General features: G+C 42.1%; 4 protein-coding genes across 9 annotated transcripts; 3 read left to right on the forward strand and 1 right to left on the reverse strand.

Annotated features, from left to right (window-relative positions):
- The first annotated feature begins 7343 nt into the window (after nucleotides 1-7343).
- slc25a3b (solute carrier family 25 member 3b) lies at nucleotides 7344-30919 on the forward strand. Of its 4 annotated transcripts, XM_024424174.2 has the most exons (9): nucleotides 7344-7362; nucleotides 7726-7819; nucleotides 8081-8244; nucleotides 14849-14976; nucleotides 15322-15501; nucleotides 19030-19211; nucleotides 22167-22339; nucleotides 29186-29296; nucleotides 30245-30919. In XM_024424174.2, exons 3-9 carry the CDS (start codon nucleotides 8097-8099, stop codon nucleotides 30403-30405), a joined length of 1083 nt encoding a protein of 360 aa, XP_024279942.1. In that variant the 5' UTR covers nucleotides 7344-7362; nucleotides 7726-7819; nucleotides 8081-8096; the 3' UTR covers nucleotides 30406-30919. The 4 variants fall into 4 exon arrangements, with proteins under 4 accessions (XP_024279942.1, XP_024279943.1, XP_024279944.1 ...); XM_024424175.2 differs by lacking the exons at nucleotides 7344-7362; nucleotides 14849-14976 and adding an exon at nucleotides 11464-11588 and having other exon boundaries at nucleotides 7525-7819; XM_024424176.2 differs by lacking the exons at nucleotides 7344-7362; nucleotides 7726-7819 and having other exon boundaries at nucleotides 8147-8284.
- A 149-nt stretch (nucleotides 30920-31068) lies between these two features.
- Nucleotides 31069-42435, forward strand: ldhbb (lactate dehydrogenase Bb). Of its 2 annotated transcripts, none has more exons than XM_024424179.2 (8): nucleotides 31069-31541; nucleotides 34580-34716; nucleotides 35342-35459; nucleotides 35710-35883; nucleotides 36356-36529; nucleotides 39131-39248; nucleotides 40485-40608; nucleotides 40826-42435. In XM_024424179.2, exons 2-8 carry the CDS (start codon nucleotides 34588-34590, stop codon nucleotides 40991-40993), a joined length of 1005 nt encoding a protein of 334 aa, XP_024279947.1. In that variant the 5' UTR covers nucleotides 31069-31541; nucleotides 34580-34587; the 3' UTR covers nucleotides 40994-42435. The 2 variants fall into 2 exon arrangements, with proteins under 2 accessions (XP_024279947.1, XP_024279946.1); XM_024424178.2 differs by lacking the exon at nucleotides 31069-31541 and adding an exon at nucleotides 32900-34024.
- A 5991-nt stretch (nucleotides 42436-48426) lies between these two features.
- On the reverse strand, nucleotides 48427-60346 carry LOC112252704 (vesicle transport protein GOT1B). The gene is made up of 5 exons (XM_024424183.2): nucleotides 60130-60346; nucleotides 56608-56699; nucleotides 49782-49960; nucleotides 49424-49505; nucleotides 48427-49142 (listed from the first exon to the last, which is right to left on the reverse strand). The coding sequence occupies exons 1-5, from the start codon at nucleotides 60152-60154 to the stop codon at nucleotides 49104-49106; spliced, it is 417 nt and encodes a 138-aa protein (XP_024279951.1). The 5' UTR covers nucleotides 60155-60346; the 3' UTR covers nucleotides 48427-49103.
- Nucleotides 60347-60439: 93 nt separating this feature from the next.
- Nucleotides 60440-70741, forward strand: LOC112252703 (UDP-xylose and UDP-N-acetylglucosamine transporter). Of its 2 annotated transcripts, none has more exons than XM_024424180.2 (10): nucleotides 60440-60954; nucleotides 61189-61302; nucleotides 62772-62874; nucleotides 63009-63058; nucleotides 63335-63416; nucleotides 63645-63705; nucleotides 64281-64390; nucleotides 64687-64762; nucleotides 67139-67214; nucleotides 69513-70741. In XM_024424180.2, the coding sequence occupies exons 1-10, from the start codon at nucleotides 60827-60829 to the stop codon at nucleotides 69760-69762; spliced, it is 1050 nt and encodes a 349-aa protein (XP_024279948.1). In that variant the 5' UTR covers nucleotides 60440-60826; the 3' UTR covers nucleotides 69763-70741. The 2 variants fall into 2 exon arrangements, with proteins under 2 accessions (XP_024279948.1, XP_024279949.1); XM_024424181.2 differs by having other exon boundaries at nucleotides 60880-61020.
- The last annotated feature ends 342 nt before the right edge of the window (nucleotides 70742-71083 follow it).

Here is a 71083-nt window from a genome sequence, read left to right on the forward strand (position 1 = left end):
CGATATAGGCCGATAGTTTTTTAATATTTTCTGGGTCAAGGTTTGGCTTTTTCAAGAGAGGCTTTATTACTGCCACTTTTAGTGAGTTTGGTACACATCCGGTGGATAGAGAGCCGTTTATTATGTTCAACATAGGAGGGCCAAGCACAGGAAGCAGCTAGGGTTTAGATCACAGTTTGTGAGTGGCCATTTGAGAGTTCTCAGATATCTTTAGATATCTCTGAAAACAAGTAACTTCATTTTTAGAGCTTGGACCCATAGGGATCTCCTAAGATCACCAAGTTCAAAGAATACTTGTTGGACCACCTCAAAAGGTATACTTCAGTTCTTTGGGGTACCTTATCTATGGCTTAAATTTGAGGCCCATAAGCAAGTTACATGACTGTGTAAGACTGGGAATACCAGCCAGGACCTCTGCTCCTTCGATGCAGATCCTTCACAGTGCTCCTTGATCACATGACACCATCACATCACTGAACGAGGTCCTCTCAGAACATGGTGTTGTCAGCATCCTGAGTGAAAAAAATAAGAAATAACAGACTAGGCTACTAGATTAACTGTGCAACTTGAGAGGAGAGAGAGGGAAAGAAAGGAAGACATCTAATTTAGAGATAAATAAGGATACAAAAATAAAACCTTTACCTTGTATTCTGTGATAAGGTCTTCAACTCTCTCACCGGGGGATATGATCAGGCCACAGATCACTCTTATTTCCTAGATGGTGTTGCACTGTAATATGATGTTATACAAATAATTGCATTTAATACCGGCATTAAATACATACAGTATAACCTATATACTATTGTGAAGGTGTTACTGTGCATACCCCGTACAGGACTTCAAGGATTTCAGAATGCTATTGGGAACCCTCTCCCAAAGCATGTGCAAAGTGAGAATGTTCAGACTAATCTATAATGCATGTTTAATTGTAGATTAGAATATTAGGTTAAGACAACACAAAATACTTAAATCAATATACTTTTTTTTAACCTACATTGACTATTTTCATTCAGCTGTATTTTGTACCTGAGTGTGCTCAAGATCCTTTCAGACAGATTTTCCAGGATGTCTGATTTCAACAGATTGTTGAGTAGTGTTCCATCCTTCATGTGTGCTTCATTAGCTGCCTCGAGAATGAGCTCTGTATCAGTACTCAGGAACGTCTGAATACTTGAATACCTATTCCTAAAGAAGAGGAGTTCTATTAAAATCTATGACAATGTCAGGAAAATAAAACTAATGGCTTAAGCTTTAAATAGCTAGCTAGCTAAAAAAAAATGGAAACATCGCAATCCTAGCTGATTTGGAAGAGCTGCTTGTTATCTATCTTACTAGCCAGCCCAGTTATTACATTTAGCTAGTTTGGCAGTTAGATTATTGACTACATAAGTACTGCACAAGGTCAACGTTTGCAGTGCTGCCTTCAACATGTTGTGAATACATGAAGAACACGAAGGTTTCTGCAAGGACAGGTGTAGCTAGCTAGCTACGTATTGTTCGTTCCACTCTCTGCCTGGCTGGTATGCCTGGCTAGCTTGCCTAGCAGGCACACATTAAATTGCAGGGGCACCATGTGTTCAGTTTTACTGTAATGTTTGCTGACTATGCATTTTTTGGTAAGCTAGGTAGCTAATATTTTACATAGCTATTTTGGTAAATATAAAACATACACAAAAATGAAACAGCGCTGAGGCGACTAAATGCACTGCTAATTTACTAGCAATCCCACCAATAGCTAGACATCACGGCCGTTCACTACACATCTTATCAACGTGCAAATATATAACGTACTCTGGCAATATAGCTAGCTAAAGGCTTATCGTACTTGAAGAATATTATTGAACGTTTTCCACAAATATTTTCGACATTTCGTGGAAAATGTGTGCAGAGAATTCCAAACTATATTCCAAGTTATAATTTGGTCTTTAGCAGCCGCATGGCCATTTCAGAGGAGAAAGATCAAGAAGCATCTGTTCCAAGCACAAATGACGTTCAGAACAATATGTAGCATGTCAGTCCAACATAATAATGATCCTTTGAATATCATATTTTTAAGTTGTTGGTTGTTACTTAGAAATATTTGTTCAAATTTAGCAGCATATTATCTTGGATTTTTATTTGCAAATGCCAGTCTTTTTCAACACATAAATTAAGTACTATATTCAAAAACGTAAGTAAAACCAGGATCCTATTATTTTAAGTACAAATCATTGATTTTCTTTTGCAATATTTACTAAACCCGTGGGTCATTTTTTACAGTGTACATTTAGCTTGACATTAAATTGCTAAACCAATCAGTGCAGATAGAACAGCTTTCTGTGGAGCGGGTGAGCGATACAATCTGTATGGGAAAGTCCTTAAGAGCAAATTGTATTTGTCGTAGCAGCATTGTTTAATCATAATGAAAGACAAACACACACAGTGCAACTGACATTTTGTGGGTGAGGAGAGAGGACTATGGAGGAATGACATGCATTATCTGAATTAGGCCCACAGAATTATACCTACAGAGAAGCGCCTTCTATGGAGGAACTTTGAATGTCCTTGAACTCCCGCGTTGGTTTAACGATGGGCCAGAGCAGATGCTGGAATATGTTTCTGAGGGACAGAGTGAGGGTGCTTTGTTGTGATTTTTGTGAGATTGGAAAAAAAAATCCTGGAACGTTAAAGAAAGTTATTAACCAGTTCCCATGCTTTAAAATAACGGTTATGTTCCAGAAAAGTATAGATCACTTTGGTTTTCAGTTCAGGTTCTGTTCCTCAAATGATTTAATTATTTCTTATTTTCTGTTCCCTGAACCAGTTCCTCCAACCCTTGTGAGAAACTGAGGTAGTCGGAGAGTTAGGGCTCTAATGTTGCTTTATGGGAAAAACAAAAGGTTGTGCAATGTGTGTCCCTGCCCTGTGAACAACACAAAGTTGGTTTAAGGTAAAAAAAAAAAAAAAATTCTCTCTAGAAAACGAAAGGGTGTGCGATGTGTGTTCCTACCCTCTATACATTCCAAAGTTGGTTTGATGTGTCTATATTACATTGTCAAGGTGCCGTTGAATAATTTTAAGTGAGTTTGTAAAAATATTTAAATAATGGAATCTTTTTTATGAGAACAAAAGTGTATGCAACATGCCTCTATAAAAGGAATGATGGGCAGTTGATATGAGGTGGCTAAGTCACGTGGATGAAGAGCTGTTGAAATGTAAGTGATTTTGTAGAAAATATAAGATTTTGTATGTACATGTGTGTATATATATATATATATATATATAGTGCCTTTGGAAAGACCCCTTGACATTTTACACATTTTGTTACGTTACAGCCATATTCTAAAATTGATTCAATCGTTTTTTTCCCTCATCAATCTACACACATTACCCGATAATGACAAAGCAAAAACAGGTTTTTAAAATGTTTTGCTAATTTATTGCAAATAAAAATTGAATATTAAATGTAGATAAGTATTCAGACCTTTTAATTAGTACTTTGTTGAAGTACCTTTGGCAGCGATTACAGAATCGAGTCTTCTTGGGAATGACGCTACAAGCTTGGCCCACCTGTATTTGGGGAGTTTCTCCCATTCTTCTCTGCAGATCATCTCAAGCTCTCTCAGGTTGGGTGGGGAGTGTTGCTGCACAGCTAATTTTAGGTCTCTCCGGAGATGTTAGATCGGGTTCAAGTCCGGGCTCTGGCTGGGCCACTCAAGGACATTCAGAGACTTGTCCCGAAGCCACTCCTGCGTTGTCTTGGCCTTGGCTGTGTGCTTAGGGTTGTTGTCCTGTTGGAAGGTGAACCTTCTCCCCAGCCTGAGGTCCTGAGCACTCAGTAGCGGGTTTTCATCAAGGATCTCTCTGTACTTTGCTCTGTTAATCTTTCCCTCGATCCTGACTATTCTCCCAGTCCCTGCTGCTGAAAAACATCCCAAAAGCATGATTCTTCCCCACCATGGTTCACCATCGGGATGGTGCCAGGTTACCTCCAGATCTGACGCTTGGCATTCATTACAAACAGTTCAATCTTGGTTTCATCAGACCAGATCATTTTGTTTCTCATGGTCTGAGGGTCCTTTAGGTGCCTTTTGGCAAACTCCAAGTGTGCTGTCATGTGCCTTTTACTGAGGAGTGGCTTCCGTCTGACCACTCTACTATAAAGACCTGATTGGTGGAATACTGCAGCGATGGTTGTCCTTCTGAAAGTTTCTCCCATCTCCAGAGTGGAGCTCTGTCAGAGTGAACATCGGCTTCTTGGTCACCTCCCTGACCAAAATTTCAAAAACCAGTTTTTGCTTTGTCATTATGGGATATTGTACAATTTAATAAATTTTAGAATAAGGCTGTAACGTAACAAACTGTGGAAAAAGTCAATGGGTCTGAATACTTTCCGAATACACTGTTTATATACACAGTACCAATGGAAAGTTTGGACACACCTACTCATTCCAGGGTTTTTCTTAATTTGTACTATTTTCTATATTGTAGAATAATAGTGAAGACATCAAAACTATGAAATAACACATGGAATCATGTAGTAACCCAAAAAGTGTTAAACAAATAAAAAATATACTGCCTTGAGGACAGCTTTGCACACTCTTGGCATTCTCTCAACCAGCTTCATGAGGTAGTCACCTGGAATGCAATTCAATTAACAGGTATGCCTTGTTAAAAGTTAATTTGTGGAATTGCTTTCTTTCTTAATGCTTCCGACCGCAAGGCGCTATAGAGAGTAGTGAGTACAGCCCAGTACATCACTGGGGCCAAGCCTCCTGCCATCCAAGATCTTTATACCAGGCAGTGTCAGAGGAAGGTCCTTAAAATGTTAAACGATTCCAGCCACCCTAGTCATAGACTGTTTTCTCTGCTGCCGCATGGCAAGCAGTACCGGAGCGCCAAGTCTAGGTCCAAAAGGCTCCTTAACAGTTTCTACCTCCAAGCCATAATACTGCTAAACAGTTAATCAAATGGCTATTTGCATTGACCCCTTTTTTTTATGTAAGTGATTTTATATAAATATACACTGACCAAAAATATAAACGCAACATGCAACAATTTCAAAGATTTTCTTGAGTTATAGTTCACATTAGGAAATCAGTCAATTAAAATAATTTCATTAGGCCCTAATCTATGGATTTCGCATGACTGGGAATACAGATACTGTATGCATCTGTTGGTCACAGATACCTTAAAAAAAGTAGGGAAGTGGATCAGAACACCAGTCAGTATGTGGTGTGAACATTTGCCTAATGCAGCGTGACACATCTCCTTCACATAGAGTTAATCAGGCTGTTGATTGTGGCCTGTGGAATGTTGTCCCACTCCTCTTCAAAGGCTGTGCGAAGTTGCTGGATATTGGTGGGAACTGGAACACGCTGCCGTACACGTCGATCCAGAGCATCCCATGTTTCATGAGCTGAAATAAAAGATCCCAGAAATGTTCCATTAGCACATAAATCTTATTTCTCCAACATTTTTCCACAAATTTGTATACATCCCTGTTAGTGAGCATTCCTCCTTTGCCAAGATAATCCATCCACCTGACAGGTGTGGCATATCAAGAAGCTGATTAAACAGAATGATCATTCCACAGGTGCACCTTGTGCTGGGGACAAGAAAAGGGCACTCTAAAATGTGTAGTTTTATCACGCAACACAATGCCACAGATGTCTCAAGTTGAGGGAGAGTGCAATTGGCATGCTGACTGCAAGAATATCCACCAGAGAATTGAATGTTTATTTCTCTACCATAAGCCGCTTCCAACGTCATTTTGTTAGTACATCTACACTGTCTCGAAACCGCAGACCAAGTGTAACCACACCAGCCCAGGACCTGCTTCACGTTCGGGATCATCTGAGGCCAGCCACCTGGACAGCTGATGAAACTGTGGGTTTGCACAACCGAAGAATGTCTGCACAAACTGCTGGAAATCGTCTCAGGGAAGCTCATCTGTGTGCTTGTCATCCTCACCAGGGTCTTGACCTGATTGCAGTTCGGCGTCGTAACCGACTTCAGTGGCCACCTTCAATCACCACTGGAACATTGGAGAAGTGTGCTCTTCACGGATTACTTGTGGTTTCAACTGCACTGGACAGATGGCAGACTTGTGAGTGAGCGGTTTGCTGATGTCAATGTTGTAAACTGAGTGCCCCAATGTGGCAGTGGGGTTATGGTATGGGCAGACATAAGCTACGGACAACTAATACAATTGTATTTTATCAATCACAATTTGAATGCAGAGATACCGTGATGAGATACTGAGTCCCATTGTGATGCCATTCATCCGCAGCCATCACCTCATGTTTCAGTATGATAATGCATCGCCCCATTTCGCATGGATCTGTACACGATTCCTGGAAGCTGAAAATATCCCAGTTCTTCCACAGCCTGCATACTCACCAGCCATGTCACCCATGAAGCATGTTTGGGTAGCTCTGGATTGACGTGTACGACAGCACGTTCCAGTTGCCGCCATTATCCAGCAACTACACACAGCCATTGAAGGGGAGTGGGTCAACATCCCACACGCCACAATCAACAGCCTGATCAACTCTATGCGAAGATGTGTCGTTCTGCATGAGGGAAATGGTGGTCACACCAGATACTGACTGGTTTTCTGATCCACGCCCCTACTTTTTTTAAAGGTATCTGTGTTCAACAGATACATATGTATTCCCAGTCATGTGAAATCCATAGATTAGGGCCTACTGAAAATATTTAAATTGACTGATTTCCTTCTATGAACTGTAATTCAGTAAAATCTTAGAAATTGTTGCATATTGCATTGATATTTTTGTTCAGTTTAGTTGCATTGATGGTGTGCCAGGCTACCTATACCTTGCTGTGTGATTTTGAAACTCTGGTCGAAATCAGGGAAATAAAACCTGTGCAACGTTGTACACTTTCTTTAATTCATAAAGAGCCTAACCTGAGGTATGTAGCTCAAATCATTCACAATCTATTAATATTTGAAGGCTTGAATGTCTGGCAAATATCGAATCTCCATCCAACTTTACCATGGTTATCTACCAAAGGAGCAAAATGTAACTGTGGTGGAGAGCATGAAGCGTAATCTTTGGAGTGACTGATTAGGGTGAAAGAGAATGAGGTTGCTCAAATCAGGGCAGTTGAGAGAATCTCCTATAGAGGGTATCAAAAGGGGAAAAAATAAGAGTAGCTTTGAAGGTCCGGCAACAGTAGGATCCAGAAATACTTCATGTTAAGAAAGTGGACTTTGTATCATTTATAGCAATAAATTGAAAGCAAGTCACAAAGGATCAACATAATTGTTTCTGCAGTTGAACTCTTTCTGGGTTTATTTACTCCATGAAGCACTATTTCCTGCGTTCCCACCTTTTCAGGCACCAGAGCCTGAGCAGGGTATTTACGTTTTTAAATTAATGAGTGGGAATGTATATGTTTTTGGAAATCTCTTTTTTGTAGTGTATGGGGATTGATGTTTAATGTCCCTTCCCCTTATGGAATTTACTTCTATTTTTGTTACCCCCTTCCAGTTGGTAGCGACACTACCTATACCTTTTGATTGTAGTTCGCCATAAACCCCAAGGAATAATGAAGCTGGCTTCATCTCCATCAATTTCTTTGTTTTAATCTACTCAATTGTTGTCTACTTTTATTTTGTTCTCTTTGTCTGTCGGCCTATACGGCAATTCAACTTTTAGCGGTGAATGTGTAGCCTACCAGATTAAATTAATCAATAAAACTCACATCTTTCTATCTCAGCTGACTATTGTCAGTCAAGTAAGTACCTTCACGACCTCTACGACTCGCGGATGGTAAAGGACGGCCGCGCCATTTTGCGACTGAAAGCCTGCTGGTGAGGAAAATGCGTAGCTAACTTCTTGCGAATTTATACTTTGCGTGTAGTAACATTTGTTTTGGTTGAAGACATTGCTGAAAACAAGAATATTGGTTTAGAGAACAAAGGGAAGCTAGCAAATGTTGGCTAACTAGTTTAGCTACGTTCCAGAGTTCGCTAGTTGGATTCCTAGACAAACGTGTGCATTTAATTTCGTTTCAGCCACTGTCATTGGTTTGTTAGCTAGCTAACCACCTTGTCTTTATTTATTCCCCACAGCCACCCGTACTGAACAATGTACCCCAACTCGCTGACACAGTTGACGCGGGCGAACCCCTTCAGCGCACCGCTGTTCACGCTACAAAAAGTCGAGGAACCGTCACAAAGCCTTGCTGCCGAACATGGACTAAGCAAACGCACGCTGGCCGCCGCTGCAGTGGCGGGTAAGCCGAGTGGTGCATGCTAGAAATGCTACCGAGCTGGGTAAGTTAGGCGTTTAACCACCTAACGTTAGCTAGAATGCTGACCCTAATTGAGTTGCAAATGTTGCCAACCACTAACGTTCGTCCAGTGTGGGATGGGTTTTTGAACGAACGCGAAGTGAACTGTCTTATCACTCTGCTTATTAGTGATTACCTTCGTATATAGCTAACTAAAGTAATTGGTGATTGATTACACACCAATAAATGTTAGCTTATCTGAATATCTGGCAGCATAGTGCTCGAAGCCGTCTTTTGGTTTGCTTTTGGCCTCTGCGCAAACCCATTCTAGACACTACTTCGTTTTGAGCAGGGGCCCTGCAGAGGACACGGCAAGGACAACGTTTTTTTTTTAGGCCAGTAACTTTGGTTTTGCACTGAGTTTGAATAGGAAGCTAACGAAGAAAATGGCAAGTATTTCTAAGGCTCAGGCACCTTTATGCTGAATTAAGCTACTTAGCTACACATGCAGTACAACCTTATATTAGGCCTACATAATGTAATATTATCTAACTAACGTTATGCCCCTGGCAAAGGTAGTCCATCACCAAGTAAATACTGCACCAGCCTACAAAAAAGTTGACTAACACATAGGGGCAAATGTCATTGTTGAAATAAGACTTGAGTTTAGGTTCTGCATTGGGTGTTATGTTATCGCCTTACCATGTGAGTTTGGAAGTCTCCCAATTACTAAAGGTCTCAAATTATGGACTTGATGTAGGCCTGTGCTTATTTTACAGCTGCTACCATATACTGACTATCAGTTAGTGATTCATGTGTGGTGTTTGTAATGAAACTTGACACACTCAAAATAGATGAGGCAGATAAACTGGTTGTAAAATGGTAGCCTATTTACTATTATCAGATAAGTCTTGACTTACAGTTCACATGAGTCCATGTAGTTAAACAGTATTTTAACGCAGTCGTGAAAGTGATTTCGCTCTGTATCCATGGAATTTATCCGCTTAAATAGAATGCGAGGCACCAGTGAAAGGCCCAGTACTAGAAAAAGACATGAGCTGTGTTCGAATACTCATATTTGTGATGTAAATTGAGTATATAGTATGCTTATTGGATATAGTTAGTATACCAAAAGTTCCCGGATGTCGTACTACATTCGCCAAAGTACGAAGTATGCAAACAGTGGACACATTTTGTGCTTTTAGGGCCTGTAATGAAATCCTTCACAAAGAGTGTGGATTCACATCGTTTTGAGATTAGAAGAAAATATGCAGCCGAAGTCCAACGAGCAGATACAAATTCATTGTTTTAACTAATTATGACAAATGTTGAGCAATGTACTAAAGAAATGACTTTTACCTTACGTGTTATGTTGGCATCAATTTGTTAGCTACGCTATCCTTATGAAACAGCATATCATTACAGCAGTATGTTAGCTAGCTACCTAATGTTAGTTGGCAACTAATACATCAAACTTGCCAGTATATTAACTATATGCTATCTAACTAACTACCCAACGTTTGTTGACTTCATTATTCCCGTCATTCTTAGCTACGTGGTATAGTTGTGTTCTCAATGGACATTCGGGTGCATTCGTAAATTCTCTCTGGCTATCTACTCTGATTTCAGAACTTTTGTCTGTGTACCAGAGCACAGAATAACTGATGATTTACGAACGAGCAACACACGTTGAATATGGCTGTTGTCAGTAAACGTTGGCAAAAAAGCGTATTTAAATCCATTCTTTTTCAGTACAGTCGTGGCCAAAAGTTGAGTGACACAAATATTAATTTTCAAATTCTGCTGCCTCAGTTTGTATGATGGCAATTTGCATATACTCCAGAATGTTATGAAGAGTAATCAGATTAATTGCAAAGTCCCTCTTTGCCATGCAAATGAACTGAATCCCCCATTCACTGCATTTCAGCCCTTCCACAAAAGGACCAGCTGACATCACGTCAGTGATTCTCTCGTTAACACAGGTGTGAGTGTTGATGAGGACAAGGCTGGAGATCACTGTCATGCTGATTTGAGTTTGAATAACAGACTGGAAGCTTCAAAAGGAGGGTGGTGCTTGGAATCATTGTTCTTCCACTGTCAACCATGGTTACCTGCAAGGAAACACGTGCTGTCATCATTGCTTTGCTCAAAAAGGGCTTCACAGGCAAGGATATTGTGCCTAAATCAACCATTTATCAGATCATCAAGAACTTCAAGGAGAGTGGTTAAATTTTTGTGAAGAAGGCTTCAGGGCGCCCAAGAAAGTCCAGCAAGCGCCAGGACCGTCTCCTAAATTTGATTCAGCTGCGGGATCGGGGCACCACCAGTACAGAGCTTGCTCAGGAATGGCAGCAGGCAGGTGTGAGTGCATCTGCACGCACAGTGAGGCAAAGACTTTTGGAGGATGGCCTGGTGTCAAGAAGGGCAGCGAGAGAAGCCACTTCTCTCCAGGAAAAACATCAGGGACAGACTGATATTCTGCAAAAGGTACAGGGATTGGACTGCTGAGGACTGGGGTAAAATAATTTTCTCTGATGAATCCCCTTTCCGATTGCTTGAGGCATCCGTAAAAAAGCTTGTCCGGAGAAGACAAGGTGAGCTCTACCATCGGTCCTGTGTCATGCCAACAGTAAAGCATCCTGAGACCATTCATGTGTGAGGTTGCTTCTCAGCCAAGGGAGTGGGCTCACTCACAATTTTGCCTAAGAACACAGCCATGAATAAAGAATGGTACCAACACATCTTCCGAGAGCAACTTTTCCCAACCATCCAGGAACAGTTTGGTGACTAACAATGCCTTTTGCAGCATGATGGAGCACCTTGCCATAAGGCAAAAGTGATAACTAAGTGGCTCGGGGAACAAAACATTGATATTTTGTGTCCATTGCCAGTATTCCATAGTAACATTTGACAAAATATCTAAAGACACTGAAGCAGCAGACTTTGAAAAATTTATATTTGTGTCACTCAAAACTTTTGGCCACAACTGTATACTAAAATGAACTTATTGTATGTAGGTATATACACATTAAGTATGTAGTATACATTATGTTAGTATGGGAATTTGAACACAGCTATGGTCTTCACTGAGTTGAACTGAATGTTTTATGATGTCAGGTCTATGCATCAACTACCCTACAAAGAGTAGGCCTACTATTACAGTGCACACATTTTGTTCCCTCTTACATCTGTGAAAGAACCCCAATTCTTTATTTTCCTCAGAGGGAGACAGTTGTGAGTTTGGCTCCTCACATTATTTCATTATGTGTGGCATCGGTGGGATCCTGAGCTGTGGTACCACACACACAGCTTTGGTGCCCCTTGACCTCGTCAAGTGCAGGTTGCAGGTCTGTTGGCCCGCCAGTGGTTGCATGGCATGGAATGGATATTGTGCTGTGGATTTCACCACAAGACTACATCATCCAAAATAATTGACTTTCACCAAGACTAAGATCACACAAATAACAGTTTGCAGGAATATTTTAAGTTAGAACTAATTTGCTGAAATAAATGTAACCTGTTATCATTAGGCCTATTTCATTTGCATGTTTGAGCTGGAGACTGTTTAGGTCCTTTGCTCCACTAGGAGCTATAATAAATAAGTCAAAGGGGGTCAAGTGAGCTGTGAACCAGCTTAAAACAGTAACAGGAGGGAGTGAAGTCTGAGCATTAACAGAACTTGAAGGTGCCTTTTATTAATACATTGTCCTTTAATCTATGACCTCAGACTGCACTTGCCCTTTCTCTGTGCCCAATCAGCAATTTGATATTGTACCCACATCCATTCAACGGCAGTGACCTTTAGATTAGCAACAACTGCAGACAATTTCCAGGCTAGGACAGGACATCCTCCTTATTAAAAACCAGCCTGGAGTTAAGTCTACCATACTTGCAGGGGAAGTTTTCTACATTAATGTTGGTGTCCTGAGCCTGTATTCATAAAGTTTCTCAGAGTATGATTCTGATCTAGGATGCCCACGCCCCCCCCCTCCATGTAATCTTGTATATTATGATCTCAAAGCCATGAATGCAGGCCCTGGTGTGAGTACAGGAATAAATTGGACATATTATGTATTCGTGCCTTGTTTTTGATATTACTCATCATCACCTTGCAATTAACATGAATTCGTATGTTAATACCACTCAGAAGTTTCGGGCAGAAAGAATTATTCGCTGTGCCAGCATACACATTCAGGAGGACGGCCTGGAGCAGTGGTTCTCAACTGGTTTTGCCGCTGGACCCAAATTGAACGATGCTGTCTGTTGCGACCCAATATTCACATCACGAAAAATAATCGGCAAAATACAATCTGGGGAACGATTTTTCATGCTATGGTGATATTAAATGTAGTAATTATATGACAAGGGAACAACATTCCCACCTCATTGTCAATAATAAAATTTTGCCCATATTCTGGATGAGGAATGCTAATAAACACACTGATTTTAAATCACAAAATCAACCAAACTGGTGCTGCTAATGGCGCTCTCTTTATCTATCAAAAAAATAAAGGGAACACTAAAATAACACATCCTAGATCTGAATGAATTAAATATTCTTATGAAATACTTTTTTCTTTACATAGTTGAATGTGCTGACAACAAAATCACACAAATTATCAATGGAAGTCAAATTGATCAACCCATGGAGGTCTGGCTTTGGAGTCACACTCAAAATTAAAGTGGAAAACCACACTACAGGCTGATCCAACTTTGTAATGTCCTTAAAACAAGTCAAAATGAGCCTCAGTAGTGTGTGTGGCCTCCACGTGCCTGTATGACCTCCCTACAATGCCTGGGCATGCTCCTGATGAGGTGGCGGGTGGTCTCATGAGGGATCTCCTCCCAGACCTGGACTAAAGCATCCGCCAACTCCTGGACAGTTTGTGGTGCAATATGGTGTTGGTGGATGGAGCGAGACATGATGTCCCAGATGTGCTCAATTTGATTCAGGTCTGGGGAACGGGCGGGCCAGTCCATAGCATCAATGCCTTCCTCTTGCAGGAATTGCTGACACACTCCAGCCACATGAGGTCTAGCATTGTCTTGCATTAGGAGGAACCCAGGTCCAACCGCACCAGCATATGGTCTCACAAGGGGTCTGAGGATCTCATCTCGGTACCTAATGGCAGTCAGGCTACCTCTGGCGAGCACATGGAGGGCTGTGCGGCCCCCCAAAGAAATGCCACCCCACACCATGACTGACCCACCGCCAAACCGGTCATGCTGGAGGATGTTGCAGGCAGCAGAACGTTCTCCACGGTGTCTCCAGACTGTCACGTCTGTCACATGTGCTCAGTGTGAACCTGCTTTCATCTGTGAAGAGCACAGGGCGCCAGTGGCAAATTTGCCAATCTTGGTGTTCTCTGGCAAATGCCAAACGTCCTGCATGGTGTTGGGCTGTAAGCACAACCCCCACCTGTGGACGTTGGGTCCTCATACCACCCTCATGGAGTCTGTTTCTGACCGTTTGAGCAGACACATGCACATTTGTGGCCTGCTGGAGGTCATTTTGCAGGGCTCTGGCAGTGCTCCTCCTTGCACAAAGGCGGAGGTAGCGGTCCTGCTGCTGGGTTGTTGCCCTCCTACGGCCTCCTCCACGTCTCCTGATGTACTGGCCTGTCTCCTGGTAGCGCCTCCATGCTCTGGACACTACGCTGACAGACACAGCAAACCTTCTTGCCACAGCTCGCATTGATGTGCCATCCTGGATGAGCTGCACTACCCGAGCCACTTGTGTGGGTTGTAAGACTCCGTCTCATGCTACCACTAGAGTGAAAGCACCACCAGCATTCAAAAGTGACCAAAACATCAGCCAGGAAGCATAGGAACTGAGAAGTGGTCTGTGGTCACCACCTGCAGAACCACTCCTTTATTGGGGGTGTCTTGCTAATTGCCTATAATTTCCACCTGTTGTCTATTCCATTTGCACAACAGCATGTGAAATTTATTGTCAATCAGTGTTGCTTCCTAAGTGGACAGTTTGATTTCACAGAAGTGTGATTGACTTGGAGTTACATTGTGTTTAAGTGTTCCCTTTATTTTTTTGAGCAGTGTATATTGTGATTGAAGAAAAATTGTTCAGTGATTAAGTTATTAAAGATGTAAGAGCCTGGTCTAAGGCACTGCATCTCAGTGTTAGAGGTGTCCCTACAGACCCTGGTTCGATTCCAGCATGTATCACAACTGGGCGTGATTGGGAATCCCATTGGGCGGTGCACAATTGGCCCAGGGTTGTTGGGTTTTGGCCTGGGATAAGCTGTAATTTTTAACTGATTTGCCTAGATTAATAAAATATTAAAAAAAAACATTTCTACACGTTCTACCTGGTTTAAGTTGTTCAAGTTCAGACTGGAGTATATCTTTAAAAAAATAAATAATTATAACTCATTTAGACACCAGCGCATTCAAATCCTCATTTTGACCCACCAGTTCAGAATCGCTGGCCTAGAAAACATACTTGACCAAACAGTCTGTCATCTGTTTGCAAGCCTTGGCAGGATTGCTAACATTGTGGTGTGAGAAATTCCAATTCCTAGCATGGCTCCCTTTGTTATCTAAGTGCATGGTGTGTTGTCTGTTTTGTATTGTGTTCTGTCTGCTCTAGATTCTGATATTAGCTGCGAGTTTGGCTCTATGAAATACTATGCCTTGTGCGGCTTCGGTGGCATCCTCAGCTGTGGGATTACACACACGGCAGTCGTACCCCTCGACCTGGTCAAGTGCCGTCTGCAGGTCTGTATCTCAGCTAATGTCTCTCTGAGCTGTAATGAGTGTACTGGACTGGAATAATGTATACATTGCGGAGTTGGGGTTAATTCCATTTCTATTCGGAAGTAAAACTGAAATTCCATTGTAGATTTAACATTTCAATTGACCTCCTGAATTGTAATGTAATTTGCCCCAACCCTTGTAAAGTGATAAAACATTGAGTGGTATGGCTGGCCCTGTAGTGTTGTGTATTTCTGTAGTATTTAGTGCATTTTCTTTACAAGGACCTCCCAAGTATTATTTCCCCCCTCAAAACCACTACTACTAGTTCACATCCATTAACCATTCTGTTTTTAATGTGTTGTCTAGGTGGACCCAGACAAGTACAAGAGCATCTTCAAGGGCTTCTCCATCACCATAAAGGAGGATGGCATGCGGGGGCTGGCTAAGGGCTGGGCTCCTACTTTCATCGGCTACTCCATGCAGGGTCTCTGCAAGTTTGGCTTCTATGAGGTGTTCAAGATCACCTATAGCGACTTTATCGGAGAGGTAAGTCGTTACTAAGTAATTGATGACGATGAAAATAATGTTAATGGTTTATTTTGTTTAATTTGCACTATGGTGTAGCCACAGAAAAAAACACCTGTTCGAACTTCTCATGGGGTTAGATTCAGGATGCTTGTCCGGGGCAACACAAAAATATGTTGCGGGTATTCGCAGACCGTACTTGTGAAACACTGCTTTACACTATATAAGAACAAATTGGATGGTGTTAAGATATAGATTGGAGGGGTTGAGTGGAGCTGAAGGGTGGGACTAAAAACAAGGTGACTAAATGTAAAATATGCTGTCTGTTTCAGAACTTTTGTGAAACAGCATAGTTAGAAATATATGGCAAATAGAAGATAACAATAACTGTTGTAAAATACATTGTGTCCGTAAAATGTAGTATGTACATTGCATTCGGAAAGTATTCAGACCCCTTCCCCTTATCCAAATGTTGTTGCATTACAGCCTTATTCTAAAATGGATTCAATACATTTTTGTTCATTGTCAGTCTACACATAATACACCATAATGACCAAGTGAAAACAGGTTTTTAGAATTTTTGCAAATGTATTAAAAAAAACCCATAGTTCTCAGACCCTTTGCTATGAGACTTGAAATTGAGCTCGGGTACATCCTGTTTCCATTGATCATCCTTGATGTTTCTACAACTTGATTGGAGTCCACCTGTGGTAAATCTCAATTGATTGGACATGCTTTGGAAAGGCACACACCTGTCTATAATAAGGTCCCACAGTTGACTGTGCATGTCAGAGCCTAAACCAAGCCATGAGGTCGAAGGAATTGTCTGTAGAGCTCCGAGACAGGATTGTGTTGAGGCACAGATCTGGGGAAGGTTACCAAAAAATGTCTGCAGCATTGAAGGTGCCCAAGAACACGGTGGCCTCCATCATTCTTAAATGGACGAAGTTTGGAACTACCAAAACTCTTCCTTGAGCTGTCTAAAAAAGCAGATGGTTACTTTGACAGAGCTCCAGAGTTTCTCTGTGGAGATGGGAGAACTTTGCCAGAAGGCACCTAAACGACTCTCAGACCATTAAAAACAGGATTCTCTTGTCTGATAAAACCAAGATTGAATGCCAAGTGTCACTTCTGGAGGAAACCTGGCACCATCCCTAGAGTGAAGCGTGGTGGCAGCATCGTGCAGTGGGGATGTTTTTCAGCCGCAGGGACTGGGAGACTAGTCAGGATCGAGGGGAAATATGAACGGAGTGAAGTACAGAGATCCACGATGAAAACCTGCTCAAGACCTCAGATGGTTCACCTTCCAACAGGACAATGACCCTGAGCACACAGCCAAGACAACGCAGGAGTGGTTTTGGAACAAGTCTCTGAATGTCCTTGAGTGGCCCAGCCAAAGCACAGATTTGAACCCAATCGAACATATCTGGAGAGACCTGAAAATGGCAGTGCAGTGACACTCCCCATCCAACCTGACAGAACTTCAGAGGATCTGCAGAGAGAAATGGGAGAAACTCCCCAAATACAGGTGTGCCAAGTTTGTAACATCATACCCAAGAAGACTCTGGGCTGTAATCGCTGCCAAAGTTGCTGAGTACAAAGTACTGAGTAAAAGGTTATGAATATATATGTAAATGTCATATTTCCGTCGTGTTTAAAAAATAGAAATGTCAACCTGTTTTTGCTTTGTCATTACAGGGTTTTGTGTGTAGATAGATGGGGGGGAGAAATGTAATTACTTTTAGAATATGGCTGTAACGTAATAAAATGTGGAAAAAGTCAAGGGGTCTGAATACTTTCCGAATGCAGTGTAGAAGCTGGCTGTAGAAGCCTATGTGTTAGTTCATTCCAATTAAGGGAAGGGTTGGGGGCAAATAATAAAGGAAAATATATTTTACAAATATTTTATTTTATTAACCTCTAGCGACGAGCAATCCCGTATCCGGGAGCGTAATCATAGCCTCAAGTGCATTACCATAACGCAACTTTTCCTATTCATGAAAATCGCAAATGAAATGAAATAAATATATTCAAACACAAGCTTAGCCTTTTGTTAACAACACTGTCATCTCATATTTTCAAAATATGCGTTACAGCCAACGCTAGACAAGCATTTGTGTAAGTTTATCATGGCATAATGCTATGCTAGCTCTGCTGGCAGCAGGCAACATTTTCACGAAATAAGAAAAGCAACCAAATTAAATCATTTACCTTTGAAGAACTTCAGATGCTTTCACTCAGGAGACTCCCAGTTAGATAGCAAATGTTCCCTTTTTCGAAAAAATAATATTTTTGTAGGCGAAATAGCTCCCGTTTGTTCATCATGCTTGGCTGAGAAATCAACCGGAAAATGCTACCATTACAAGGCCAAACTTTTTTCAAAATTAACTCCATAATATCGACAGAAACACGGCAAACGTTGTTTAGGATCCATCCTCAAGGTGTTTTTAACATGTATTTGATAATATATCTGTCGAGGCAGTTGGTTTCTCATAAGAAACGATTGGAAAACTGGCTACCTCAGTATTTTACGCAAGGTTTTCTCCGGGAGACACCATGCGACCACTCGCCCTATATGGTCTCTTACAGCCATTCTCCAATGGAAATGCCTAAAAAGACGTCACAATGCTGTAGACACCTTGGGGGAAACGTGTAAAACGTAAGCTGACTCCTAGCTCCTTCACAGCCATATAAGGAGTCATTGGCATGAGGCGGTTTAAAAAAATGCGGCACTTACCGATTGGATTTTTATCTGGGTTTCGCCTGTAACATCAGTTCTGTGGCACTCTCAGACAATATCTTTGCAGTTTTGGAAACGTCAGTGTTTTCTTTCCAAAGCTGTCAATTATATGCATAGTCGAGCATCTTTGTGACAAAATATCTTGTTTAAAACGGGAACGTTTTTCATCCAAAAATTAAGAGCGCCCCCTATATCCAACTAGTTAAACAGTATGGGGGATTGGAAACGATGCAGACGATTAAATTTTAGCTTCTATATTAAATCTGATATGCCCCGTATTTGTTTTTATAATAACTGCTCTGCACTACCAATGTGTAGTACCCACTTGGGTGATGCCCTGACATCTGCTGGCACCAGAAATCCCACCACACATCTGTAATTGTCAGAGTTGTAGTTCTCATCACTATGGGCCTCTGCTATCTCCGCAATCCTCTCGCTGCACTTCTCAGCCTCACGCCGTTGAAGTCAATGTTACCATTCGAACCAAAACACTTCCCAGTTCCAGCTAATTTATTAATACTGAAATAAGGTTGTCATCGGTGGCACAGAAAGGCTCCATCTCAATGAGTTGTTTACCGTGATTCATCGCATCCTATCTCCTTGACACCAACTGTATCAGAACTTTTAATAATATGCTTTGAAAAGGAGGTGGGGTGAGAATGCAAGGCAATCAAGTAAAGATGAATTGAGAAAGAGCTGAATAATAGTTATTCATCTCCTCCCATTTTGACAACTCATTATGATTTACATTGTGTCTAGGGATGTACACTTTGTCTTCAACTCCTAACCTCCCAGTCTGCCTTCCCCAGGAAAACACCTATCTGTGGAGGACCTCCCTCTACCTGGCTGCGTCTGCCAGTGCTGAGTTCTTTGCTGACATCGCCCTGGCCCCTATGGAGGCGTGTAAAGTACGTATCCAGACCTGCCCCGGCTACGCCAGCAACCTCAGACAGTGTGCCCCCAAGATGTTCGCAGAGGAGGGCATCTGGGCGTGAGTATCCCAACTAAATCACTACCTTCTGCTTAGCCGTAACCCTTAGATGTTGGTCTGGATTTGTATAATCAGTGAAGTACTATACTGAACAAAAATATAACTGCAACATGCAACAATTTTCTAAGATATTACTGAGTTACAGTTCATATAAGGAAATCGGTCTGATTAAATAAATTACGGCCTAATCTATGGATTTCACATGACTGGGCAGGGGCTGAAACATAGGCCCACCCACTTAAGTGCATAAGTGCATAGATAATATGTATTTTTTTCCCGCTGTCCCTGTTTCAAGACAGGTGCATGATAATGGTCCATTCTAAATCAAAAGACATGTAACACATATATTATTTAGTATATGTAAAGACAAGATTAAATCAAGAATAGTTTGGTGGGTGACAATATTAGCCCATCACTTGTGAACGATGCCCGGCTTAAGGCAAACAGTGCATGCTTTTTTTGCAACTTTTTAAAATCATCATCGCACACCTTATGTAGACTAGCCCATAGGCCTATATGTTTTTATAAGGTTTCCATCACCACTAAAGTGGCCAAATAACGTCTTAAAATTAAACACATTTATCCGCTTTACAAAGGGTGTCGAGCCAAACTGGCATACATACGCAGCATTTGAGTTTCAAGTTGGGGGATGATTCATTTTCACCATTAAAAAATGCACCTTTTATAATAAAAGCATTACATGCATAATCGTGTTTGTGCTTAGTTTTGAGAATGGGGTTATCCTGCTTATGGAACAGTCGCACATATATCCTACTGCCGTGTGCGCATTGCTGCGCTTATAATGTGTAGAAATAGCATATTAGTTTATCAACATTTTAAGCTAAATATTCTCATCTGTTGCATCAGGCTGATTGCTTAAAACAGGTTTGCTAGTGGTTTTATTAATTTGTATTAAAAATCAGAACAGTTTATACAAATGTTGGACTAGTTACATAAATAACTCTAAATGAAGCATATAGGAGGACCTGTTTCTTTGTTAAACGCTCAACACAGAATAGACGCATGTGCGCACTTCCTCAAATGGTTTGGAGAAAATATTATTTTTATTTTGTTCAGCTATGTTAAATTGTATTCTTCATGCTATAAAATAATGCCACGGAATTCTAATCAAATATTGTCTGCTAAATTAGTGTAGCCCACAGCGAAATGGCATAGCCGGATCAGAGCCTAACATAAGGACTACGCAGAGTTCTGTTCTTCTGAAATAGACTACATTTTCATCATGTTTCTTTAGACCTGTCTAAAATAAAGGATTTTTTGTGATTTTAGGCTATATGACATGGATTTATTAGATTTTTTCCAAATTTAGCCTACAAAGCCATTGTTGCTAAATTTCTGTGTGGAAGACAGGAGATACTAAATGTGTATGTTAATTACCGTGAGACCGGCAGTTATTTGCTTGACTATTGCCAGTGAAAGAGAAGTTTGATGTTCGCCATTCACAATGAATTCTGTAAAAAAAAAACACACAAAAAAAACATTTGTTTTGCCTTGATCACTGTTGGAAGTGGGGAAAATAGTATACCGTTGTCAAGGCTGACTGGAGAGCTAAATGTGCTATGATGGTAAATTACTTTATGTTAAACACAACTCTGTACCCCATGAGAGAATATGAGCTTAGCCACATGTCTGAAGCATCAGTAGCCCAATACACAAACACTACATTATGAAGTTTGTTGTGTTATTAAACTAAGCATTTCAAATGTCATGGTATATCCTTGTGTGTAATAAAGTATCATGGCTAATTTAGACAAAGCTTTTTCATTGTTAAAATTGGCCCAAAAAATGAATAGCTGGGCGATATGGCCAAAATATTACATCAGTATTTAAAAAGAAAATATGACGGTATTTTTAGTTTTTGAATAATAAAGGTTATACATTTGTAGAAGTGATCCTAGGGTGGCAACACATACTTTCTAAGTGATTTCAATGAGTCTTTCTCCATTCTGATTGTTTTATATTGGGGTGGCAGGTAGCCTAGTGGTTAGAGTGTTGAACTTGTAGTCGAAAGGTTGCAAGATCGAATCTCCGAACTGAAAACTCTGCTCCTGAACAAGGCAGTTAACCCACCGTTCCTAGGCCGTCATTGAAAATAAGAATTTGTTCTTAACGGACTTGCCTAGTTAAATAAAGGTTAAAAAAAATACTGTTCAATTCAACTTCAGTCGAAACAATTTTCAGCACTTTTATCATTTCTGCATTTCTTGCACTCAATTTCAGTGGTGAAAAGTAACCAATTGTCATGCTTGAGTAAAAGTAAAGATGAGTTAAAAGAAAATGATTCAAGTAAAAGTGAGTCACCCGGTAAAATACTACTTGAGTAAAAGTCTTAAGTATTTGGTTTTAAATATACATAAGTATATCAAAAGTAAGTACAATTGATAAAATGTACTTAAGTATCAAAAGTATAAATCATTTCAAATTCCTTATAAAGCAAAACAGATGGCATCAAGTTCCTTTTTTTTAATGATTATTTACGGCTAGCGAGGAGCACACTCCACTCAGACACAATTTACAAACGAAGCATTTGTGTTTAGTGAGTCCTCCAGATCAGAGGCAGTAGATGACCAGTGATGTTCTCTTGACAAGTGTGTGAATTGGACCATTTTCCTGTCCTACTAAGCATTCAAAATATAACGAGTACTTTTAGGTGTCAGGGAAAAGGGTCCAATTCACGTAAAAAGTACAGTATTTTCTTTAGGAATGTAGTAAAGTGAAAGTTGTCAAATAGTAAAGTACAGATACCAAAAAAAGTGACTTTAGTACTTTACACCACTGCTCAATTGAGGTAATTTCCACACTGCCACGATATGTGCAAATAATCTAGGATTTATTTTTAATATAGTTCCAAATTAGGCTTAGTACTGGTGTGGGAAATGTCAATAAAACCAACAAGTCACTCATTTGCTCCACCTCTTCCTCTGTCCCCTCTAGTTTCTACAAGGGTGTGGTACCTCTGTGGATGAGGCAGATCCCCTACACCATGATGAAGTTTGCCTGCTTCGAGAGGACCGTAGAGCTGCTGTACAAACATGTGGTCCCAAAGCCCCGTGCTGAATGCTCCAAGTCTGAACAGCTGGTTGTCACCTTCGTGGCAGGATATATCGGTGAGTCCACAATGCTGGATAGAAGTTTATTGAAACTGGTAGATGAATAGGTGTGTTAACCTGTTGCGTCGAGCCATCCCGGATCCGGGATCGTGAATACAGCCTCAAGCTCATTACCATAACGCAACGTTAACTATTCATGAAAATCGCAAATGAAATGAAATTAATATGCTAGCTCTCAAGCTTACCCTTTTGTTAACACTGTCATCTCAGATTTTCAAAATATGCTTCTCAACCATTGCAAAATAAGCATTTGTGTAACAGCTAGCGCACCTAGCGTAGCATTTAGCGTTAGCATTAGCAGGCAACCTCTTCACAAAAACCAGAAAATCATTCAAATAAAATCATTACCTTTGAAGAACTTCAGATGTTTTCAATGAGGAGACTCTCAGTTAGATAGCAAATGCTCCGTTTTTCCTGAAAGATGATTTGTTTAGGAGAAATTGCTCCGTTTGGTGCGTCACGTTTGGCTACCAAAAAAAAACGAAAATTCAGTCTTCAAAACGTCGAACTTTTTTCCAAATTAACTCCATAATATCGACTGAAACATGGCAAACGTTGTTTAGGGCCAATCCTCAAGGTGTTTTTCACATATCTCTTCATGATATATCGTTCGTTGAAAGCCTCCTCTCTCTCCTCTCAATCAGTGGATGACTGCGTGCAGCTTGTAGATTATGCACCAATTTACACAAAGGACACTGGGCGGACTCGTGGTAAATGTAGTCTCTTATGGCCAATCTTCCAATGATATGCCTACAAATACGTCACAATGCTGCAGACACCTTGGAGAAACGATAGGAAGGGCAGGCTCATTCCCGGCGCATTCACAGCCATATAAGGAGACAATAGAAAACAGAGCTTTGAAAATTCTGCCCATTTCCTGGTTAAAGTATCATCTTGGTTTTGCCTGTAGCATGAGTTCTGTGGCACTCACAGATAATATCTTTGCAGTTTTGGAAACGTTAGTGTTTTCTTTCCAAAGCTGCCAATCATATGCATAGTCAAGCATCTTTTCGTGACAAAATATTGCGCTTAAAACGGGCACGTTTTTTTATCCATAAATTAAAAGAGCGCCCCCTATATCCAAGAAGTTAACAGATTTACAACCATATAGGTCAGGGATGGGCAGCAACTTTGGTGGGGGCCACAAAAAAACTCAACATGAGGAGCCGTACTGGCTTTTGTCTGCTTACCCATATCCATACCTAGACATGCAGTTAGAGCCTGCCCTAGCCTTTTGGGGCCCTAAGCAAAATGTTGGGAGGGGCCAACCAAGTCACAAACTCTGATACCTCCTGCGCCTTAACCTGTTTCTTCCTGTTTCCTAAGTTTTTTTATTTTGTTCATTGGGGTGGCCTAGAGGTTAGAGCATTGGGCCAGTAACTGAAATGTTGCTGGATTGAATCCCTGAGCTGACAAGGTAAAAATCAGTCGTTCTGCCCCTGAACAAGGCAGTTAACCCACTGTTCCCCAGTAGGCTGTCATTGTAAATAAGAATTTGTTCTTAACTGACTTGCCTAGTTAAATAAAGGTTTTTTAAAAAGTGTTTGCTATCCTGCTTCTCCTGGGTCTGTGAAAGGTTCAACGGATTATGTGAGGGGTGGGAATGGGCGGATTTCTCCATCCCCTTCTCCAGCTGTTGTATTGGGTAGTTCAATGGTAAGAAACGTCTCAGTCCCTGGAGCAAAAATGTTCTGCTATCCACGAGTACAGGACATCAATAAGCTGTTCTCAAACATTTTAAACCTGCATCAGGAAATTTTGGCTATCATAGTTCATGTGGGATTCAATTACACTATGAAGGGCAGCTCATAACAGCTGAAGATGGATTTTAAGGAACTGATTGAGTCTCTGCTTGACGCCAACAAATGCCCCATAATAACTGGCCCTGTGCCCTTCCCTAAATCGTGGGATTGAACATTTCAGCAGATTTTTAGCCCTCCATAACTGGCTATGAGACTTGCAGCTCTGTGGGGGTAACATTTATTGACAATTTTGATACCTTCTTGAAACACTCGTTTTATAAGGAGGATGGAATTCACAAGTCATTTGGGTTCCTGGATCCTTTCACAGCCTTATAAGGTTGCAATGAGACAATGACTTATCAATGACCCCAGCTCAGTTAATCCCTACCATTGTGTCACTGAGTTGTCATTATACTTCAGCAAATGTACATTATCCCAGGGGTGTTGGAAGACCCAATGTAAGTAACCTAATTTATGTCCCTCTAACTGCCCTGAATGCCTCTACAGATCCTACAGCTATTGTATGCAGTAATCATGTGCCTATGAACCAGAGTTATGCTGTTAGCACTGAGGTGGTGTGCCATTAGTAGGAAGTCCACTGTGTGCAGCTCACCCTGCACTAACATAAATAACATGAACATGTCTACTTCTGTTAAGCTTCCCAGTAAAGCAACAAAAACAATCAAGCATCCCAGGAAAGTGCTAAAAATAGCCCCCGTTAGCATATGTAGCTCATGAAATCAATAATTTGCTAGTAACAGATGACTTTCATTCTGACAATCTCTGAAACTCAGACAATGCCTTTTGATACAGTGGTAGCAATAAATGTTTTAATCATCTACAGAAAACAAATGCCAAAGGTGGAGGGGTTGCCATTTTATATTAAGAATGACATTCCTGTAAAGCTTAGAAGATCATGTTAAATACTGTTGGAGTAATATGGCTACAGTTTCATCTACCTCACCTAAAGCCCATTCTGGTGGGAAACTGCTGTTGACCAACAAGTGCTAACAGGCAGTATCTGGATAATTGGTAAAATGCTTGATAGTGAATGTGATCAACAGAGGTATATTTTATGGGTGTTTTTCAACATTGACTGGCTTTCATCAAGCTGCCCACTCAAGAAAAAGCTTCAAACTGTAACTGGTGCCTGCGACCTGGTTCACGTTATCAGTCAACCTACCAGGGTAATTTAAAAACAGCACAGGAATGAAATCATCAACATGTATTGATCACATCTTTACTAATGCTGCAGAAATTTGGTTTAAAGCAGTGTCCAAATCGATTGAATGTATTGATCACAATCTAGGAAAACCAAAGTTCCAATGGCTTGGCCTAATATAGTGTGCGGTTGTACAATAAATGTTGTAGTGATTCCTATGTTATTGATGTAAAGAATATTTGTCGATGTGTAATGTTGTCAGTTAGGTTAATGATTTTTTGATGAGTAGCAAATTTATGCATGACATGCCAGCAACAAACGCTGCCACTACACATCCAAGTATAACTGATCAAATTATGAAAGTTGAGCATTGTCATTTTGAATTCTGTAAAGTGTGTGTGTGTGTGTGTGTGTGGAAGGAGTGAAAATTGTCTATCAACAATGACAAGCCACCAAGGTCTGACAACTTGGATGGAAAATTACTGAGGATAATAGCATGCCTGGAGGGAAGCCAAAGTAATTCCGCTACCCAAGAATAGTAAAGCCCTCTTTTCTTTTCTTTTTTACTGTCTCAAATAGCCAACCAATCAGCCTGTTATCAACCCTTAGTAAAATTGTTTGACCAGATACCATGCTATTTTACTGTAAACAAATTGACAACAGACTTTCAGCATGTTTATTAGGAAGGACCTTTAACAAGCACAGCACTTATACAAATTACTGATGATTGGCTGAGAGAAATTGATGATAAAAGATTGTGGGAGCTGTTTTGTTTGACTTCAGTGTGGCTTTTGACATTATCGATCATAGTCTGCTGATGGAAGAACTTGTGTTATGGCTTTACACCCCCTGCTATATTGTGGATAAAGAGTTACCTGTCAGAGGGTGTTCTTTAATGGCAGCCTCGCCAACAAAATCCAGGCAGAATCAGGAATTCCCCAAGGCAGCTGTCTAGGCCCACTTTTTTCAATCTTTACTACTGACATGCCACAGGCTTTGAGTAAAGCCAGTGTGTCTATGTATGCGGATGACTATACACGTCAGCTACTACGAGTGAATTCACTGCAACACTAAGAGCTGCAGTAGGTTTCACAATGGGTGGCAAGGAATAAGTTCTTCCTAAATATTTCAAAAACTAAAAGCATTGTATTTGGGACAAATCATTCACAAAACCCTAAATCTTGTAATAAATCAGGTGGAAATTGAGCAAGGTTGAGGTGACTGAACTGCTTGGAGTAACCCTAGATTGTAAACTGTTATGGTCAAAACATGTTGATATAACAGTAGCTAAGATGCGGAGAAGTCTGTCCATATTAAAGCGCTGCTCTGCCTTTTTAACAACACTATCAACAAGGCAGGTCCTACAGGCTCTAGTTTTGTCGCACCTGGACTACTGTTCAGTCGTGTGGTCAGCTGCCAGAGAGTCCTCGGAAAATTACAATTGGTCGGAACAGGGCAGCACGGCTAGTCCTTAAATCTACACGGAGAGCTAACATTAATAACATGCATGTACATCTCTCATGGCTTAAAGTGGAGAGGAGATTGACTTCCTCAATACAGTTTGTAAGTATCGACATGCTGACTGCACCGAGGTGTCTGTCTAAACTACTAGCACACAGCTCGGACACCCATGCATACCCCACAAAACATGCCACCAAAGGTCTTCACAATCGTCAAGAACAGACAGAGACACACAGTACTACATGGAACTCTATTCCACATCAGGTAACTGATGCAAGCAGTAGAATTAGTTATAAAAATACACCTTATGGAACAGTGGAAACTGAAGACACACACACAAGACTCTACACATGATACGGTATTTTAAATATATGATAGTGGATAGTGGCCTGAGGGAGGAACACACTAAATGTATTGGGTAAAGTATTGTTATGTAATGTCGTATTTTTAAAAAATTGTATTTAACTACCTTAATGTTGTTGTACCCCAGGAAGAGTAACAGCAGCTAATGGGGATCCTTAAATAAATACAAGTACCTTGTGAGCAAAATAGTTTTAGGGCCCCCCCTCTTGAGTGGGGAAAAAAAAAATGTTTGAAGCGTTAAGTTCATGCAATTCTACACATTTTTGCCATGGAGCAGAGAGACATTTCCAGTTTTACAGTGCATTCAGAATGTTTTCAGACCCTTGACTTTTTCCACATTTTAAGTTAGCCTTATTATAAAATTGATTTAAATAATTTTCCTCATCATTCTACACACAATACCCCATAACAATAGACATTTTGCCAATTTATTAATCAGCCTTATTTACATACGTTTTCAGACCCTTTAATCAGTACTTTATTGAAGCACATTTGGCAGAGATTACAGCCTTGAGTCTTGGGTATGATGCTACAAGCTTGGCATACCTGTATTTGAGGAGTTTCTCACATTCTTGCAGATCCTCTCAAGCTCTGTCAGGTTGGATGGGGAACGTTGCTCCACTCAGGCTCCCGAGTGGCGCAGTGGTCTAGGACACTGCATCTCAGTGCAAGGGGTGTCACTGCAGTACCTGGTTCGAATCCAGGCTGTATCACATCCGGGTGTGATTGGGAGTCCCATAGTGTGGCGCACAATTGGCCCAGCATCGTTTAGGTTTTGCCTAGGCATCATTGTAAATAAGAATTTGTTCTTTACTAACTTGCCTACATAAATAAAGGTCACTTTTTAAATAAAATAATTCCGGTCTCTCCAGTGTTTTGGGTTCAAGTCCATGTTTTGTCTGGGGAACTCAAGGACATTCAGACACTTGTCTCTGAAGCCAGTAGGTTCTCACTTGTCTCGAAGCCAGCAGGTTCTCATCAAGGATCTCTGTTTGGGCCGTTCATCTTTCCCCTTGATCCTGACTAGTCTCTGCCGCTGAATAACATCCCCACAGCATGATGCTACCACCACAATGCTTCACCGTAGGGATGGTGCCAGGTTTCCTCCAGATGTGACGCTTGGCATTCAGGCCAAAGAGCTTAATCTTGGTTTAATGAGACCAGAGAATCTTGTTTCTCATGGTCTGAGAGTCCTTCAGATGCCCTTTGGCAAACTCCAAGCAGGCTGTTGTGTTTTTCACTGAGTGGCTTCCATCTGGCCACTCTACCATAAAGGCCTGATTTGGTGGAGTGCTTCAGAGATGGTTGTCCTTCTGGAAGGTTCGCCCATCTTCACAGCTCTGTTAGATTGACCATCGGGTTCTTGCTCACCTCCCTGATCAAGGCCCTTCTCCCTCGATTGCTCAGTTTGGCCGGGCCTCGGTGGTTCCAAACTGCTTCCATTTTTAAGAATGGAGGCCACTGTTCTTTGGGACCTTCATTGCTGCATACCTTTTTTAGTACCCTTCCCCAGATCTGTGCCTCGACACAATCCTGTCTCGGAGCTGTACGGATAATTCCTCCGACCTCATGGCTTGGTTTTTGTTCTGACATGCACTGTCAACTGAACTTTTTATATAGATTGGTGTGTGTGTGTGCCTTTCCAAATCATGTCCAATCAATTGAATTTACCACAGGTGGACTCCAATGAAGTTGTAGAAACATCTCAAGGATGTAAACAGGATGAAAACCTGAGCTCAATTTTGAGTCTCATACTAAAGGGTCTGAATATTTCTGTTTTGTGTTTTTAATACATTTGCACACAAATAACCTGTTTTCGCTTCGTCGTTATGGGGTGTGTAGATTGATGTTCTATTTAATCAATTGTAGAATGAGGCTGTAACTTAACAAAATATGGAAGAAGTCAAGGGGTCTGAATATTTTCCCGAATGCACTGTAGGTGGATGAACTGCATTTAAAATCATTGAAGAAATGGTCATAAAAAAATAATCAGGTCACGTTAAATCTGTTAGCAGGCCATATTTGTCTGTATGTTTGAGACTGCTGCCCTAGTCAAAATCAAGATTTCCTATGTTGTCCTGATCACATCCCTGGTGTTTGTTCTCTCCCCTTCAGCTGGTGTGTTCTGTGCCATTGTGTCTCACCCTGCTGACTCTGTGGTGTCTGTACTGAACAAGGAGAGTGGCAGCAGTGCCATCGGAGTACTCAAGAAACTCGGACCCAAAGGTGAGTACTGGATTCTTTCCAGAAGTTCTACAGACAAAGGTGGGCTATCCTATTGCCCATTCTAACTGTTTTTAGAACGGCAATTCTCAGCTGGTGGGTTGCGACCCAAATGGAGGTTTTGAATGGGTGTCTGATTTTTAAATAAACATTTTAAAATGCTCATTGAATTTAAACAACTAAAACCAGGTAGAATGTTTTTAGAAATGATAATGAACCTAGATTTTTGAATAATTAAATCCCTGAGCAATTTTACTTCAATCCCAGTATTTTTAATATGGAACTATTAGCGCTGTTTAGTTGGTTTTGTGGTCTCAAACCAGTAAGCTTATTAACATTCTTAATCAATAATATGGGCAAAATTGAATTATTGACAATGAAAAAGGTGGGAATGTTGTTCCTTTGTCATATTATTGTCATATTATTGTCACATTTACTATCATGGCATAACACAATCTGGATTTATTTATTTTTATGGCCTTTTTTCGCAACGCAAATATTGGTTTGCGACTGAGACAACCTGGTTGAATTTGGGTCCTGAGGCACAACCAGTTAAGAACCACTGGTTTAGAATGTAGATGGATTGTGTTAACGTCACAGTAAAAACACTGCCGTTTCCAACACACTCCCCACATCTCTGAGGGCTGATAGCAGCTCCAGCCCAGGTGCTCCAGGCAGCTTTCTGGCTGGACAGTTGCTTGAGTCAATGGCCTGTGCAAACAGTCTACCTGCTCCCCAGCCCATTACCTGCACTGGCAGCCTCGCTCGAATACTACCAGTGCATACTTGCAGTACCTATTACCACCTGTCTCAGAGTAACCATCATTAGTTGTTGACCTTTGATATTTTTAAATGGTGTAATGGGATATTCAAATATCAATTTGATCAGAGTTTAAACAGTTTGCCTTTTTCTCTTGCTCTTTCTTCCCTCTATTCGTCCTTCCTTCTCAGGTGTGTGGAAGGGTCTGGTGGCCCGTATCATCATGATCGGTACCCTGACCGCCCTGCAGTGGTTCATCTACGACTCTGTGAAGGTCTACTTCCGCCTGCCCCGTCCCCCTCCCCCAGAGATGCCCGAGTCCCTCAAGAAGAAGCTTGGCCTCACCGAGTAACGAAAGAAATATAGTCTTTATCAACAAATAGCAATTCAAAATGGCAGCCTTATCAACAGCCATATAAGATGTAAGACAGCGGCCTTATCAAACACATCCTTCAGTTAACAACCGCCTAGCACACCGCTCTCTACCTGCTATAGTTATAGCTGTCCTGCCTGTAGCCCACCTACCCTGGGCTGGGCTACTGATCAGCAGGATTGGGGTTGATTCAATTTTTTTATTCCGTGTCAGTTCTAGACGTAAACTTTAATTCTAATTTTAAATGCAAATGTTCTTAATTGAATGCAAGGTAATTGGAATTTCAGTTTACTTCCTGAATTGATTGAATAGAAATGTAATTGTCCCCAGCCCAACTGGTCATTGGTAATGACTCATTAGGCATACTAAAAGATAAGAGGGAAGATGGTTCCCCCCCTGTGGGGGGTATAGAGGAAAGACTACGACATGAACGCAATCAGGTTTTAACACACCACCATAGTTGGTCAATGTTCTAATAAATGTGGAAACAACAGTGTTTTGTCTTGTTTTTCAAGGATTGTGGCTGATAAGGAAGGTAATGTTTTGATTCCTCTTTAGATGCCTCTTTAGACTGACCATTGCCAGTAGTTGTGATTTTGGTTATCTGTTTTAAATATGAGGTTGTGATAAGACTTTCAACAGTCAGATTTTTTGCACCATCACCTAAAACTACATATTTATAGGGTTGGGTGGTATCTAGATTTTCATCCGGTTTGTGTACCATACCGGGGTATATGGTATTACCGGAAGTGCGCACAAGGCGTTCCATTTTTAATTGCTCAAAACAACTTAGAGACAACTGGGATCTTGATCCAGGAGGGGATTGAATCCTTCAGAAAGATGAGTCCCTAGACAAAAGCTTGACAGGTGAAAACTGGTGGACGTTCATCATTAGGGTGGGTTTTCAGATCAGTACAGATGAGGTGACAGCATTTTGGTATTTGAAAGAGTGTCTTATGGTGATGAAGTACATGAACAGCTGACATGTCAGGTCACCCGTTAGAGGCAGTACACTTCCTGTGGGGGATGGAAGTTTAGGGCTTAGAGTTGATTACCTGCACTCAGGAGGCAGCAGGCAAGGAGAGAGGACTAGGAGAGAAGACGACAAGCCAAGGGTAAGACTTACTGTAAATATACTTTGATTTAGATTTTGGAACAAGTGAAAGAGCAGTGGTGAGAGGGTCCAATACCAATAACCAGTGATGTTTGGGTGTCAAAGTATGTGAAGCATGCACTATTAACCAATGATGATGGTGTGCAATACCTATTTGTACATGGGCTACCTGAGCCTATATGATGCACTGCTGCAATTTCAATCTGCCTATTGACCCTGGATATTTAGGCTATTGGTTGATTAATTGTGGTATGTCATTGATTGGCAAGAAAAAAAGCTAATACAGAAGGACTGGTAAAAAGGAACATTGAATTTTGAACACAGTACACAAGGTATGTGAGGTGTGACTATCTTAAGGCTACTTAATTGCAGTGGTGGAAAAAGTACCCAATTGTCATACTTGAGTAAAAGTAGAGATACCTTTTTAATAGAACATTTTTTGAGTAAAAGTGAAATTCACCCAGTAAAATCATACTTGAGCAAAAGTATTTGGTTTCAAATATACTCAAGTGTCAAAAGTAAATGTAATTGCTAAAATAAACTTAAGTATTGAAAAAGTATAAATCATTTAAAATTCCCTATATTAAACCAGAAGGCACCATTTTCTTTTTTTTCCTTTTTACAGATAGCCAGTGGCACACTCCAACACTTAGACATAATTTACAAACAAAGCATTTGTGTTTAGTGAGTGCCACAGGGGCAATAGGGATGACCAGGGATGTTCTCTTGATAAGTGCATGAATTGGACCATTTTCCTGACATGCTAGTAACAAGTACTTTTGTGTGTCAGGGAAAATGTATGGAGTAAAAAGTACACTCTTTTCTTTAGGAATGTAGTGAAGTAAAAGTTGTCAAATGCAGATTCTGCAAAAAACTGCTTAAGTAGTAATTCAAAGTATTTTTTACTCAAGTACTTTATGGCACGGCTTAATTGTCGCATCCATTACTCTTGGGCGACCGCTTCCGCCTGGGACAAGGCAGTCACGTATTGACAAGAGCAACCAGAATCCCATGCGGTACATTCTCTCTGAGACAGAGGGCAATTTTTTATCAAGGAAAAGGGATGTGTGTACTGAATATGTTTTCCTTCAAATTAGTTTTGGATGTCATGTTATGGACAATTAGTGTATCGTGCTTTATAAAAATGTGGTGATTATTAATAGACTAAAGCCTATTTATTATAAACCCAGATGAAATTGGCTGAGATGTTGAAATATTTGTGTTAGGCCTAAATAAAATTCGCATCGCATTCTAGAATTTTCTAGCCTATCCAAACAAAATACTCTTAAAATTGTGTATAAAGTTTAAGATTAAAATATGTACTCGCGCCTCGTCATATTCTTTGGGTATCTATTTAAAGTTATGCGTCTCTGCCAATTTATCCCCTTATTTGATCTCCGATATCGTCTACCCTCGGCCATATAGTCTATTTAGCAGATTGAGCGAAGATGGAACGACTGTCTGTCTGTTTTGCGAAAGTGGGACTGTTTTGAAATTGAATGTGTTGGCGACGTGCCATACCCAAGAGATTATGGATTGCGCAAATTTAACGGTGTTCGTCCCTTCTCATTCATATGACTATTGTATTGGCCCGCCTAGTATCATCTTTACGGCATGGACAATTATATTTGTTTTTCTAGTAATCCCAAATATTATAATGGAAACAATGTATTGTTCCTGGCCTACACTGATGACCTTGCCAAGCGGATAAGGATCAAGCGCATTATCGCCCAATGTATTTATGCATGCCGTGACAGGAGGACGTCATTCAACATTCACTTGTAATAGATTGACAATTTTGCGGCACTACCCTGTACTTAATTCTTATTGACCTCACCATTATGGGCATTTGAGGAATCAGCTGTATTTCAACCATTGACCCATAATGTCTTTGCATGATTTAAAAAACAAGTTACTCATAACTTGGCCACATTGCTGCAGCTGTCATCCCGGGAAAGAATTATTTTGGTAACACTGTCTAGGAATAAAACCCTCTTCACACATTATGCGCTATGCATATATCCTCGTTTGTTTAGCACTGCCCATATACTGGATACATATCGTCTATAGTCATCAGAGAAGCAGGACAAGTGCACCAGATTGAGCCTGTGACATTACAGGATTACAGGATAACTCCTTTTTAACAGTCTGCAGTCAAATTTGGCATCCGATTAGTAGAGCCTTCACCAGGCCGTTGGAGCACAGGGGGAGAGGGAGCGCAGCAGCAAACTACAGTAGAGCTCTGTGCTGTCACTGTGGCGCTTTTTGTAGTGCACCCTCGTTTTAGGCCTGTGTCACATGCCCTGATTGCAGTGCTGCAGCTCACCTATCTGATTCCTCCCACCTGCCCTGTCTGGATTTGGATACAGCCGTTGTGTGAGGTGTTGTGGGTGCAGGGGGAAGGCACCGTAGCTCTCGTCTAGTCTGACATGTTGATTACATGGTGGTATTTATATCTCGCAGCTCGGAGCATCGTCAAACAAAGCAAGTATTTGTTGTATTATACCTGGGGAAGTTCAGGGTGTCCTGCTAGTATCAGCTCTGCTCGGTTATAAGGGTTGGGGCTCAGATGTTGGTGTGTGTGTAAGAAACGGGTGTAGGAGGTGAAAGTCACATAGGACTACGAGCTGTAGAATCAAATGTATTTAACCTTCATCCGTAATCCCCGTGCAGTGCTGCCAGCCTGCCGTTTTAAAGCAACGGAGGCTGTTTTTCATGAATGCATTACTTATTTAGTGAAACCTAAATTCACCCTACCAAGGTCGACCAACGTGTTTGGCCAGCTTGGTTGATAGGGTTTATAATGTATGCCATTTATCCAAAGAGACTTACATTCATCCTAGCATACATTTTTTTAAAATTATGTTTGGTTGGTCCCAGGACTCTAACCTACTATCCTGGCGTTGCAAGAGCCACGATCTACCAACGAAGCTAACAGAGGGAAAGGAAAGCAAACAGATGACCATTTTGTCGTATGTCTTTGGACATGTGAAAGACCACTTCTGTTTCTCCACCTCTTTCCCCTTTCTCTCTTCATAGCATTGAACATGGCCTCTATCCTTCAGAAGCTCATCACTCCCCTGTTCAGTGGGACACCTGAGCCCGCCAGGAACAAGGTGACAGTGGTGGGGGTCGGCCAGGTCGGCATGGCCTGTGCTGTCAGTATCCTGCTCAGGGTAAGACCAGACCTGCTGTGTTTATACTCCTGTCAGATTACTACCCCCTAGAGCTACAGTATTATGGTGTTTAGTCTACTGCATTGACACTGGATTACTCTTTACTCTGAGACATGGCTGTAGACCCCTTAGATGCCATAGGAGTCTACTGTCATGTCTCAAGGCAAGTTTACTCTCTGCCTACTGATCTTCTCTCGATATTACACGTCCATCCATTCCCTCCTTATTACAGTGTTATTATCATGTTCAGTACTTTGTTGCTAAACTATAAAACAGGCTTTTAGACATGCACATGCAGAATATGTGTAATTGACTACCATTGCTTAGACTGATATTAGCTCAGAAGGGATTATAATTGTGTTTATAATCTGTTATGAAGAGGGTATTATTCCTAGGCAGTTTTACCAACATAATTATTTCTCGGGATGACAGCTGCAGCAATGTGGCCAATGAGTTTTAGGAGTATCTTATTTTTGAAGTCATGCAAAGACATTATGGGTCAATGGTTGAAACATGGTTTTATTCTCCAAATGCCCATCATGTTGAAGTGAAGGTGGAAAGAATAACTGCAGTCATTGTACATTCATCACATCTTACCCCCCCCTCTCTTTCTCTCTCTCTCCAGGAGCTGGCTGATGAGCTGGCCTTGGTGGATGTGATGGAGGACAAGTTGAAGGGAGAGATGATGGATCTGCAGCATGGCAGCCTCTTCCTCAAAACGCCCAAGATAGTCGCCAGCAAAGGTGAGTGTGTAGCAATTGGGCACCAGGAAACCATAAAACCAAGATGGACACAATCTGCATGTCAAATGTATGTGTGTTAAATTAAGTACTCTCACTGAGAGGGGAAGTGTATGAAGGGGGGATGGGAAAAGGTTGAAAGGGAAATGTATGAATGCATTATTCTATTAATGATGTGACAAATTATTGAAAGAAATACTAGACACAAATGATATACAGTACTCTCATTGATTTGATATTCTCCCACGGTCAGACTACTCTGTGACGGCGAACTCTCGTATCGTCGTGGTAACTGCGGGCGTTCGTCAGCAGGAGGGAGAGAGCAGGTTGAACCTGGTTCAGAGGAACGTCAACATCTTCAAACACATCATCCCTCAGATCATAAAACACTCCCCCAAGTGCATCATCATCGTGGTCTCCAACCCAGGTACACTCACATATGCATACTGTATATACCAGTGGAGGCTGGTAGGAGGAGCTATAGGAGGATGGGCTCATTGTAATGGCTGGAATGGAATTAATGGAACGGTATAAAACATATGGAAAGCATGTTTGGCTCCATTCCAGCCATTACAATGAGCCCGTCCTCCTATAACTCCTCCCACCAGCCTCCACTGGTACATACACACCTAAATATACACACACCAAGTACACTCTCACACACAGACACCATAGACTCAGAGCCATTTATTTAGATATGTAAATATATGGCTCTGCAGACACTCACACCTACATATACTGTAGTACCTACACACACTTACTGCAAACGCTTACACATCCCAGCTACACACACGTAGATACACACTAACACAGATACAAACTCACACACCAGATACAGTAGTGTTCATCCAACGACTTGTTATGGAAGTCTAACCCCAGAAATCTCTCCCTGGCTGTAGTTGATGTGCTGACCTACGTGACCTGGAAGTTGAGCGGCCTGCCCAAGCACCGTGTCATTGGCAGCGGTACCAACCTGGACTCTGCCCGTTTCCGTTACCTGATGGCTGAAAAACTGGGCATCCATGCTACCAGCTTCAACGGATGGATCCTGGGAGAACACGGAGACACCAGTGGTGAGTGCGTGCGTGCATACGTACAGTACCAGTCAAAAGCTTTGACGGGTACTTCTACATTGTAGAATAGTAGTGAAGACATCAAAACTATGACATAACACATGAAATCATGTGAAGATCAAAAATCTGTTAAACAAATCTAAATATATTTTAGAGAGGCCTCCTGGGTGGCGCAGTGGTCTAGGGCTGTGCTACCAGAGATTCTGGGTTCGTGCCCAGGCTCTGTCGCAGCCGGCGGTGACCGGGAGGTCCATGGGGCGACGCACAATTGGCCTAGCGTCGTCCGGGTTCGGGAGGGTTTGGCTGGCAGGGATATCCTTGTCTCATCGCGCACCAGCGACCACTGTGGCAGGCCGGGCGCAGTGCGCGCTAACGAGGTCGCCAGGTGCACTGTGTTTCCTCCAACACATTGGTGCGACTGGCTTCCGGGTTGGATGTGCGCTGTGTTAAGAAGCAGTGCGGCTTGGTTGGGTTGTGTTTTGGAGGACGCATGGCTTTCGACCTTCGTCTCTCCCGAGCCAGTTCGGGAGTTGTAGCGATGAGACAAGATACTAACAATTGGATACCACAAAATTGGGGAGAAATGGGGGTAAAATTTAAAATATATATATTTTGATTCTTCAAAGTAGCCACCCTTTGCACACTCTTGGCATTCTCTCAACCAGCTTCACCTGAAATGCTTTTCCAACAGTTGAAGGAGTTCCCACATATGCTGAGCACTTGTTGGGTGCTTTTCCTTCACTCTGCAGTCCAACTCATCCCAAAACATCTCAATTGGGTTGAGGTCTGGTGATTGTGGAGGCCAGGTCATCTGATGCAGCACTCCATCCCTCTCCTTCTTGGTCAAATAGCCCTTACACAGCCTGGAGGTGTGTTGGGTCATGGTCCTGTTAAAAAACAAATGACAGTCCCACTAAGTGCAAACCAGATGGAATTGCGTGTCACTGCAGAATGCTGTGGTAGCCATGCTGGTTAAGTGTGCCTTGAATTCTAAATAAATCACTGACAGTGTCACCAGCAAAGCACCATCACACCACCACCTCAATGCTTCATGGTGGGAACCACACATGCGGAGATCATCTGTTTACCTACTCTGCATCTCACAAAGACACGGATGTTTGGAACGAAAATCTCAAATTTGGACTCATCAGACCAAAGGACAGCTGTCTACCGGTCCAATGACCGTTGCTCCTGTTTCTTGGCCCAAGCAAGTTGCTTCTTATTATTGGTGTCCTTTAGTAGTGGTTTCTTTGCAGCAATTCGACGAAAGGCCTGATTCACACAGTCTCCTCGGAACAGTTTATATTGAGATGTCTGTTACTTGAAGTCTGTGAAGCATTTATTTGGGCTGCAATTTCTGAGGCTGGTAACTCTAATAAACTTATCCTCTGCAGCAGAAGTAACTCTGGGTCTTTTCTTTTCCTGTGGCGGTCCTCATGAGAGCCAGTTTCATCATAGCGCTTGATGGTTTTTGCGACTGCACTTGAAGAAACTTGCCATTTTCCGGATTGACTGACCTTCATGTTTAAAGTAATGATGGACTGTCGTTTATCTTTGCTTATTTGAGCTGTTCTTGCCATTTTACCAAATATGGCTATCTTCTGTATACCACCCGACCTTGTCACAACACAACTGATTGGCTTAAACGCATTAAGGGAAGAAATTCCACAAATTAACTTAACAAGACACATCTGTTAATTGAAATGCGTTCCAGGTGACTACCTCATGAAGCTGGTTGAGAGAATGCCAAGAGTGTGCTAAGCTGTCATCAAGGCAAAGGGGGGCTACTTTGAAGAATTTCAAATATAATTTTTTATTTATTTTATTTGTCCTAATTATTAACCATAAACACAAACATACATACAGTACCAGTCAAAGGTTTGGACACCTACTCTTTCCAAGGTTTTTCTTTATTTTTTACTATTTTCTACATTGTAGAATAATAGTGAAGGCATCAAAAGTATCAAATAACACATATGGAATCATGTAGTAACCAAAAAAGTGTTAACGAATACACACCCAGGAAGTCTGAAAACGTATGTATTCCATTCAAATGTGCTACTGAATTCTTAGACTATAAGTAGCAGCGACCCCATTCTTGAGGGTTACTGTGATAAAGGTGAGGGACAGAGATCTGTTATCTGGGCTGTCTGGGTCCTACAGGTCCAATGCAGCTATTTTATTTAATCTCAATATCAAATCATTTCTGGGTATCAATTAAGTACCTTTTCTGTAATTGTTTTTAATTCAAATGGTCCAAAATAGCTTCTTAGCAATAATTTTCTAGGACTGTCTGTGAGTGGGAGGGGAAAACTAGCTGTTATGGGCAGAGGTTTCTTACTGGTCTATTAACTAATTTACCGCCTGGTGATGTCACTAGGCAGGCCAAAACTCACTCCCACCAAAACAGGCTGAAATTTCAGGCGGTCTTTCCAAACATCTCTTAACACTAAAAGGGCATTATCATCATTCTCACAATTTCACAGTATTATTCCAACCTCAGTGTGGAAATATACATAAAACACAGGATCATGTTTTTTGGACTGCACTGGGCCTTTAAGGAGATAACGGGTAATAAGGTTAAGTGGGTGTGTGTTCCAGTCCCTGTGTGGAGCGGCACTAACGTAGCAGGTGTCAACCTGCAGACACTGAACCCTGACATCGGTACTGATGCTGACCAGGAGAACTGGAAGGAGACTCACAAACAGGTGGTTGACAGGTAATGTACACAGCACTGTACCAACACAAACTATTACCTCTATTACTTTTGTTGTAAACACTTTCCCCCACCTAAGAGTATAATCTAGAACCTAAAAGGGTTCTTCGGCTGTCCCCATAGGACAAATCAAATGTATTTATAAAGCCCTTTTTTACATCAGCAGATGTCACAAAGTGCTATACAGAAACCCAGCCTAAAACCCCAGAGAGCAAGCAATGCACAGTGGCTAGGACAAACTCCCTAGAAGAATCATAGAGAGGATCCAGGATCTGAAGGGTGGCCAGTCCTATTCTGGCTGTGCCGGGTGGAGATGATGATAAGAGTATATGGCCATTAAGGCCAGATTGTTCTTCAAGATGTTCATAGATGACCAGCAGGGTCAAATAATAATCACAGTGGTTGTAGAAGGTGCAACAGGTCAGTACCTCAAGAGTAAATGTCAGTTGGATTTTCATAGCCAAGCATTCAGAGGTTTGAGACAGCAGGTGCGGTAGAGGGAGAGTCGAAAACAGCAGGTCTGGGACAAGGTAGCATGCCCGGTAAACAGGTCAGGGTTCCATAGCCGCAGACAGAATAATTGAAACTGGAGCAGCAGCACGACCAGGTGGACTGGGGACAGCCAGGAGTCATCAGGACATGGTTTCCCAAGCTCAGTCCTCCTGGGGACCACAAGGGGGGGTACACATTTTGGTTTTTTCCCCAGCACTACACAGCTGATTCAAATAATCAAAGCTTGATGATGAGTTCATCATTTGAATCAGCTGTGTAGTGGTAGGGCAAAAACCAGAACATGCCCTCCTTGGAATCCGCAGAACCGAGTTTGGGGAACGCTGCCATAGGAGAACCCTTTGAAGAACCCTTGTTTGTTCCAGGTAAAACCCTTTTGGCACCAAGTATAACCGTTTTGGGTTCCATGTATAACCCTTTCCACAGAGGGTTCTACATGGAATTTTACCTGGAACCAAAAACAATTATCCTGTGCGGACAGCTGAAGAACCCTTTTGGAACCCTTTTTTATAAGAGTGTATTTGAGTCATTCTCATACCTGTTTGGCTCTCTCTCACTGTAATGGAGTCCTGGATATATTGAGCCCAAGGGCACAACTGCAGTCTGATCACTTCCACAAGATTTTCCCCTGTCAGCCCTGGGATTCGAGCTGGCAACCGTCTGGTTACTGGCACGCTTCTCAAACCTCAAGGCTACTAAAATTAAAATAAATGTAATTGTGTGTTCCAGTGCCTATGAGGTGATCAAGTTGAAGGGCTATACTAACTGGGCCATTGGCCTGAGTGTAGCTGACCTCACTGAGAGCCTCATCAGGAACATGAACAGGATCCACCCTGTCTCCACAATGGTGAAGGTGAGAGACACACTCCATACACGTACTGTATGCACACACGCACACTTGGCCTTGTGCCTTCTCACACCACTGGAGGTGTGCGGTTATTCCCTGACAACTCACAGTCTGTTGTATGTAAATGCTTACACGACAGATATGTAACAGATAAACAAACAGGCATATAGACATGTACACACCTATGCACAAAACTCAAGGAGATGATGCCGTTGCTCGACAGGGCATGTACGGGATCGATGACGAGGTGTACTTGAGCCTGCCGTGCGTGCTGAATGCTGGGGGCGTGGCCAGCGTGGTCAACATGACCCTGACGGACGACGAGATCGGCCAGATAAAACAGAGCGCTGACACACTGTGGGACATCCAGAAGGACCTGACTGACGTGTAGCAACGCTAACAGAACACCAAGGGGCGCCACATTCCACTCAACCCCTCGGGTGTGTCCCAATAATATCTCCTCTCTCCTTTTAGTGTGCATTCGTTCACTACTTCCCACAAATCTAAAATCAAGTGCACACTTTGGGAGAAAGGAGAGATAATTGGGACATAGCCCCAACTCTCCTTATCACCTATTACTCAACATATGCCACTTAGCAGACGGACGCTTTTATGTAAAGCGACTTACAGTACAGTGATTGCATATAGTTCCAATATGTGTTTTTGATCCATGTGGGAATTAAACCCACAGCTTTTGCATTGCTAGCCTCGCTCTTAAAGAGCAACTGCCCCTAAAAAATAACTTCTCCTTTATGAAACCGCCTATGTGGCAAATTTACTACAAAGTGTAAATGGGATCATTTTGGTCATAAAGTCATTCTCATCCAAAATGTTGTGACTTGTGGTTGTGACTGCATCACAACGTAAATTAAGGTTGGGTTTGGTTCATTCCTGCCCACAGCTGGCAGCACACAATTAATCATCAATTCAGGAGGTTAAGATGCAAATGATCCAATCTTAATGCCTATGGTAAATTTGGGTTTACTTTGGATATCCATATTGGGCTAGTTAGGGACCATTAGTAAATTACACAATGCACATGGGCCAATATGTTAAAATTCTAATAGCTAAAAATGTCAATGACTTAAAAATCTCTAATTTATAATTTAAATAAATGTATAGACATGTATTGAAAGCATTTGATGAGAGCTAAAAGGTGTTCAACGTGAAAATATGGTATTTTACATTGTCATTTGTTTGACAGTCCATAACTAGCCCCGGAGATAGGCTATCCAAAGAGAAACCAACTTTGCCATAGTCGCACACCAGCTGGCTGAAGCTAATTGGCTAAATCATTTGACTAACTCTTCCCACCTGCAAACACACACAAGACACCCACATCATACCAGACCCCGAAACCAACTCCAGTTTGAATTCAGTCATGGCCGCTAACATTTCTAATGAACCAAATCTAAAACGAGAGATAATCAGGAAGTGCAGTTGCCCTTTAACAACTGAGCCACACAGTTAAAAAATGACACAGGTTCCAAAAATACACTTTCACGGTGTCACTGCTGGTATCTTATACACTTGTAATCTTCATAGCTTTCCTGGCATCTGGGTGTTTGGTCTCATGGTCAAGAGCATTAGGTGTTAGGCTTACTTTGCACATGGCTGCTTAACTGGGAAAAGGTGCAGATTGAAGTGTCTTTGTTTCCCTGAAAAAGTGCTATACAAATACCTAGAAAAGTGCTAGGCTATATAAAAACCATGTCATTCAGATGTGGGATCATCAAATGCTTCAGTCATTTTTCCCTTTTTAAAGTGAAGGATTATTTAAGGGTTGTTAATCATGTTGGATGTGTAAAATAAAAGTTTTTATTGTTGTTGGAATGAACAAAGTCCGCAATCTTTGTTTTCAGAATGATTGAAACCATTATTAATCAACAATTTATTTGGTTCAGATTTAAAGCATCATTTCTGTATTTTCATTAAAAATTCATACATGCATGTACAAACACAATATACTATGTACAGCATCAGTTTTTTTCATTTATGCTCAGGTGTCAAACATTGCCGTATGTACTGGAGTGTCACAGTACTTGTCCTAACAACACACCATAGCATGTGCCCTCAGTCTGGCCAGTAGAAACGTGTCTGTCATGTCATCCCACATCAGTGTGATGTGGCAACCTCACCGTGAGGAGAATGTAAACATCGTGTGACCAAGGTGAAGTGGGTCCGAATGGTGTTCAGAGTGATGTTACTGCTGTTAATTATGGTGGCGTGACAGTCCCGTGTCACTAGAGTTACTGTAAGTAGTCTGAGGACAGGCGTAGACATGTTTTTTTCCGTCTTCTAATCACCTGTAAGTGTTGACTTGAGGGGAAGCCCCTTTAAAAACGAGTCCAGCGGAAGACTGTGTCAATACAATTGGACTATCAAATATTTCTATATTACATGCTTTCTCTTAATAAATGACATTTGCTGCAAGTTATGGAATATACTTTTATTCAATGAGCTCAAAAATAACAATTGGTATTAGACGCATCAACAGAACATATAAAGATGCTCACATTAACAAATCATCGTTCAACATAGTTGGTTTTCCACATTGGTTGGTCTTGAAAATATAGATCTGAGTTTTCCCTGACCGGAAAGAAAACAAATGTATGACAGAAGTTTTAGGAGAGCTGATGCAACCGGAGACCAATCTGTGTTTTCACTACGGGTCCCTGAAGAGACACACACGACTCATATCGAGCCATATAATGTATAGAGACACATACATTACACACATATTCAGCTGATTTGAAATGATGGGACAAACGTGCTATGGAGGACGCTACAACGGGGAGAGAATCATGCTCATTGCTCACCTAATTGTAAAGCGTCCCTTTTTCTGCCCTCTGATATGAAACGATGGTGTCCTCGCTCTAACAAATTGGGACCCATACATGGACTGTCCTTTTAAAATATTTTTGCTAAACCTTTCATACAACTGGTGGACCACTCTTTACACATATTTATCAAAATCCCTTTAATTCCTATAACTTTGGCAACAATAATGTAATTAGCCTTGCACAAGCGAGCCGTTCAGCGCGAGGCAGATTGACCCTGAAGAGGACGCTAATCTATCGCAGGGCCTAACCAGCAATCTTTCTCGTTAATGCCAAGCAGAGAGGCATTGGGTCCCACTTTTACAGTCTTTGGTATGACTTGGCAAAGGGATCGAACTCCCAATCTCAGGGCGGACACTCTTAACCACAAGGCCACTACACATTAATTAAACATTCACATATGGAACAAATGCACACAGTTGTATTGCCTAACGATAAGGACAACCGTAGACGTTACACAATCACTTTATGCATAAAAAGAGAAAGCTCTTTCTTACGCGCGCCTTTAAAGTACAGTATCGCCCAAGGAGTCCAGTTTATCCGCTGAAACTAAGTACAGACAATACATGTTATTGTAACTTCTATTCAATGCACTTTTAATAAACCAAAATTCTAGTTTTGAGCGGTCTGTAGAATGCGCGTAAAATGTGGTTGCCTGTGGCGCGCTCCAAGGATGAGACATTAATGTAACCAAGAGTAGCGTGAGCAAAAGAGTCGTTGAGGTCTGAACTAACAATAGAATGTCTTTATATCATTATGTATTGTGAGGAAAATATTTATGCTACTGTAAAAGCACCCTAGCAAACCAATATACATGCGTAAAAGGGTACATGTTCCTACAAAATGAGAATTAGAATAATCATGCCATTTGTTATACTTTCAACCACCGGTTATTAATGAAAATAACATTCAATAATGCATTAAGCCTAGAAGAGTTCTCTGATACAGTATATCAAAGCACTTCATTATCCCTATATTTAGGCTAATTATTTACTTACTTTAATTTCTATATGATGTCTTTCTTCAGTTGCTCTCTACTAAATATGGTATTTGCATCTACAGTCGTGGCCAAAAGTTTTGAAAATGACACAAATATTAATTTTCACAAAGTCTGCTGCCTCAGTTTGTATGATGGCAATTTTGCATATAGTCCAGAATGTTATGAAGAGTGATCAAATGAATTGCAATTAATTGCAAAGTCCCTCTTTGCCATGCAAATGAACTGAATCCCAACAAAACATTTCCACTGCATTTTAGCCCTGCCACAAAAGGACCAGCTGACATCATGTCAGTGATTCTCTCATTAACACAGGTGTGAGTGTTGACGAGGACAAGGCTGAAGATCACTCTGTCATGCTGATTGAGTTCGAATAACAGACTGGAAGCTTCAAAAGGAGGGTGGTGCTTGGAATCATTGTTCTTCCTTTGTCAACCATTGTTAGCTGCAAGGAAACACGTGCCGTCATCATTGCTTTGCTCAAAAAGGGCTTCACAGGCAAGGATATTGCTCCTAAATCAACCATTTATCAGATCATCAAGAACTTCAAGGAGAGCGGTTCAATTGTTGTGAAGAAGGCTTCAGGGCACCCAAGAAAGTCCAGCAAGCGCCAGGACCGTCTCCTAAAGTTGATTCAGCTGCGGGATCGGGGCACCACCAGTACAGAGCTTGCTCAGGAATGGCAGCAGGCAGGTGTGAGTGCATCTGCATGCACAGTGAGGCGAAGACTTTTGGGGGATGGCCTGGTGTCAAGAAGGGCAGCAAAGAAGCCACTTCTCCCCTTTCCAATTGTTTGGGGCATCTGGAAAAAGCTTGTCCGGAGAAGACAAGGTGAGTGCTACCATCAGTCCTGTGTCATGCCAACAGTAAAGCATCCTGAGACCATTCATGTGTGGAGTTGCTTCTCAGCCAAGGGAGTGGGCTCACTCACAATTTTGCCTAAGAACACAGCCATGAATAAAGAATGGTACCAACGCATCCTCCGAGAGCAACTTCTCCCAACCATCCAGGAGCAGTTTGGTGACGAACAATGCCTTTTCTAGCATGATGGAGCACCTTGTCATAAGGCAAAAGTGATAAGTGGCTTGGGGAACAAAACATCGATATTTTGGGTCCGTGGCCAGGAAACTCCCCAGACCTTAATCCCATTGAGAACTTGTGGTCAATCCTCAAGAGGCAGGTGGATAAACAAAACCCCACAAATTCTGACAAACTCCAAGCATTGATTATGCAAGAATGGGCTGCCACCAGTCAGGATGTGGCCAGAAGTTAATTGACAGCATGCCAGGGCGGATTGCAGAAGTCTTGAAAAAGAAGGGTCAACACTGCAAATATTGACTTTGCATCCACTTCATGTAATTGTCAATAAAAGCCTTTGACACTTATGAAATGCTTGTAATTATACTTCAGTGTTCCATAGTAACATCTGACAAAAATATCTAAAGACACTGAAGCAGCAAACTTTGTGGAAATTAATATTTGTGTCATTCTCAAAACTTTTGGCCCCGACTGTACAAGTTGATGGCTTCTTATTAACTGTCTTGACTGTCCCTGGTCCCCATTAGTCATGAACTGGGTAATATATGGGGACATTCCTTCACACCTTGTGCGTAAATACGTAAGCCACCGTGCGCTAACAGCGAGTCTTTCATCACTCTAGACACAAAGTTCATCCACCAGGTCAAAATATCTGATTCAGAGTTAAAAGTTTACAAATACGTTTTTTTTCTTCCGAACCAACTCTGCCCTGCGTCATGGAAAGGCACTAAGATGTGATGTTTCGACCTCTCTGAACACAGGAGTTTCATTACATAGAAAACATAGAGCATGTTACGAATTCCCTGAAGGTTGGTGACTGTTTTCAGCACCTCACAATCCTGAGCTGCCCACTCTACTCCCTATCCCCCACAACCAGAGCCTTAGAGTTTAGGGGGTACCATAAACCTGCCTTGCAAACGCTCTAGCCCTGTTTGTACCTTGTGCTAACATGGGTCCTTTGTCCTGATCTTGTCTACATTCGGATTGTGCCCACATTTCCATAAATGTGTCTACACATGGTATTAAAATGTGTCTCAACCATCCACTGTTTCTGCATTGTGACCAGATTCTGGTCCCTTCCTTTATGCAAATTATTTCACAGCTATTCCTTTGAAATAATGTATTTATTATAAGACATATTGATGTAATCAGTCAATGGTGCCACCTGTCAATTTTGGGGTGGAATAATGAGGATTTAAATTCTTTCTCTGTGTAGATATGTCTACACTTGCAAGATATCCAGACGCGTCTTGACCACCTCAGAAAGGTGGGCACGATGTTCTCATCACAGTGTGTCCTTTATTGTGTCCACATTTTTATACAGGAGTAGACAATCAGAATGTCGACAAGGTCAGGACAAATTATGCAAGTTAGAACCAGGTATAAATGGGGCTACTGACCTGTGTGACTGTGTCCTGGTAGGTTGCTAGGGATGTTACTAGGGGGACGGACATCTGCCCATCCTCTTGAGTATACAGGTTACCCAATACATGCAGTCCACCTCAAGCAGTGGCAGAGCAACATCTCTGTCTCTGCCCATCAACAACTGGACTCACTCATATCTCTGAACTTGTGGGATGGTTTGCATGCCCAAAGTGGGTTGTGTGGCATGTATATATTGTTCTTAATAGTTTGTTGCATTATGCATGTTGCCTCTGTATAGCTTGTAACCTGTAAACGTTCAGAGAAGATATTCATACAATCCTTTATTACTGCTCTTGGGATAGGTACAGTATATTCATTGCCTTTAATTTCCTTATACAGAATCTACCTTTCCCATTTCTCATCCCCATATACTTTGTCAATGTGTAGTAATTAAGTTCCCTATGTGTCAACTCTAGGTCAGCAAATACGTAGAGCCGGGTCGCTCTCTTTCACAGCATGTATAACCCGTGTTATACATGGATTACAGTGTGTTCCTCCTAATGATCACAGGGGTGTATTCTAACCGCTCTGTACACTGGTGCACGAGACCAAAAATGTTTCCTACTCGCTCGGTGTGAATGCCTGTTAGTTGACCCCGAAGGCATCGTTAGTTTGACGAGGAAGACACGTTTCTGTTTGAGAATGTGTGGACCTAAGGGCGGTTGATCAATGTGGCCTATGTTTTGTTAGATTTCCCCCCCCCCCATAATTATTTCCTATTTGTATTTTCTCAGAATGAATACATTGGCATTGAGGCAGGTGGATGATTGTTTTCACAGGTTGTCTGTGTTCAATTTGCAAATCTTGACAATTCCTTGAATGTCCGATTTCAAATTACAGGTAACTGCCAAAATAAAGGAACCATCAAGTGTCTTAATAGTGCGTTTGAGCCAGCACGGGTCGCCAGAACCGCTTCAATGCTTAACGTAGCCAGGTGGGGGGGAAAAAAGCCTGAAACTAAATCCCCTGAAAATTCCATAATTGTGTGTTTTATTGATGATGGGGAAAACTGTCTCAGGTGCCGCCCCGGAATCTCCCATAAGTGTTGAATTGGGTTGAGATCTGGGGACTGACACACTTTAAACCCCCTATGTTCCTTTGAGACCCCTCTTCCTAAGTCACAAATATGTTATTGTAGTCATGGTAACCAAAATAATGGGCAACTGAATTTTAATCTGAATTTTGTGTTAAAAAAAAATTGTCAGGCACATTTGTTTTTAAAACACACTATTTCAACTATGTATTTACAAAAGATACATTTGAGTAAAAGATCTCTCTGACAGACCTCTTAATACATTAAGTAGAAAGTGACAAACCCCAGCTGCTGTGAGACCATCAATATCTGGGTTGTGGAGACATCTGTAGCATTGGATGCATTCGTTTTAGCTCGCCCAGTGCCCCAGGTGGGTGGACATTTTCACTTTAGGAAGGAATAGTTTAAAATGTGTCAATTCAACTCACCTGGTGTCCTGGACTAGCTTAAATAAATGTACCCATTTGTGACCCGTTGTGCGCACAGGGCAATTCATCTTCAACAGCTTAGTATTTAATGATGCAAAACATTCTGAACATTGCAGATAGAAATGGAATAAATACAGCTGACATAATTCACTATCTGACAATCATATCTGTTCTACACAATATCTGAATGTTCTGTAAAGCTACATCCTCCTGAACAGTACCCAGGTGTAACACAACTCTAAACAGCCATTCAAAAATTCCAGAAACTCTCCATCAAGGTAACCAAAACACTTCTCTGACTGTACAGACAACATTCTAGAAGACTGCTGTAACAGATTCAAGACTTCTCCTCCATAGCGATGTCCAATCCAGTGGTTGGTTCAGTCACGTCAATCATCATAATCAGTCGATCAGGAACGGGTAGTGACACAAAAAGGGCCCAATTCACCCATTGGGCCTTGAAATAAAGTAGTCCCTTAGTAACAATTGTCCATCGATGGCAACCAGGTTATGAGACCATTTCCGTCAAAGGAAACTTTACGATACCAGTTGTATTCATATGCCTGCCCAAAGAAACATTGTTTTCCTTTGAACAGAAAGAGGTTTCTGATTCACAGCTTTGACCTTTAACATGGGGGTAGTCTTGGCTAGTAGTTGACCAGTAGAGAAAAGTCACCAATATAAACTATTATAAATAGAGTAAAGCCATTTCATATCCTCCAATCCAAAGATGTTCACTGTTATACCATATTGTTGCTCTCGCCGACTTTGTCCACAAACTGAAAAAAAGATACAAATGTATTATCAGAAAACCACAATCTTTGTCATTTAAGGGTGGTTCGCCGGACACAGATTAAGCTAAAAAGGACTAAAAAGCAAGCTCAATTAATACTCTTAATTGAAAGTGTTTTTTGTTGTTCAGGACTAGGCTTAATTTGTGTGTAGAAAACTTGCCCCTGGAGACAAATGGCAATGGTGCAAGGCGCAAAGAGCCAGAAACAGCTGACTTTGGCAATTCTATGAACTTTATCACATTACACATGGAACTTGAGATACTTACTCCACTAATCCCTGGGAGGTTCAGTATGGACCCGAGGACAGGCAACCTCCTGATGAAGCCTACTGCTACTGGGAAGAAGCCCCTGGGAAAGAGAAGAGTGACATTTGGGGTGAATCTCAAAAGTATTTCTTGATTTTTCAAATCCTGTTCCCTCACCTACTTCACAAAATGTTAGAGGGAAGCGAGGAGAGCATTGGAGAAGATCTGAGGTTCCTTCTCCTCCAATGTTCTCCTTGCTTCTCTGAGGTTTTGAGAGATGAGTGAGAGAGATAGGAAACAGGGAATCAAGAAAAAAACATGGCCAAAAAACAAGTTGGTTCAAATGTTTGGCTAACTGTCCATTTCAGACCCAACTGACCTGAATAAAAGGAAGAATCCATAGATCTCCAGCACCACTCCAATGATAGGCCAGCCAATCAGAACCACCAGCACCCCTCCCAGGAAGAAACTTGTGGCTTTAAATTTGTGTCTCTGGAAGAAGAATTTGAAGGTACGCTCCAAACCGATGACAAAGGACAGGCCTGCTACAAACAATATCTGACACACAAACACAGGGGTGAGAAATAAAGCTTAGAGGATTTTTAGAATCCCATGACAGTATGCTGCACTACTAGCCTGGCGGCATCCAAATTGATTTAGCTTCATCTCACTGCCGTTTCACTTCAACGGTGAAACGTAGTAGTGAAAGCATTTTGGATGCAAGGCTAGTGCAGTACAGTATGTTATTTCACTTAATTTAGCTATGTAAATGACTGGAGGACACGTACCATCTAGACAAGTCCTAAAACAGGGGTCTGTTCAGAGACACTGATAGTACTAGTACTGTAGCTTAGTAGGCAGTGCAATACAACAGATAATCATCAAAGCCCTCCACAACCAGGGCCTAAAATTAACAGATTTTGTCATTGGCAGGTAGAACATCTAATTCACCATCCACATTGGCAGGTGGTCACACTAAGGGATCTATAGTGTGAGCATTTCACAAGAATATTCAAAAGTCAAATATGAGCACATGCGAGTTGTGATTTATACTGTAGAAAAATAAATGCTGCAGTAGCTGTTTTCAAAGTATTTTTGCCATTTTGTTTTACTATATGGTATTTGCACAAAGAACTATGAATCGTAACGTTATATCTCACCTCGCACAGCAACACTGCCTGGCTGAGGGGCCGTGCGCACTGTGAGTGAAGTGCTGAAAGATTTGTTTTTAGAAGAAATGTGCACAGGCATAAAATGGGTCTAATTTACTCAAAAGCTTACTAAAGTGAGACTTTGTCCTCTTGTTTCTTGGCTATTTACATTTTCTTTATACATACTAGTTTTTTTAAATGTTTGAGTTTGCTTCTAGTGCTAGCGAAGAAGAAACGTCCTCGGCTACTAGTCAGATTCTCGGGAAACGCTCATTTCACGCCACTTTTTCATAGTAGATTAGGAGAATTTATGTAGCAGATTAGGAGACTGAGGTTAAGGTTAGGGAAAATGCTCTCCTAACCGGCTATGAAAATCCCTTTGTAATCAAAGTGGCGTGAAAAGAGTGTGGGCTCATTTGAGTGGTAAGGCGAAAGCAAACCCAATGTAGACCAAAGTCAAGGAGTGAAGTCAGGGAAGGTGCAGCCGAAAGTCGGACAATGTAGTGGTTTTCCAACAGCTAGGCTCAGATCAACATGGCAGTGTCAACATAGCTGCTATTGTTTATCAATGTTTGTCTGTATAAATGTCAAAATAAACTTTTCTATACCCTGGAAATATACTGGAATCATAGCGTGTGTATAATTCATTAGTTAGACTAGAAAGGTCTCAAATATCACTTTTCATTTGTATCACCTGTAGCTTTAAGATATGACAAAGTTGGTTCCTGTTTTAGTCATGCATTTTGCCACACTCACGTGAGTCAAACAAAAGCACCATAATGACTGGTTGGCAAATTGTGCTCCACACAATGAGAAGCAACTTCATGACCTTTGATCACATGATTTTTGTAATGTTTTGGAGTCGCAAGCCGGACAGTTTTTAGAACCATAATGCAACACACTTTGAAAGGTGGTGACCAACGATGATCCACTTTAACTTGCCCCGTCCCTCAGATTCTCACAGGCACTACACGTGATAACTGGAATGGCCCCGTTACCACAGTAACCTTAAAGGGGGAGCTGAAAATGTCTCATCTGTGATATTTTGGTCAAAAGACTCTGGTGACAAAATATTTAAATTACATTGCGCAACATTCCAAATGTCTTACAAGTAATACAGTTCTTGTTTTACAAATATTACTATAAATGCACATCAGTTTTTTCCCATCTGTGTGTAAATAGGGCTGTGACGATACCATCGCAATATTCTTTCCATGGCAAAAATTAAAAAACACAAAGCAGAGCAATCTCTTGCTGTACGTACAATATCGTGTGCTATAACTTGGAAAATAAATACATGTAACTTGGGATGACAACATAATGATGTTTGTTTCCAACAAGATCTGTTTCGTGTTTCCTTTTAGTTTACCTTTATTTAACAAGGCAAGTCAGTTAAGAACACATTCTTATTTTCAATGACGGCCTAGTGGGTTAACTGCCTGCTCAGGGGCAGAATGACCTTGTCAGCTCGGGGATATGAACTTGGAACCTTTTGGTTTCAAGTCCAACGCTCTAACCACTACCCTGCCGCCCCTTGTCCTGTGTATATATCGTATTCTTTGCATATAATTTGTACATGAACATACTCTCCTGCAACCCGCCTCACCCAATGTGGTATGGATCTGTTATTTTTCATACTTTTGAACCAGAACCCACTTCAGAAGCTAGCCAGCTAACTAGCTACTAGCTAGTAGTCAGTTAACCACTGCTAGCGGTCATCACCGTTAACTCGGACATCAGCCAGCCTCAGCCTGGCCAATTCCTACCAGTCTGCACAGCGCGATATCAACCCAGAGCATATCGGACTGCTATCCCTAATGTCAATATGCCTTGTCTATTGCTGTTTTGGTTAGTGATTTTTGTCTTATTTCACTGTAGAGCCTCCAGCCCTGCTCAATATGCCTTAGCTAGCCAATTTGTTCCACCCCCCACACATGCAGTTACCTCACCTGGCTTAAATGGTCCCTCTAGAGACAAAACCTCTCTCATCGCAACTCAACTCAACACTCTGCCAATCCGGATGTCCTAGCCATGTCTGAATCCTAGCTTAGGAAGGCCACCAAAAATCCAGAAATTTCCATCCCTAATATAACATTTTCTGTCAAGATAGAACCGCCAAAAGGGGGGGAGTTGCAATCTACTGCAGCGATAGCATGCCGTGTTCTGTCATACTATCCAGGTCTGTGCACAAACAATTTGAGCTTCTACTTTTAAAAATCCACCTTTCCATTAACAAGTCTCTCACCGTTGCCGCTTGTTATAGACCCCCTTCAGCCCCCAGCTGTGCCCGGGACACCAAAAGTGAATTGATCGCCCCCTATCTTTCTTAAGAGTTCGTACTGTTAGGTGACCTAAACTGGAACATGCTTAACACCCCGGCCGTCCTACAATCTAAGCTAGTTGCCCTCAATCTCACACAAATTATCAAGGAACCTACCAGGTACAACCCTACATCCGTAACCATGGGCACCCTCTTAGATATCATCCTGACCAACTTGCCCTCTAAATACACCTCTGCTGTCTTCAACCAGGATCTCAGCGATCACTGCCTCATTGCCTGCATGCGTAATGGGTCCACGGTCAAACGACCACCCCTCATCACTGTCAAACGCTCCCTTAAACACTTCAGGCGAGCAGGCCTTTATAATCGACCTGACCCGGGTATCCTGGAAGGATATTGACCTCATCGCGTCAGTCGAGGATGCCTGGTCGTTCTTTAAAAGTAATTTCCTCACCATCTTAAATAAGCATACCCCTTTCAAAAAATGTAGAACTAAGAACAGATATAGCCCTTGGTTCACCCCAGACTTGACTACCCTTGACCAGCACAAAAACATCCTGTGACATTCTGCATTAGCATCGAAAAGCCCCCTTGATATACAACTTTATGCAACAAAGTCAGGAACCAATATAATCAGTCAGTTAGGAAAGCTAAGCTAAGGCTAGCTTTTTCAAACAGAAAATTGCTTCCTGTAGCACTAATTCCAAAAGGTTTTGGGACACTGTAAAGTCCATGGAGAATAAGAGCACCTCCTCCCAGCTGCCCACTGCATTGAGGATAGGAAACACTGTCACCACCGATAAATCTACGATAATCGCTAATTTCAATAAGCATTTTTCTACGGCTGTCCATGCTTTCCACCTGGTTACCCCTACTCCAGCCAACATCTCAGCACCCCCTGTAGCAAGTTGCAGCACCCCCCACCCCACTTCTCCTTCACCCAAAAAGCTGATGTTCTGAAAGAGCTGCAAAATCTGGATCCCTACAAATCAGCTGGGCTAGACAATCTGGACCCTCTCTTTCTAAAATTATCGCTATCCCTATTACTAGCCTATTCAACCTCTCTTACATTTTGTCTGAGATACCCCTCTTCAAAGGGGGAGACACTCTAGACCCAAACTGTTAAACTGTTATAAACCTATATCCATCCTGCCCTGCCTTTCTAAAATCTTCGAAAGCCAAGTTAACAAACAGATCAACAACCATTTCGAATCCCACCATACCTTCTCTGCTATGCAATCTGGTTTCCGAGCTGGTCATGGGTGCACCTCAGCCACGCTCAAGGTCCCTAATGATATCATCGATAAAAGACAGTACTGTGCAGCTGTTTTCATCGACCTGGCCAAGGCTTTCGACTCTGTCAATCATTGCATTCTTACCGGCAGACTCAATAGCATTGGCTTCTCAAATGACTGCCTCGCCTGGTTCACAAACTACTTCTCAGATAGAGTTCAGTGTGTCAAATCGGAGGGCCTGTTGTCCGGACCTCTGGCAGTCTCTATGGGGCTGCCACAGGGTTCAATTCTCAGGCCGACTATTTTCTCTGTATATATCAATGATGTTGCTCTTGCTGCAGGTGAGTCTCTGATCCACCTCTACGCAGACGACACCATTCTGCATACATCTGGCCCTTCTTTGGACACTGCTAACAAACCTCCAAACAAGCTTCAACGCCATACAACACTCCTTCCGTGGCCTCCAACTGATTTGAATTGCTAGTAAAACTAAGTGCATGCTCTTCAACCGATTGCTGCCTGCACCCTCCCGCCTGACTAGCATCACTACTCTGGACGGTTCTGACCGAGAACATGTGGACAACTACAAATACCTAGGTGTCTGGTTAGACTGTAAACTCTCCTTCCAGACTTACATTAAGCATCTCCAATCCAAAATTAAATCTAGAATAGGCTTCTTCCTATTTCGCAACAAAGCCTCCTTCACTCATGCTGCCAAACATACCCTTGTAAAACTGACTATCCTACCAATCCTTGACTTTGGCGATGTCATTTACAAAATAGCCCCCAACACTCTACTCAGCAAATTGGATGTAGTCTATCACAGTGCCATACGTTTTGTCACCAAAGCCCCATATACTACCCACCACTGCGACCTGTATGCTCTCGTTGGCCGACCCACACTACATATTCATCGCCAAACTCACTGGCTCCAGGTCATCTATAAGTCATTGCTAGGTAAAGCCCCACCTTATCTCAGCTCACTGGTCACCATAGCAAAACCACCCGTACCACACGCTCCAGCAGGTATATTTCACTGGTCATCCCCAAAGCCAACACTTACTTTGGACGCTTTTCCTTCCAGTTCTCTGCTGCCAATGACTGGAACAAATGGCAAAAATCACTGAAGCTGGAGTCTTAAATCTCCTTCTCTAACTTTAAGCATCAATTGTCAGAGCAACTTACTGATCACTGTACCTGTACACAGTCAATCTGTAAATAGCACACCCAACTACCTCATCCCCATATTATTACTTACCCTTTTACTCTTTTGTACCCCTATCTCTACTTACACATCATCATCTGCACATATATCACTCCAGTACTAATTCTAAATTGTAATTATTTAGTCTCTTTGGCCTATTTATTGCCTACCTCCCTACTCTTCTACATTTACACACGCTGTGCCTCCTGGGTGGCACAGTGGTCTAGGGCTGTGCCACCAGAGATTCTGGGTTCGCGCCCAGGCTCTGTCGTAACCGGCCGCGACCGGGAGGTCCATGGGGCGACGCACAATTGGCCTAGCGTCGTCCGGGTTAGGGAGGGCTTGGCCGGTAGGGATATGTTTGTCTCATCGCGCACCAGCGACTCCTGTAATGGGCCGGGGCGCAGTGCGCGCTAACTAAGGTTGCCAGGTGCAAGGTGTTTTCTCCGACACATTGGTGCGGCTGGCTTCCGGGTTGGATGCTCGCTGTGTTAAGAAGCAGTGCGGCTTGGTTGGGTTGTGTATCAGAGGACGCATGACTTTCAACCTTCGTCTCTCCCGAGCCCGTACGGGAGTTGTAGCGATGAGACAATATAGTAGCTACTAAAACAATTGGATACCACAAAATTGGGGAGAAAAAGGGGGCAAAAAAAATATATGCATAAGTCACTTGAATAACTCTACCTACATATACATATTATCTCGACACCAGTGCCCCCGCTCATTGACTCTGTCCCGGTACCCCCTGTATATAGCCCCGCTATTGCTATTTACTGCTGCTCTTTAATTATTTGTTATTCTTATGTCTTACAAAAAAAAAGTATTTTCTTAAAACTGCATTGTTGGTTAAGGGCATGTAAGTAAGCATTTAACTCTATTTGGCACATGTGACAAATAAAATTTGATTTGAGTGGCGCAGCACTCTAAGGCACTGCATCTCAGTGCTAGAGGAATCACTACAGACCCTGGTTCGATTCCAGTCTATCACAACCGGACGTGATTGGTCCCATAGGGTGGCGCACAATTGGCCCAGCGTCATTAGGGTTTGGCTGCTTGTATAGTGTAAATGCCAGTCCCGTAGAGCATGGCGCTTGCAACGCCAGGGTTGTGGGTTCGATTCCCACGGAGGACCAGTATGAGGGGGGAAAAAAATATGAAAAAGTATGCAGCCACTACTGTAAATCGCTCTGGAGAAGGGCGTCTGCTAAATGAGTAAAACGTAAACAGCCGATAAGGGGTACATTTGGGATCATTCTCGTGAAAAAGGAGGTGCACATACATGTAGCAGGGCATCTATCGCAAACATTATGATTATGTAGTAGGCTATAACTCACATTTCCAATGGCAAGAAGAGCTTTGTCAAAAAACAGGATCATCCCAAAGAAGAGGAAGAACACGCCAAAGCCTGTCAACCCCATCCCGATTTCTGTGGAGCCAAAATTAGAAGTCAATACATTTTTATTTATTATGGATCCCCATTAGCTGCTGCCAAAGCAGCAGCTACTCTTCCTGCGGTCCAGCTAAATTGAGGCAGTTTATACAATTTTAAAACATTACAATACATTCACAGATTTCACAACACACTGTATGCCCTCAGGGCCCTACACCACTACCACAAATCTACAGTACTAAATCTATGTGTATGTATAGTGCGCATGTTATCGTATGTGTGTGTATGCATGTCTCTGTGCCAATGTTTGTGTTGCTTCACAGTCCCCGCTGTTCGACAAGGTGTTTTTTAAATCTAATTTTACTGCTTGCGTCAGTTACTTGATGTGGAAAAGTGTTCCATGTAGTCATGGCTCTATGTAGTACTGTGTGCCTCCCATAGTCTTCTGGACTTGGGGACTGTGAAGAGACCTCTTGTGGCATGTCTTGTGGGGTATGCATGGGTGTTTGAGCTGTGTGCCAGTAGTTTAGACAGACAGCTTGGTGCATTCAACAAGGCAATACCTCTCATAAATAAAAGTAGTGATGATGTCAATCTCTCCTCCACTTTCAGCCAGGAGAGATTGACATGCGTATTATTAATATTAGCTCTGTGTACATCCAAGGGCCAGCCGTGCTGCCCTGTTCTGAGCCAATTGCAATATTCCTAAGTCCTTTTTTGTGGCACCTGACCACACGACTGAACAGTAGTCAAGGTGCGACAAAACTAGGCCCTGTAGGACCTGCCTTGTTGATAGTGTTGTTAAGAAGGCAGCGCATCACTTTATTATAGACAGACTTCTCCCCATCTTAGCTACTACTGTATCAATATGTTTTGACCATGACAGATTACAATCTAGTGTTACTCCAAGCAGTTTAGTCATCTCAACTTGCTCAATTTCCACATGATTTATTACAAGATTTAGTTGAGGTTTAGGGTTTAGTGAGTGTTTTGTTCCAAATACAATGCTTTTAGTTGTAGAAATATTTAGGGCTAACATATTCCTTGCCACCCACTCTGAAACTAACTGCAGCTCTTTGTTGAGTGTTGCCATCATTTCAGTCGCTGTAGTAGCTGACGTGTATAGTGTTGAGTCATCTGCATACATAGGCACTCGGGCTTTACTCAAAGTCAGTGGCATGTCGTTAGTAGAAATTGCAAAAAAGCAAGGGTCCTAAACAGCTACCCTTGGGAATTCCTGATTCTAACTGGATTATATTTGATAGGCTTCCATTAAAGAACACACCTCTGTGTTCTGTTGGACAAGTAACGTTTTATCCACATTATAGCAGGGGATGTAAAGCCACAACACATACGTTTTTCCAGCAGCAGGGTATGATCAGTAGTGTCAAAAGCTGCACTGAAGTCTAACAAGACAGCCCCCACAATCTATTTATCATAAATTTCTCTCAGCCAATCATCAGTAATTTGTGTAAGTGCTGTGCTTGTTGAGTATCCTTCCCTATAAGCATGCTGAAATTCTGTTGTCAAACTATTTTTCCCAGAAGTTTACTAAATGCTGGCAACAGGCTGATTTGTCGGCTATTTGAGCCAGTAAAGGGGGCTTTACTATTCTTGGGTAGCGGAATGACTTTAGCTTCCCTCCAGGCCTGAGGGCACACGCTCTCTAGTAGGATTAAATTGAATATGTGGCAAATAGGAGCGACAATATCATCTGCTATTATCCTCAGTAATTTTCCATCTAGATTGTCAGACCCTGGTGGCTTGTCATTGTTGATAAACAACAATCATTTTTTCACCTCTTCCACACTGACTTCACGGAATTCAAAAGTACAATTCTTGTCTTTCATAATTTGGTCCGATATACTTGGATGTGTAGTGTCAGCGTTTGTTGCTGGCATGTCATCCCTAAATGTTATTATCTTGCCAATGATAAAGTCATTAAAGTAGTTTGCAATATCAGTGGGCTTTGTGATGAATGAACTATCTGATTCAATAAATGAAGGAGCCGAGTTGGCTTTTTTCCCCGAAATTTAATTTAAGGTGCCCGAAAGCTTTTGCTATCATTCTTTATATAATTTATCTTTGTTTCACAGTGTAGTTTATTTTTATTTAGTTTAGTCACATGATTTCTTAATATGCAGTACTTTTGCCAATCAGTTGGGCTGCCAGACTTAATTGCCATACCTTTGCCTCATCCATCTCAACCATACAATTTTTCAATTCCTCATCAATCCAAGGTGATTTAACAGTCATTTTCTTAATGGGTGCGTGCTTATTAGTATCTGGAATAAGTTGTTTCATAAATGTGTCAAGTGCAGCATCTGGTTGCGCCTCATTACACACCACAGACCAGCAAATATTCTTTACATCATCAACATATGAATCACTACAAAACTTATTGTATGACCTCTTATACACTATATTAGGCCCAGCCTTTGAAACGTTGGTTTTCCTATTGTGATCACTGCATCCTATGGATTTGGATACTGCTTTAAAGCAAATATTTGCAGCGTTAGTAAAAATGTGATCAATACATGTTGATGATTTAATTCCTGTGCTGTTTGTAACTACCCTGGTAGTTTGACTGACAACCTGATCCTGGTTGCAGGCACAGGTTACAGTTCAAAGTTGTTTCCTGTGTGGGCAGCTTGATGAAAGCCAGTCAATATTTTAATCGGACAGAAAATATACCTCTCTGTTGATATCACATACATTATCAAGCAATTCACACATATTATCCAGATACTGACTGTTAGCACTTGGTGGTCTATAGCAGCTTCCCGCCAGAATGGGCTTTAGGTGATGCAGATGAACCTGTAGCCATATTACTTCAACATTATTTAACATTAGATCATCTCTAAGCTTTACAGGAATGTGCTTCTGAATATAGACTGCAACACTGCCTCCGTTGGCATTTCTGTCTTTTCGGTAGATGTTATAACCATGTATTGCTACCACTGTATCAAAGGTATTACCTAAGTGAGTTTCAGAGATAGTCAGAATATGAATGTCATCTGCAAGTTATTGCCTTCATGGACCTTGTTTCTTAGGCTACATATGTTAATATGGGCTATTTTGGGCAGTTTTCTAGGTTGCTTGATTGTTTTTTATGCTTAACTGGGAAGCTTATCAGAGGTAGACTTAATCATGTTATTTACATGTTATACATTAAAGTCTAACTAGCTACATTGTTTCCATTGACATTGATTGTCACCTAAAGCATCCATCCATATACTCTTTCTTGTCTGCACATCCGTTACTTTATGAGCAGGAGTAGGTAGGTAACTAGCTATCGCCCATGATTTAACTAGCAGTGAAATAAGTTCATAATAGGTCGTTCATAAAACAGGGCGATGGGCCCAACTGATCCCATTCATTCAACCTGGCTAGCTAGAAGGACTGCTCACAAAGAGAAGATACAACAACGCTTTAAACATGTCATTTATAAATTCAAAGGTCTTACTCTGTGAATCTGTTAGAGAAATCATTTTTGTCGGGAAGGGTAGCGATTGGAAAATCACTTGTGCTCATTCAATAATCGTTAGATAGCGGTAGCTTGTTGAAGCAGAGGAAAAGCTGACGCCACGTCTTCTTCGTGATTCATGCATTCACGCACGCTCAAATGACACGTTCACGGGAAACAGTTCTGCGCGGTGCTGCGTAGAGATTTAGTTGTGATTAAAAAGTCAAGATATGGGGGGATGTGTGTGTGTGTTGCTATTTGTGAACAGCGATCTGTATATAATGACGAGATGCCCATGTCTCCGCCCTAACAATTGGAGTCGTTGTCCCAAAGATGGGAAGGCAGGCGACAAGGTCCCAGATAAGCCCATATAAACACATTAGGTTTATTTTGGACAAATTTTGACGAGAGTGAACCCTCGCGCTTCGCCTCTTCCTCTCTGTTGTGGATATGAAATTTGCTACTATGTATCCTTAACCCCAACACAATTCTGCCTGGACTCAATATAACTGTGATTTCTTTTAACATTACATCGCCATCTTTATGGGAAATGTGGTTCTCTGCTTGAAAAATATAGCTACTACAACATCCATGCGTAGGCAATCCGGAAGAGTGCAGCCGGTGACGTGTTCAAGAAAATACTCGATTCGTTTAAAAAAGATACATAATTAGAGCAGAAAACCTCAGTGTTTACACAATGTCCTCGTTAGGAATACTCGTAGGCTATTTTCTCCCAATAACTGCAAACATGAGTACCATTTTTGCAGTACTTCTTGTTTTTGTTGGGTGCTGCAGCAATGTTGTGTTTCTGGAAACGCTTGTAAGGTCAGTGATCAACTCTGAACTCCACAACAACTATTGACAACTAGGCTACTAGCTTGGTTGAATGAGGTTAGTTACATCTTTAGAAATGTTATGCATTCTGTAAAGAACAAGTTTATATAGGCCTAGCTAAGATGCTGCAATGCCTCATATCCAATAATCTAATATTTAGGCTAGCATATTTCCTAATAATTAATGATATTCATGTACACTTTTATATATTTTTCCTACTCCCAGAGAGTTCCCAGGATGTGGCAACATTGTGACCTTCGCTCAATTTGCCTTCATTGCATTGGAGGGGTTCATCTTCGAGACGAACTTTGGAAGAAAGAAGCCAGCCATCCCTATGAGGTAGGTAGCCTAATGCAGTGGTTCCCAAACTGTGGGGGACACCTAGTTAGTTCTACAACTAAATGCTTTCAACTGAAATGTGTCTTCCGCATGAATCCAACCCCTCTGAATCAGAGAGGTGTGGGGGGCTGCCTTGATCAACATCTACGTCTCCGGCGCCCGGTGAACAGTGGCTTGACTGCCTTGCTCAGGGGCAGAATGACAGATTTTTACCTTGTCAGCTCTGGGATTCGATCCAGCAACCTTTCGGTTACTGGCCCCACACTCCTACCCGCCAGGCTACCTGGGGTCAGCGGTCCCCCTCCTTTTTAAAGGAACTCAGTCCGGCATTAAATTTATTCTTGAAAGTTGTAATAGTAAAATTGACAAGGTGCAATTTCTTAATACATCATCAGTTCCTCTTGTCATGTTAGTCTTTGCATACCTTGGAGAACTTTTCTCTCGACCTGTGTGCACCTACTTCGTAAACTTTCATTCATAGGCTAGTATAACAGTATAGCTTCCATCCCTCTCCTTGCCCCTACCTGGGCTTGAACCAGGGACCCTCTGCACACATAGACAACAGCCACGCTCGAAACATCGTTACCTATCGCTCCACAAAAGCCGTGGCCCTTGCAGAGCAAGGGGAACAACTACTTCAAGGTCTCAGAGCGAATGACGTCATCGATTGAAACGCTATTAGCGTGCACCCCGCTAACTAGTTAGCCATTTCACATCGGTTACACTCGTTGTAGCAAACTCATGATGGGAATAGGGAAAATTTGAGTAACATGTAGTAGCCTAAACCTATTGATGTTACGTTGAACTGGGTGAATGGAATATGAATGACAGTCATCCAACATGCTGTAATAGAAATAATGGCATGCTCATGAAAATAAAAATCGGCCTACCTCATAATAAATGGCACTGACCACCACTGTTGGAGAGCTATTTATAAATCAGAAATGTCCAAATCAACTAGCCCATGTCAGCTAATGTTTTTTTATAGAGTTTTTTTAGCCCATAGATATTGTTGTAATTTTTTAGTCACTCAAATATCACATGAATACACATTATACATGGAAAAATGTGTAGAATTGCAAGAACATTTGCTTTAAAACTGCACAATTTTCTTTGCACCCCGTGACAAAATGTGTAGAATTGCAGGAAATAAGCTTAAACCTGCAAAAGAAGGGTGTGAACAGTTTGTGTCATGAACAGTGCTTGTGCCTATAGAAATAGGCGTGGGGTGGGGGGTGGGGGGCACAGGATATTCCCCAATGCTGAACATTTTTGGGAACACCTGGCCTAATGTATGAAAATGTAGCTACAATGATGGAATTATTAAGCTGTCTGCCTGTCTGCCTGTCTGTCTGTCTGTCTGTCTGTCTGTCTGTCTGTCTGTCTGTCTGTCCGTCTTTCTCCCTGTCCTGTCAGGGATGAGAAGCACAGTTTTCATTTCAACCTTTGTGTTTATTTCTTCTTAATAGCAACTATGTAATCATGGTGACCATGTTCTTCACAGTCAGTGTGATCAACAACTATGCTCTCAACTTCAATATCGCTATGCCTCTGCACATGATCTTCAGATCTGTAAGTATACCGTTACAAATGTTCTGATGGCTCTTAACTCAACATCTGATGCTTTTAGTACCACTTATTACCAACATCTAATAATATCCCTTCTTGATTGACAAATGCCTTGTGTTGTGCTTATATCTTCACAGGGATCGTTAATAGCTAATATGATCCTGGGTATAATAATTCTGAAGAAAAGGTATCCCCCGCATAACTTCTCTTTACTTGGCTGTCTTACAAACCCTTACCATGTTAACATGTTACTGTTACTCTAGAGATGTTAGTAATTTGTTAGCCAAATGAATAGGCTACCTTTGCCTTTCTGCAGCATGAGCTATAGCATCAGAGGAATGTATTGCTGCCTTTGTCACTATTTTGCATGATCACGATGGCCGCTGTTGAAATGCCTAAAATGTCTGGCCTGGTCTGGTTATAAGGAGGTTCTGAAACTATGTACAGTATCTTTTCCCTGCAGGTATTCAATGAGTAAATATCTCTCCGTAGCGATGGTGTCTCTGGGCATCTTCATATGCACCATCATGTCCGCCAAACAAGTGGTGAGCTCTTCATAATATTAACATGTTTCTATTCAACCACACACTTTGTTTCCATATGCAGCTGCAATGTCTAGTAGCTCAGTTACACATTTGTTACAGCTACTACAATCTGTTATACATATACAGTAGTCAGTACATATTTGTTCATATTGTACAGGGAAATATTCAGTAAGTTTTTGTGCTGTTACATTTCCTGCTATTTAGTGATCTCTGTTTTCCACTTTTCAGAATGTAGGTACGAAGGGTTCAGATGATCAAGGTGTATATGCCTTCCTGCACTGGCTGATAGGTAAGTCTTACATGAACTTTTACATGGAGTCTTCTCAGCCAGATTTCTTTGTTCCACAATGACTTGCATTTTTTTATAACAAGATCTTTACCTTGCCCCGACTAGTTGGGACTACCTTTATCTGACAACTGGACACGGATTGTTACTGTTGTTGACAATGGGTGGACAATGGATTGAAATAAGAGCACACAACTCTGACTATCACACAAACCCTGCATACATATTTATAGGAAATTACGGGACTTGCAAGTCCTTAGTGCATAATCTACCCCATTCCCATTTTAACCTGGCAATGATTAATGCAATCATTAATACAAGCTTAAGGCACGGACACACCGGTAGGATTGTAGTGTCTGCCAGCCGAGAGTACTTAGCACCTCTGAACAGAGGGCTGGCAGTCATTTTGCAAACCGATTCTACATGTAGAAATGGGTGAAAAAGACTGCAGTCAGCAAACAAACAAACGGCCCCCTACTGTACAAACCGACAACTGTCTCCCTCTCCCTGTATGGTTAAAGTATCCGTTTCTCAATCATGATATAACTGATCTTCTGGGTTTGTTGTTGTTCTTCTAGGTATCGCCATGTTGACCTTTGCACTGCTCATGTCTGCGAGAATGGGTATTTTCCAGGAGACCCTATACAAGCAGTATGGCAAACACTCCAAGGAGGCTCTCTTCTATAATGTACGTGTCAGCCCCAAAACTCCTGTATGCATTCCAAACCTGTCAGATGTTGTACACTTGAAAGGCAAAGTAACTCACAAAAGTAATTGTAATTTATCCCCTGACAATGGGGATATTTAAGCTTTGTTTTTCTCAAACGTAATGCGCCACCCTACAATTGTTGATCTATATTTGGTGCAAACCAAGTGTCTGCATTTTCAGTGTTGTGTGCATTGATAATAGGGTGTTTTATATGTATACTTTACTCTATATATGTATCTGCTCTGCAGTTGTAATGTGTGTCATTGCTCTCTCAGCACTGCTTGCCTCTGCCTGGGTTCCTGCTTCTGTCCTCAGACATCTACAACCACGGTGTCCTCTTCAGTCAAAGCAGTGAGTTAAATACAGTCTTGTATGAAAACATGTCAAAGTATCCTCCTCATTGAGTAGAGTTGCAAAGTTTCCAGGTTTTTCAGAAATCCCAGTTGAAGGATGGGAAATGGGAAATTGCTTCACTAACCTTAATAATTTATAGTTATGTCTGTTGGTGTCTTTGCTTAACCTGGTTCCAGATCTGTTTGGGCTGTCTTGACAATAACCATAGGAGTTAGCAAGACAGCCCAAACAGATCTGGGACCAGGTGTTAAGGTTTTCTTCCGGTGAAGGAGAGGCAGACCAAAATGCAGCGTGGTTATTTTGATACATGTTTAATAAAAGAAAAACACGAACAAAACAATAAACGTAACGTGAAAACCTAAACAGCCTATTCTGGTGCAAACTAACACAGAGACAGGAACAATCACCCACGAAACACTCAAAGAATATGGCTGTCTAAATATGGTTCCCAATCAGAGACAACGATAAACACCTGCCTCTGATTGAGAACCACTCCAGGCAGCCATAGACTATTCCAGACAACCCCACTAACCACAATCCCATGACCTACAAAAAAAACCAAGACAAAACACACCACATAAATAACCCATGTCACACCCTGGCCTGACCAAAATAATAAAGAAAACACAAAATACTAAGACCAGGGCGTGACAGAACCCCCCCCCCCCCAAGGTGCGGACTCCCGCCGCACACCTAAACCCATAGGGGAGGGTACGGGTGGGCGTCTGTCCACGGTGGCGGCTCCGGCGCGGGACGTGAACCCCACTTCAACAAAGTCTTAGTCCGCTTTATACGCGTCCTTAGATATGCGACCCTCGCCGCCGACCTTTGCCCAGTAACCCTCACCAAGGGCCCCACTGGACTGAGGGGTAGCTCGGGACTGACGGGTAGCTCGGGACTGAGGGGTAGCTCAGGCAGGTTGATGGCCCTGGCAGATCCTGGCTGGCTGGTGGTTCTGGCAGATCCTGGCTGACTGGCGGTTCCGGCAGATCCTGGCTGACTGGCAGATCCTGGCTGAATGGTGGATCTGGAAGATCCTGGCTGACTGGCGGATCCTGGCAGACTGGCGGCTCTGGCTGCTCCATGCTGACTGGCGGCTCTTTGCAGACTAGCAGCTCTGGCAGCGCTGAACAGGCGAGAGACTCCGGCAGCGCTGAACAGGCGAGAGACTCCGGCAGCGCTGAACAGGCGAGAGACTCCGGCAGCGCTGAACAGGCGAGAGACTCCGGCAGCGCTGAACAGGCGAGAGACTCCGGCAGCGCTGAACAGGCGAGAGACTCCGGCAGCGCTGTAGAGGAGGAAGGCTCTGACTGCTCTGGACAGGCGGGAGACAACGGCAGCGCTGGAGAGGAGGAAGGCTCTGGCAGCGCTGGACAGGCGAAGCGCACTATAGGCCTGGTGCGTGGTGCTGGCACTGGTGGTACTGGGCCGAGGACACGCACAGGAAGCCTGGTGCGGGGAGGTGGTACTGGATAGACCGGACCGTGCAGGCGCACTGGAGCTCTTGAGCACCAAGCCTGCCCAGCATCCTGCCCTGGAGACACCGTGCGCTCTACCGCATAACACGGTGCCTGCCCGGTCTCTCTAGCCCCCCCGGTAAGCACAGGAAGTTGGCGCAGGTCTCCTACCTGGCTTTGCCATACTCCCTGTGTGCCCCCCCCCAATACATTTTTGGGGCTGACTCTCGGGCTTCCATCCGCGTCGCCGTGTTCGTCTCACCAACTCCATTCTCCTATAACCTTCCTCGCACTGCTCCAGCGAATCCCAGGCGGGCTCCGGCACTCTCCCTGGGTCGACCGCCCACCTGTCTATTTCCCCCCAAGTCGTATATTCCATACTTCGCTGCTCCTGCTGCCTGTCACTACGCCGCTTGGTCCTGTTGTGGTGGGTGATTCTGTTAAGGTTTTCTTCCGGTGAAGGAGAGGCAGACCAAAATGCAGCGTGGTTATTTCAATACATGTTTAATAAAAGATAAACACGAACAAAACAATAAACGTAAAAACCTAAACAGCCTATTTTGGTGCAAACTAACACAGAGACAGGAACAATCACCCACGAAACACTCAAAGAATATGGCTGCCTAAATATGGTTCCCAATCAGAGACAACGATAAACACCTGCCTCTGATTGAGAACCACTCCAGGCAGCCATAGACTATTCTAGACAACCCCACTAACCACAATCCCATGACCTACAAAAAACCCCAAGACAAAACACACCACATAAATAACCCATGTCACACTCTGGCCTGACCAAAATACTAAGACCAGGGCGTGACACCAGGCTAGTCTTTGCTCACTGATGTTATGAATGTTATGTTGAATTCACATTGTCCAGAGTTGGGCTGTAGCCTAATTTACATTTGTCTTCCAGCTCCTGTAGAGGTTCCTGTGATTGGCCAGGCTGTGCCGGTGTTGTGGCTGTACCTACTGCTGAACGTCATTACACAGTATCCTTTACAATACTTTCACAGTGAATACTGTATTTGTGTGTAGTCACTACACACAAATAAAACATTTCAATTATGTTTTATTGTCACATACACAGGATAGATGCAGAGAAATGTGTTGTTTTACAGGGTCAGCCATAGTAGTATGGCACCCCTGGAGCAAAGTAGGGTTAATTGCCTTGCTTAAGGGCACATTGACCGATTTTTCACCTTGTAGGCTCGGGTATTCGAACCAGGGACTACCTGCCTGCCGCCACAGTAAGGATTGGAAGTTGTTTTTCTTTCAGCTCCTGTAAAATCTCACTTCAAATCAAATCAAATCAAATGTTATTTGTCACATACACATGGTTAGCAGATGTTAATGCGAGTGTAGCGAAATGCTTGTGCTTCTAGTTCCGACAATGCAGTAATAACCAACAAGTAATCTAGCTAACAATTCCAAAACTACTACCTTATAGACACAAGTGTAAGGGGATAAAGAATATGTACATAAAGATATATGAATGAGTGATGGTACAGAGCGGCATAGGCAAGATACAGTAGATGGTATTGAGTGCAGTATATACATATGAGATGAGTATGTAAACAAAGTGGCATAGTTAAAGTGGCTAGTGATACATGTATTACATAAGGATGCAGTAGATGATAGAGTACAGTATATACGTATATATATGAGATGAATAATGTAGGATATATAAACATTATATTAGGTAGCATTGTTTAAAGTGGCTAGTGATATATTTTACATCATTTCCCATCAATTCCCATTATTAAAGTGGCTGGAGTTGAGTCAGTGTGTTGGCAGCAGCCACTCAATGTTAGTGGTGGCTGTTTTACAGTCTGATGTCCTTGAGATATAAGCTGTTTTTCAGTCTCTCGGTCCCAGCTTTGATGCACCTGCACTGACCTCGCCTTCTGGATGATAGCGGGGTGAACAGGCAGTGGCTCGGGTGGTTGTTGTCCTTGATGATCTTTATGGCCTTCTTGTGACATCGGGTGGTGTAGGTGTCCTGGAAGGCAGGTAGTTTGCCCCCGGTCATGCGTTGTGCAGACCTCACTACCCTCTGGAGAGCCTTACGGTTGTGGGCGGAGCAGTTGCCGTACCAGGCGGTGATACAGCCCGACAGAATGCTCTCGATTGTGCATCTGTAGAAGTTTGTGAGTGCTTTTGGTGACAAGCCGAATTTCTTCAGCCTCCTGAGGTTGAAGAGGTGCTGCTGCGCCTTCTTCACGATGCTGTCTGTGTGGGTGGACCAATTCAGTTTGTCTGTGATGTGTACGCCGAGGAACTTAAAACTTACTACCCTCTCCACTACTGTTCCATCGATGTGGATAAGGGGTGTTCCCTCTGCTGTTTCCAAGTCCACAATCATCTCCTTAGTTTTGTTGACGTTGAGTGTGAGGTTATTTTCCTGACACCACACTCCGGGTGTCAATCAAGGTAAACTTGATGATTGAGTTGAGGTGAGGGATGGTCAGCTTGAGATGTTGTGGCTAGTCTGGGGGCGGCCCGTCAGGAAGTTCCCAAAGGGCAGACCCAGGGTCTCATGATGACGGCTTGGAGGGCACTATGGTGTTAAATGCTAGCTGGGATGAACAGCATTCTCACATAGGTATTCCTCTTGTCCAGATGGGTTAGGGCAGTGTGGTTGAGATTGCAGTTGTGGACCTTTTGGGCGGTAAGCAAATTTGGGTCTAGGGTGGGAACATAGAACAATGATGTGGCCCTCTTGCTCAGTTACCTTAGCTTTCTTGGGAACATGAACAATGGTGGCCCTCTTGAAGCATGTGGGAACAACAGACTGGGATAGGGATTGATTGAGTATGTCCGTAAACACACCAGCCAGCTGGTCTGCGCATGCTCTGAGGGCGCGGCTGGGGATGCCACCTGGGCCTGCAGCCTTGCGAGGGTTGACACGTTTAAATGTTTTCCTCACGTCGGCTGCAGTGAAGGAGAGTCTGCATGTTTTAGTTGCGGGCCGTGTCAGTGGCACTGTATTGTCCTCAGAGCGGGCAATACAGTAAACACTGTATGAGTAGTCATTGAACACAAATTGGCATGCTTGGAGGGGAATTCATCCCATTGGAAACAAATTAGACTAATCCAGAGTTTTTTTTACAACGCTGCTAACAAACACACTGTTACTGACGTCTCTGTATACTAGAAGACAATGCACATTCACCTTACAAATTGCAATGCAAAACACACTCTCTCTCTCTCTCTCTCTCACATACACATTTTAGACCAGTTTATGAAACATATACCATCATCCTCTACCAGTCCTTCACCCTCATCAGATACGTGTGCATCCGCGGTGTCTTCATCCTGACCACAGAGTGTGCCTCTCTCACCGTAACCCTGGTGGTGACTCTGAGGAAGTTCATCAGCCTAATCATCTCCATCCTCTTCTTCAAGAATCCCTTCACCACCTGGCACTGGGTGGGCACTGGAGTCGTCTTCCTGGGCACCCTGATCTACACGGAGGTCTGGACTAGCATTTGCACGGCGTTAAGAGGAAGTGAAAAGCTGAAGAAGAAAAAGACGTAGTAAAGAAGGCGGAGTGATACGCAGCACTTTCGTCAATTCCTTGCATCCTCTCTCTTTGCCTCAAAAATAATTGAAGAAGAGGATCCACGGGGGGGTGGGGGGACCTTCTTCTCCAATATGGTTGAGAAGGAGTAGAAGTGAGAGGATGCAGGAAATCACAGAAAGACAAATTGAGATAGAGCCAACGTCACAAGAGAGTGCTTTGACTGCACTGTTGTGTGTGTGTATATGGGACTAGATCTGTTGTGGGTGTGATTGCACACTCTGGAGCCTGTTTCCCCCCTCGCTCTCTACTGCAGTTGCAGTAGGAGCAGGTTGGTTTTTAATAGAATCATCATAAAAAATGTATTGTTTTCATTGCTTGGACAATTACCTTTGAAAAAAAGCCTTCCCACTAGGTTTCTCACTTAACCCATTTTAAGGACATAACCTTGACAAAAACTACCTTGTTGACTGAATAAGTCAAGGCAAGATTTTTGCAAAACTGATTGTATGGAGATACCCTACTGTTTTGTTAGTTTTGTTTGTTTGGTGAGCTGTATTTCTTTAGGTGTTTTGCTAAATATGAGTTTAGCTGAGCTGTGACTCAAAAGTATGTGTCTGTCAACATGTAATTGAACACCAGAAAAAGTATTATACCGGTATATGGACAAAACATATTACTGTACTCTGATTAGCATCATTTTGAAATAGTAAATGACAAAAAGTGAGTTCACCACCTCAATGTTATACAAACTGATGTTAGTGAAACACAAAAGTTACAAGTATTATTTTCATGTATTCTGAATATGATACTTGCTCAGATTTTATTGTAGGATTATTTCCTCAGGAGGATTTTTGTCCTTTCAAAATAGTACTTGGCAGGTCCAGCAACTTTGTCTTGAAAAAACCCCAAAACCATGCAAATGCATTTTCCTACACTCCAGAATCACTGCACCATTAATTCTCAACCTACTGAAATAAAAAGTTCTACCCTATACCTTTGCATTATATTGCATAATATTTCTGTATGTATATTTCCATACAATGACCCACTTACAATTAAAAGGAAAATATTGTACTTACGTAATAGTTTCAGTGAAATGCACTTAATGTACCCTGGTCAAAAGGAAAATGTGCATAGTAGACTCAGCCTGGTCTCATAAACTAGACATAGTATAGCAAATGTAAATCCGGGACACTCAAATGAGCATGATATGTTACGTTTGATGTGGTTACATAAGACAAATGGTTATTTAAGGCAAGTAGTGCAGTTGGTTGGGGTGGATGTGTGGGCGTATAAGGTGTACTTCTAGCAACCCAAAGGTTGCAAGTTTGAATC

Source organism: Oncorhynchus tshawytscha, linkage group LG06, assembly GCF_018296145.1.
Source record: "Oncorhynchus tshawytscha isolate Ot180627B linkage group LG06, Otsh_v2.0, whole genome shotgun sequence".
Classification (NCBI taxonomy): Eukaryota; Metazoa; Chordata; class Actinopteri; order Salmoniformes; family Salmonidae; genus Oncorhynchus; species Oncorhynchus tshawytscha.

Excerpts from the sequence above, each read along its gene's own strand:
- LOC112252704 (XM_024424183.2), bottom strand. The coding sequence starts at position 60,154 with ATGATTTCTCTAACAGATTCACAGA. Across the intron at positions 49,961-56,607 it reads CTCTTCTTGCCATTGGAAAT|ATATTGTTTGTAGCAGGCCT; the intron begins GTGAGTTATAGC and ends TTTGTGTGTCAG. Across the intron at positions 49,506-49,781 it reads GGATTCTTCCTTTTATTCAG|GGGCTTCTTCCCAGTAGCAG; the intron begins GTCAGTTGGGTC and ends TCTCTTTCCCAG.
- ldhbb (XM_024424178.2), top strand. The coding sequence starts at position 33,970 with ATGTTGATTACATGGTGGTATTTATATCTCGCAGCTCGGAGCATCGTC. Across the intron at positions 35,884-36,355 it reads CATCGTGGTCTCCAACCCAG|TTGATGTGCTGACCTACGTG; the intron begins GTACACTCACAT and ends CCCTGGCTGTAG. Across the intron at positions 40,609-40,825 it reads CTGTCTCCACAATGGTGAAG|GGCATGTACGGGATCGATGA; the intron begins GTGAGAGACACA and ends GTTGCTCGACAG.
- slc25a3b (XM_024424174.2), top strand. The coding sequence starts at position 8,097 with ATGTACCCCAACTCGCTGACACAGTTGACGCGGGCGAACCCCTTCAGC. Across the intron at positions 8,245-14,848 it reads GGCCGCCGCTGCAGTGGCGG|ATTCTGATATTAGCTGCGAG; the intron begins GTAAGCCGAGTG and ends TGTCTGCTCTAG. Across the intron at positions 19,212-22,166 it reads GCAGAGGAGGGCATCTGGGC|TTTCTACAAGGGTGTGGTAC; the intron begins GTGAGTATCCCA and ends TGTCCCCTCTAG.
- LOC112252703 (XM_024424180.2), top strand. The coding sequence starts at position 60,827 with ATGTCCTCGTTAGGAATACTCGTAGGCTATTTTCTCCCAATAACTGCA. Across the intron at positions 61,303-62,771 it reads AAGCCAGCCATCCCTATGAG|CAACTATGTAATCATGGTGA; the intron begins GTAGGTAGCCTA and ends TCTTCTTAATAG. Across the intron at positions 64,763-67,138 it reads TGTCCTCTTCAGTCAAAGCA|CTCCTGTAGAGGTTCCTGTG; the intron begins GTGAGTTAAATA and ends TTTGTCTTCCAG.